The sequence below is a fragment of the Piliocolobus tephrosceles genome, chromosome 3 (genome assembly GCF_002776525.5).
Source record: "Piliocolobus tephrosceles isolate RC106 chromosome 3, ASM277652v3, whole genome shotgun sequence".
Taxonomy (NCBI): Eukaryota; Metazoa; Chordata; class Mammalia; order Primates; family Cercopithecidae; genus Piliocolobus; species Piliocolobus tephrosceles.
Genome location: NC_045436.1, coordinates 152,548,985 through 152,621,073, shown reverse-complemented (window position 1 = coordinate 152,621,073; position 72,089 = coordinate 152,548,985).

Here is a 72,089-nt window from a genome sequence, read left to right as displayed (position 1 = left end):
TTCAGGGGTATGTGTGTTTTCCTCGGTGGCTTAAGGTGTAGTTATTAGTTTAGGTTGTGGTTAAATTTTGCTGAGACTTGGGCACCATCTGAGATGGTTTTCAGAACACAGTAGTGATAGCAGTGGCCTGAGTGTGCCTGTTGTTAGGCCCCAGAGCAGCTTATGCTGATTTCCATATGAGTGGATCCAAGAGGGCTGGTTCTTGGGCCTCCAGGTGGCTTGCTTGGAAGCTACTAGTAAAAGTGGTGAGTCATATATGTAGATGGTTTCCCTGAAGAGAGCTGAAGCAGTAACGGTGGTGGAGTGACTGAACTTATAAATTATGAGTATTCTTGAGGTGGAAGAGATATCAACACATAACCCAAGGTGTACATGTTGCTGCTGCTGGTAGCTGTGATGAGTTGGGTCAGCTAGTCCTCAGTCCTAAAACCTCCTGTACAAGGGAGGTGAGTATTATACAAACTATGCTTAGAAGAGCTTGTCCCTCCCTTGTTCATCCCCAATCTGTGTGGTGACTTCAGCTTGCATCACCTCAAACTTGGCACAAGGATGAGGCACAGCCCAGCATTAAATTCTCAAAATGATGCCAGCTGCAGGCCTGTGACAAAGGTGGTTAGGACCCCCTCAGACTAGCAGCATGAGCAAGAAGCTGTGGATAGTATGGTCCACTTGAGTTTTGTTCTCATGGCAGCCCATAACAGGGGGGTGGGTATTGTCCCAGATACATATCAGACAGCCTTCTTCCCTTGTCCCTCCTCAACTAGGCAGCACCTGCAGCTGCATCAGCCAGAACTCAGACTGGAGGCAGGACACAACCCAGCACTAAACTCTCAAAATGGTGCCTTGGGCCTGGGAACAGAGAGGGCAGGGATCCTCTCAGGCTAGCAGCCTGGGGAAAAAACTGTGGGGAATGTGGTCCTCTCTTGACTCAGTCTCAACTGCAGCCTGTAGTACAGCAATAGGAACCCTCCCAGGGTTTCATGGGTGTGCCTGGTCTTTTCTCTCCCTGCTTGGAGCAATGCAGCAGCAGCAGTCATGTCTGTAGATCCCCGGTAGCTAGGCTTTCAAAACAACACTCAGCTGAAGCTGCTTGAGGCTTGGATGCCTCTGGGATTCATGTGGGTTTCCTTACTGGAGCGATGTCTCCATGCAACTTCGTATGTCAGGCCAGAGGCCATAGTGGTTTGAGAATATCTCCCATAACAGATCGTAAAAGTCCATTTTGAACGGTGGAGCCATGAGGGTTTCTCTCTTAATGTCCCACATGCAGGAGCCTTTCGCAGGTCTCAGTCAGTTTCTTGCCAAGTAAGCTGCCTCAAACACTCTTCTTACTTACTTCTGGTGCATCCTGTCGTTTCTCTTGTGAATCCTAGCAGATCTGTTTGAAATGTATATACTTACTATTCTGGTCCCTCTTAGTGGAGGACCATATTCTACCTCTATCTAGTCAGCCATCTATCATGTGTTTGAATATTTTCCTTTTTTTTTTTTTTTTTTTTTTTGAGGAGTCTCACTCTGTAGCCCAGGCTGGAGTGCAGTGGCTGGATCTCCGCTCACTGCAAGCTCCGCTTCCCGGATTCATGCCATTCTCCTGCCTCAGCCTCCGGAGTAGCTGGGACTATAGGTGCCCACTACCAGGCCCTGCTAATTTTTTTGTATTTTTAGTAGAGACGGGGTTTCACCGTGTTAGCCAGAATAGTCTCGATCTTCCGGCCTCATGATCCGCCAATCTCGGCTTCCCAAAGTGTTGGGATTACAGGCGTGAGCTACCGCGCCAGGACGAATATTTGCTCTTTAACAATTGCCGTGTAGCACAGAGGTGAGTAATCGAGGATTTCAGTCTTTATGCTTATAAGACAGAGAGAGAGCAAGTGAGCGAGAGACAGAGAGAGAAAGGAAAGCACAGATGATAAGGTGATATTCGGTAATTTAAAATTTTGTATTTTTTGACCGATTGACTTCTATGTTTTCAGATGTGGCCATTAGTGTGTTGAATAGGAATCCTCATTATAAGTGGTCATTGTTCAAGTGAAGGAAAGAAAAATAAAAAGTCATGCGATAAATCTCTTCGGCTGTATAAAATCTAGAAAATCTTGGAAGTAACAGCTCCCATTCCAAAACAAAAGGTGTTCAGTAAATCACACATTGTGATGATTTTGATTCCACATAATCCTTACAGGAACATTTAAGCATACCAATCATGGCAATGTTTGTCATCTACTGAGAAATCTGGTAGTAAAAGTAAGGGGCATGATCTAATAAAAAAAAGTTTGGAGTGTCTAAGAAGAGCACTTAATAATCTTTATATTTTAGAGTTGAAAGTAATCATTTTGTCAATGCTTCCTTTATACAATTTATGTCACACAGTCAGAACATCTGGAATTATATATATAGAATAATTATGGATAAGAAAGTATCAGAAACCTTTGCTGTAGAATAATATAGTGCTAAGTATTGACATTACAACATTTACTATAAAAAGAATTATATTTTGAACTTAAGAAGTTTTGAAATTTATATTATAATTAATAAATTAAATTTTGTTTAACATTAAATTAAAGAATACTAACATTTCTATGAAAAAATTATATGGAATAATATATAAGGAGCTGTATATGATATAATTAAACTTTATTTAGAATTTTGTACTTTATATTTTTACATATTTATTCCTACTTTGGTGTACTCTGGGCTTTCATTTTGAAGATTAATGTTTATGACTTTAGAGTTAGTTGCATTTTATGAATTGGTTCATATTCTTAATCATAGTAAAAATTCCTGGTTTCTGAGCCTTGAAGGCTTGTTCCAGTTTATAGAACAAAGCTGTTTTCATGCCTCTAGAACATTGTATTACTTTGCATTTTTATGCAATGTTAAGAATTTTACCCAAAACTTTTAGAAAATAATTTCAAAGTGTTTACCACATACATATTTCTAATGTGACATAACTAGCCAAATGCAAGTTTGGTCTGGATTCTGATAAATTACAGAATTACTATTGAACATATTACAAATAAAATTTGCTTTGTGTGGACTACTAGAGCAAGAAAGATATAAATAATTAAACATATCTTTCATGTAAGAAAATAATCTAACATTTGTGCATATTCTTCACTAAATTATAACTATTAAATGTTGCTTAAATTTTTAAATCAATGTATAAACAGTTCTCTGTTTAGCTTGTTTCACTAACATTACCTAATTTCCTAATTACATTATTTCTAAATTTACATATAATAAATTTAATGATTAGAAAAATCTCAATATATAGACCAAAGAATAGTTAAAATATTTGTTGCTGTTAGGCTTTTAATATGCCTCCAATTATCTAATTGTTCTACAAGTTATAATAAAAGAATAGATTTTATGCATAAAATTGTCTTTTTTTACTAATGAGAAGAATTTGAAAATTCATAGATGTTTTAGCCTTGGTTCGCTAAGTAAAAAACAAAAGTCTGCTGCATAACTCACACAACAATGCTTTAATCAAAGTTGTAATCCCCAGGCAGCAAGTGAGGGAAATTGGATGTGATGCAGAGAAAAAGTGCATGCAAATACAAGGTGATATATTACTTCAAATGAAAAAATAACTAGTTCTTGATCAGACAGGGAATTCTGAAACAGTCCATGTGGAAGCACTGGGCCATGGAATAGTCCATCAGAGGGAGGAACAAACATAATTTTTTTTCTGCAAATTTTTTCCTTTTCCTGTTTCTCATTGGCCAATGTTTATCTCATGAAGTGTTAACTTCCTCATATTCCTAGTATATCAACTAGTCCTTCTGACAGAAGCCTGAGAATCCAGGATTCTCTGATGCTATTTTATTTGCACTTAGAAATGGTACAAGCCAGCACCCTAATGAGACATGTTGAGTAGAAACTGAGCATTGACTATGCTGTGGTTTCCATCATGATACACCCCACAGAAGTCATGCAAGGGGCTTAGCACCCATGGTAAAGCAGCCAAGATAATCAAATGTGCTACAAAATGAGGAGGTAGTCACAGGCGGCCAAAAGCCTGAGAGGGAAATGAGGTTTAACTGAATATGGTAATACATCAAATAAAAGGTATAAAATTTTGCCTGGCTCTTGACAATAACGGATGAGTTATTTTTTAAAAATGTATACTATTTCGCACATGTACACGTAATACATAAATGCATTCAGCATTTTTATTAATCAATGTATCTCTGAATCCACGAAAAACTTTTCTAAACAGCATTGTTTAATTAAATTTGCACTTATATTGTGAGAACAGTTTAAAACTATTCATGTTTATTCATTTGAACCTGCAACTACTTCACAACTGTACAAATAATTCCCCAAACTATTTAAATAATCAGACTTTACTCATAATCCTAAAAATATAAAATTACAGCTAAAAGAAGTCAAGTCATATACACAAATCTGTATTAATCAATTTTTTTCTGCTTTTGATCCAGGTTTCACTAAAGAGTATTATATAAATACCAAATACAATAATAAAAACATGATTAAAGATTAAATACTAGGGAACATACTTTATAAAATGAATAATAACAACATGAAAAAATGAATAAATTACTACCAAATTATTCAAAAGGAAACTTGAATAAATGAAAAGATCAACTATATTCTTGGATTGTTTAACAAACTCAAAATAATAAAGATGCCAATTTTTAGGAAGGAGAATTCAAGGTAAATTATAAGTTTAACATGATTCAACAATCCCAAGATTTTATTAATAATCCTGACATATGTTAATAGACATATAAGATATAAAAGAAAAAATACAAATAGCCAGAAACTACGCTGTTGTACAGTAAATAACCACCAATCTCTGTGGCTTCCAATAATCATCAATTTTTTACTCATGGGTTTGTAAGTTGGTTGTAGTTTGGTTTCTCTTGGCTGGCCTTATCCGCTAGGGTGTGCTCTGATCAGCATCAGATCCGGGAGACTTCACCCTAGCTCTGAGCTGAAGCAGCCATGGCTATGGGTTTGTCGTTACAAACAGGCATCAGAGGCTCAACATGGGCCTCTTAAAACTTGGAATCAGGGTCGGGCAAGGTGGCTCACGCCTGTAATCGCAGCACTTGGGAGGCTGAGGCAAGTTGGATCCCCTGAGGTCAGGAGTTCAAGACTAGCCTGGCCAACATGGGTGAAACCCCGTCTCTACTAAAAATACAAAAATAATTAGCCAGACGTGGTGGCAGGCACCTGTAATCCCAGCTACTCGGAAGGAGGCTGAGGCAGGAGGATCGCTTGAACCTGGAAAGAGGAGGTTGCGGTGAGACCAGATCGTGCCATTGAATTCCAGCCTGGAGGAAGAGCAAAACTCCTTCTCAAAAAACAAAACAAAACCTTGGAATCAGAACTTTCTTTCTCTCACCTTCTGTATATTAGATTGATTAAACTAAGTCACACAGCCATGCTTCATGACAAAAATTTTACCCCACTCACAGTGAATAACAACAAAGGAAGACAGGAAATTATGAACTCTGAGAAAATAATACATTCTGCTACACGTGAATTCTTCATGACTTGGGTTTTTACCCTTTTTTTTTGTTTGTTTGTTTGTTTTGTTTTTTTTTTTTTTTGGCGGACTCTTGCTCTGTCGCCCAGGCTGGAGTGCAGTGGCAAGATCTCGGCTCACTGCAAGCTCTGCCTCCCGGGTTCACGCCATTCTCCTGCCTCAGCCTCCCATGTGGCTGGGACTACAGGCGCCCGCCACTACGCCCGGGTAATTTTTTTGTGTTTTTAGTAGAGACGGGGTTTCACCGTGTTAGGCAGGATGGTCTCGATCTCCTGACCTTGTGATCTGCCAGCCCCGGCCTTCCAAAGTGCTGGGATTACAGGCGTGAGCCACCGCGCTCGGCCTGTTTTTATACTTTTAGCCTTATCTCAGTCTTCTGCTATATTGTCCTTTGTTTCTTAAATTTGTAAAAATATTCTTTGTCCCCTAAACATTGCACCTATATCTTCCTCTGTACCAACTCAACTTTTCCTACTTCCTGGTGTAGTTTATACTTAAAATCACTTTGTTAGTATCACCTAAGTTCAATATTTCTATAGATGCTCATCTTATTTCATTGTTCATGTCATGTTGGCATTTAAATAGCACAGCAGTTTTTTAAAGTTGTCATTATTGCTTTGTCTACAGTTTCATGAAAGCAAGGGTTCTGTTTGGTCTTATCATCACTATATCTCTAGAATGCAGTTTAAATTCCTTCATAAAGTAAGCACTTGATATGTATACATTGCAAGTATACACAAAATAATTAATGTTATTTTGGGGGAAATTATTCTTATAGATATTATTTTCCAATTATATGTTTGAATTATCCATTGTTCTCAATCATTATGCGTTCTTACATAGCATATAATCTTTATCATATATATATATATTTATTGCATTCACTTCAATTCGATGTTTTCCTTTTGTTTATTTGTATTGCTTTGCTTTTGACAGTTAGGGAAACTTCATATAACAGAGGTTTCAAAAGGATGTGATAATTAAATCTTAAATACAAAGAAAATAAAAATATAAACAAAATACTTATATTAGCTAGTATTTGCTAGAGGATAACCAGATATTAGAGAAAAGCCTATAATTCAAGATGGCAAGAATAGGGTAAACAAATAGCTAAAAATAAAGATATTCATTAACTGGAAATAAATTCCAAATGAATTTGGATTGAAGACTATTAAATGTGCTAAGTTTGTAGAAGGTTGATGCTACTGTATCATAATATAAACCAAAATGTACCTAGTATTCCAACTGAATTTGAGGAAACTCTGAGTGCAGAAAATTTTTAATTGTGCACCTATGCCATTCTTTTTTTTTTTTTTTTTTTTTTTTGAGACGGAGTCTTGCTCTTGTCGCCCGGGCTGGAGTGCAGTGGCCGGATCTCAGCTCACTGCAAGCTCCGCTTCCCGGGTTTACACCATTCTCCTGCCTCATCCTCCCGAGTAGCTGGAACTACAGGCACCCACCACCTCGCCCAGCTAGTTTTTTGTATTTTTTAGTAGAGACAGGGTTTCACTGTGTTAGCTAGGATGGTCTCGATCTCCTGACCTCGTGATCCGCCCGTCTCGGCCTCCCAAAGTGCTGGGATTACAGGCTTGAGCCACCGCGCCCGGCCAGCCATTCTTTATGACTAGCTACCTCTAAGAATTTTCATTTTCCTCTCTTCATTGCTGCAAATCCTTATTTAGAGGATGTACATTGTTTCTCATCTTTCTCAGTTAAGAAACCAGATACTATTCCTTTATGCATTCAATGTAGGCATTGGTGCTAAAGAGTCTGTCCAAAAACATTAAAGAAAGTGCAGCCCTCAGATGTAATAAGTATGAAAGACTGTACTCCTACCACTTTTGTTATGTTTTGCTTTGTTCCTTGGTGATGAATGGGAGTCAAAATTAGGAAGAATGTAGAATACTGGAACTCATATAATTTTTGGCAAATATCTCTAATGTAATAAAATCTGTATTGGAATTTTATTAATTTCCAAAGAGTAGTAGATATTATATGGCCAATAAATTTTCCCAGTGACTGGGACTAGTCCCATCTGTTTTCTTTTTCAGAGTTACTCCAGGACAATAAGAGGACGTGCTTACTTGGGTACTTGGAAAATGAACATGAATTGCCTTACCCAAGGCAATATTTGCATTATGCAAAAATAAAAAGTATCTGCATGAATATGAATATGACTATAAATATTCCTGATATTACAAATTATATTTATTTGCAATCTAAAAGAAGCCACACCAATTTTCCTTTTCCTCTAGTATTGCATAAAACTTTCTGATTATTTCTACTTCTTCCTTTAAAATATTTCAATGATTATTTATTTCAAAAAGATTAATTAGCTTTACCGAGATCTAATTAGCCAAGATGAGGTCACACTGGAGTAGGGCAGACTCATAATCCAGACTGGTGTCCTTATAAAACAGAGAAATTGGAGCATATACACCCACACAAGAGAAACACCATGTGAAAATGAAGGAAGAAATTAGGATAATGAATGAAGCACACGACAAAGAACACCAGAGAAAGAGAGCAAGTAACGAGAAGAAGGTAGAAGAGAAGCTTGGGACAGATTTCTTCCTCACAGCCCTCAGAAAGCCAACCCTGCCAATACCTTTATCTTGACTTCTGACTTGCTGATCGTGAGACAATAAATTCATGTTGTGTAAGTCATCCAGTTTGTGGTATTTTGTTAGGGAAGCCCTAGCAAGCTGACGGTTTTATTGTCCTCTACATATTAAAACTATCTCTTTTGTGTCTCATTGATCTTTGTACAAATCATTCCTCCAACTCCAACCAATTTCTCAAATCAGACATGAGGTCAATGGAAGGGATAAGTAAGTAAAATAATCAGCAAATAAATAATACCAGGGTGAAAAAACATCCCAATTAATTACTGTGCCTTGAGTTTGCAAGACAGGTGTAAGAAATTATTGAAGATATTACAAAAAATATAAAAAGAGAAAAATGAGTTGGAAACCATTCCACTGAATACCTACATAGACATTTACATTTCTGTACCCTCTTTCAATACCATAAACACTCGTTTTGATTTTAATTTTGTGTACCTGAACCCACTCTCTTCACAGTTGCATCAGCATGACCTTTGGCATGAATATCTTTTTGAAAATAATTTCTTTCTGAGTTATCACCACCATTTCAATTATATATGTCCAATTTCCTATGTAAACTTCTGTGACACATGCCCTGACACTTCTGCCTCCTCACACCGATGACTCATCTCTATTGTCCTTCTTCAGTGTATATGAATTTTCATTTGCTAAGAGACTTGAACTGTAGGGTAATACCCTCTGCATATTTCACTAATTGTGTTTCTAATTTTAGGAAGAACTAAAGATTTTATTCTGATTTTACTTTATTTTCAAGAAGAAGTGGAAAGGAGTCAAGAAGAAAATGTTATTAAGAAAAAAAAAATTACACATACTAGACTAAGGAGATTCTAAGGAGAAATAAAGAGGCATTTAATAAAACTGCTCTGTGCTGGATTTTTCTTGAGCCATATTTGATTGCTGCTGTTTGTAGGAAAGTGTAAAAAATTATTTGCAGGGGAAGCCTCCCAGTTATCAAACAGTGGTAAAAATAAATTAGGCTGCACTTAGGTAAATCATCAAACTAGCTTGATTGCTTGGGACTACCTCAAGACCAGAGACATAAGATGCTCATGCCTTGCAAATCCCATTTCACCCAGTTAGGTAACACATAGAAATTTTATGTTAGAATCTTGTGAATCATAACAAACATTTTTGCCTGGAAATTTGGCAAACATGTATTTAGAATCTTTAGCAACTCTAGAAAACTGATAGAATGTGTGGGCTGTTGGGATCATAGTCCATTTTCATTTATTTCTCATCAAAGGGATATTGCTAACAGATGGCATCTGGATCTAAAACTTTAGTATGGGCTCATTGCATTGCTTTACTGCCTCTGATAGATCCTATTTCACTCATTTTATAATTTCTGACGCATGAAGTCTGTGCCAACAAGTGGCAGTATCACTTTCCTTTCATTTTTATCATGAATTTCTAAATCAGGAGGTACATTTATGATAATAACATTTACTTTAATTAAGCATACTGGATTTTGTAAATAGTCATCCTTTGTTGTGAATTTGTATTTTGAGTACACAAAAACTATTACAGCTGCATTTTATGAAATGCCTTCCTCATAGTTACTGTAACATTAGAAACCTGAGAATTGTATTTCTTATAGAAAACTATTTTCTAAGTTAACTGAAAGGCCACAAGGAAAAGTTAAGTAAGTTAAAATTGTTAAATATATTTTTGTCTGTATCATTATCATGTCTCAAGTATAGCAGAGAAACTACTGAGTTCACTATTATTTCTATTGTATTCTACACCAACACATGGTTTTACTTTATTTTTCTCTTTAAATCAACACCTAAGTGTATGTGTCTAGTCAAAGGTGGTTCTAAAATGTTGCTAGAGAATAGATGCAGCTCTAACATATTGGACAGGAGTCTATAAATTAATACCAATATAAAAACTAAAATAGTATAAAACAGCAAAACTGTACTTTGAAAATTACTCAATGCACAGACAATAGTTCTTTTAAAAAATAGTACAGTCTATTGTTTCTCTACAATGTTACAATATATGAATAGCATCTATAGAAAGAAATAAGTTTCCATGCCATGCTATGCTAAATGCATATCCTTTTCCTTAAAGAAATAAATAAATAAGGTTAACATACAAAATAGGCTTCTGAGAGTAAACAAAATGAAACAAAAATAAACCTTCCCACACAAATAAGATATACTTGTCATGGAGGATAGCCTAGTTATAGCAATTGTAGTGCAAGACTTACAGAGCTACCCAACCAAACGCTTACTTGGCACCCATTTCCTAGTGGAACAGGCTTACCAACTTGTAAACAGACACCATGCCATCCTAACAGATGGTTGAGTATTCACAACCAAAAGACCATGAATGAACATCAAATGTGTTTACTGAGGGCAGGAGTCCCAAGAGCGAACGCCCAAACAGCTGTCTGTCCTTAGGTTATGAACCTAGAGTTGAAGATATCTGCCACTCCTAATTCATGTCTTGGTGAGATTAAGTTCTCTCAAACCCTGAAGTTGCCTTCTTCCTTTCATAACAAGTATTCTTTATACACTGAACTCTATGTATATGTGCTTAATTGTGTTCAGAGTACTGTAGTGTTTTACTTATAAATATGTTCATTTCAGTTAACATCTTGCATGTATGCCCAAAGGAAATAGCAGATATGCACTCAAAATTGATGTTGGTTGATATGTGTTAGCATCATTGTCAAAATCATTATTTACAGTCAAAAACCTGTCTCTAACCATAAGAAATGTCTATTGTAAGGTAGCCAGGAGGATATAAAATCCTCTACAATCTCTTCACTGACACAATAGAAAATTGATCTGTCTTTATCCGGATTTAGGAGCTTTTAGGAGATGCAACTTTTAGGAGATGCAACACAATCTGAGAACGATAATCATGATGATATTTCTTAAAAGTTGTATGTAGTAAAGTTCATGTGTTACAGTTGCCATAGATTCTTCAGAAAATTCCACTAAAGTAAAACACAATAGCTAACACCTAACTTGTTTTTTCTAATGGACAATTGCACTGCAATAGCCCCCATGGGACAATTTCAAAAATCATAATAAGCCTTTTAAATACTTTTCAAGATATATTATTAAATAATTTATAATTGAATACATTATTATAAAGAAACTCAAGAAAGCTGTCAAGAGACAAGAATATCAAACACAATATTATTATCCTATAACAGTTAAAATACATCTAAAAAGTAGTTATGTTATACAATATTTTATAAATAATAGGTGACAGCTTTATTAAAGTTTGAATATTTTTAAAAATTATTAAATTATTTTGCAAAAAGACTCTGAAGCCAGAATTTACATCAGGCTTCCATGGTGATATATGAGGATGCATTAGAATCATTCTTAACAAAAACAAGATGAAGACAAGGATGTTTACAGTAAATTACATATTATATTTATATTGTTCTATCTTTGCACATTATAATTAACCATAATATTACATGACATAATATTTTTTAAACATATATATTATATGTAAATAGTTATTAAGTTATTTATGACTCAGGAAAATCATCTAATACTTGCAAACAAGGAGTTGAATATCATACGATTCATGTAGATATTTCTATATATAAGTAATTTATATCATATATTAAGATAATAGCTAATTTAAAAATATAGAAGAACAAACACTTTTTAACATCAAAAATAACTAAACCATTATAATTGGAAATATGGTTACCTAAGCATACTGACAGATGAAAAGTTGACTATTCAATGAACAAAGATGGAAGAGGATGAACTTTACGATATCTATTCTCTCTAACATGATCTGTATATATAACAAATTTTCAATTAAAATATAACTTTAAAATTTCTCTGAAAAATATGAAGTTAGCTAGAAAAATTATGAAAATAAAGAATAATAAAAAGCTACCAGATATTTTAAAACATTGTGAAGTCACATAATTAAAAATGTATATTGACCTAGGAATTGGCTTGTCAATCAATGAGGAGGGTGTAACAAAAATAAATAAAGTCATGTGTGTAAGATTTTGGCTGATGGTAAAGAAGACATCTCAAGGTAGTGAGGAAAATATTTCATCTTTATTTAATAATATTTATAATTGCCTGTTTAATAATAAAAAAAGAACAGAAAAAACAGGAAACCAATTTTACTTCTTTAACAATTACACCTATAGACAAATACCAGAGGGATTAACTGTTTAAATGTAAAATGTGGCAGTTTAAAACATTGCAAGGAGAAATGTGTTTCTAACTCAGGAATAGGAAAGGCACTTTTACAAATGGCATAGAAACCACCAGGAGCAATAAATGAAATGGAAGCAAATAAAACTTTAAAACCCTTTTATTAGTTAGGTTAATACTGGCTGCTGTAAATAACAATCACAAAGTGTTCAGTGGCTTCACAGAGTAAAAGTTTCTTGCTAGCATGGTGGGTAGCCTACCATGCTGTGATTCAGAGCCCCAACCTCCTTCCTTTTCTCTTGGGGTTAGAGACTTTTCTGGGTCATCACGGCCCTTGGCATTCAGCTGGCCGTTCAAGGAGCGGAGAGTGATAAAGGACCACCGGCTTCTTAAATACGCAGACCTGAAAAGGACCCGCATTCATTCTACTCACACTACATGGTTTGAACTCATTATCCTCACCTCCCTGACTTTGATTCAAAGGAATGATGAGAACATAATTTCTGCCTGTTCACCTGTTGCTCTTCAACAGCTCTGCACAGTGGAAGGTGTAGCACATGTAATTACAGGAAATGTAGTCATATTTTTTTAAAAGAAAAAAATATACACACATAAAAATGTCACAAAAAAAGAAATCAAACATTGAAAATTCAACTACCATATATGATACATTGATAAAAAAGAAGAGATTCCTTAGGAAAGTAAAGAAAGTACTAAAATCAGGCTATAAAAAGGAGAATAAAATTGGTCAATAAATACATGAAAATATAGTTAAGTACATTTTAATTTAAAAAGTAAATTAATCTATTTTTAAAATTTACTTTAATTTAAAAGTAAATCTCCTTGATGAATTTTTTTCATTGATCAAATTGGTAAAGCATACAAAAATTATTTATCAAAACTGGAGAACAGTTTTTATTACTCTTCAGGAGATGATAAATAATATAAATTCTCTCTCTCACACACACATCCATGAGACACGCACACACACACACACAGAGAACGAGAGAGTGGGGGGAGGGCAGAGAGAGAGAGAGAGGGAGAAATGTTCTCCAATCATTTGGCAAGCATTAAAAACTAATGGAGAAAATGTTAGGGGTGTACATAGGTGTTTGTATTTTTGTGTTTTTTAAATTGTTTGCTTTTGTAAAATGCATGCATTGATATTGTAATTCAAAAATTGTGTTTTCAAAATAACTAAACAAAACTCTACAAACTGCACCAAATCATTAAAATATATTAAGGTTTTAAACACAGTATTAAGCATAGCTAAAGTTTAATTCTGTGTTCCTTAAATTTCAGATTATAAAGTAATAATTTGTGGAGTCTAATAAAACACAGATTGCCTACATCCACTTCCAGTGTTTCTAATCAATAAGTCTAGGGAGCAAACCATGTATATACATTATTAATGAATACTCTAGACAATTCTGATGCCAGTAATCTCTGTGGAACATATTTTAAGAAGCACCATATTGAATTTAAAAATTCGTAAAATAAAAACTGATGTCTAAAGTAATTATATTTTTATTGTGTTTCACTATACTTTCATCATTTTCAAAGTAAATATCCTCTACTGTATATATTTCCCGTTATTCAGTTTTCTCTAAGATATGATGCAAAGAGCCTGGACACATTTTCAGTGTTTTCACGGTATCCATGTTATACTAAAGCTTCATCATACTCCCATAACTATTTTATACAGGTTTGCCTTTTACTCATCAACTGTGAGCTTTTTTGAACTCACGTACAACATCTCTCTCATTCACTGATGCACGCCCAATGTCTTGTACAAGTATAGCACACAATAAGTATTAAAATATTTGTTAGATATGAGTGAATACTTTAAAATATTGATAAATAAGAGGATATGTTGCTATTGATATTGTATTGTTTCATTTTCATATATGTACCCTGTCTCTTTAACTAGACACTCCATTTTGAAATAATCATTTACTTTATAAACTACAATAAATACAAATTCACAGAAAGATTCTTTTAGAGATTAGAGAGAATAACAAAGTATAAAATCTTTTGTTTATTTACTGCTACCAAAAAGATAATTCATCAGTGAAAAGATTCAGGGACAACGTAGAGTGTTTGAAAAGGCACAGTTTTGAACTAGGCTTCAGGAGTTTGGATTCTAACCTCAACACGTGTTTAGTTTGGTGACATTAGGAGTGTTTCCTAGACCTTTGATACCTCCATTTTGTTATCTGTAACATGTGAATGGTAATAATATGGCTATATTAGTAGACTCCTGTGGAGATTACATAAATCATTTGTAACAATTATTGACATATATTAAGCACTAATGATTGCTAAATACTCAGTGACATCAAATACAGATTCTTCTATATTCATTATCTTTTTTTTTTTTTTTTTTTTTTTTTTGAGACGGAGTCTCGCTCTGTCGCCCAGGCTGGAGTGCAGTGGCCAGATCTCAGCTCACTGCAAGCTCCGCCTCCCGGGTTTACGCCATTCTCCTGCCTCAGCCTCCCGAGTAGCTGGGACTACAGGCGCCCACCACCTCGCCCGGCTATTTTTTTGTATTTTTTAGTAGAGACGGGGTTTCACCGTGTTAGCCAGGATGGTCTCGATCTCCTGACCTCGTGATCCGCCCGTCTCGGCCTCCCAAAGTGCTGGGATTACAGGCTTGAGCCACCGCGCCCGGCCTATATTCATTATCATGATCTGTCTTGAAAATATGTTTTATCAGTTGAGAGTCTATTGAGCAATGAATAATACAGTAGACATATTAATATGAGATCAATGCAATCCATGATTTTACCCAATGAATCTGTTACTCAGTGTTTGAGTTTTTCAAGTTCAATTAATGTCTGTTTTCTTATTCTTCCAGTAAGTAATACTGAGCAGTTGAGCTGTAGGTAAATGTCTAACCTCACAGATTTCATAACTATTGTGTGTGTAGAGAAATATAAAAATAAGTAAATAAACATATAACAAAATTTCATATATAAAGTAGCTGATACTAATGAATATTAACAGATAATATGAATTATTTCTGTAGAAATACATTTGCAGAATTCTAAATTTATGTTTGGAACATTTGCTTGTCTGTGTTTTTATGGCATAATCAAGTTTATCATGAACTTGGAGGGTAAAATAGCTTCATTTACTTGACTATTTTCAAGGACATAATCGAGTTCTTGACGCTCATAGTGCCAAGACAAGGTAAGTAATAATGCAGAAAGAAACAAGAGAAACATACTAAGGATATTATTATTATTTGTTATTTCTGATATCTGATGATGATTTCAATTGTTCCAATGAGAAAACCAATCTAGAGCAGACAGTTTTCTTTTCATTTTAATCTTTTCCCTTTATCGTATATAGTATTTTGTATTTTAATAATTTTTCAAAATTCAGATATTCTTAACTTGAGAAGCACATCTTGGAATTAGGCTATTATTCTTGGAATTAGGCTATTAAAACATAAATAAGAAACATGTATTGTTTACAAATTGGAATTGTAACTTACCACTTCTAATATTGTTCAAAGTTATTTTATTTTATTTTATTTTATTTGTTTTATTTCAGGAATGTCTTCCTAGAAATACTTGAAGGTGTTTCTACGTGAAGACCAGAGAGAAAGTAAAGTGGTCTCAAAGTGAATACATACATAATGTAGCATGTAATATGGCTCTGCAATTAAGTTTTTATTCTCTCAACTCAGTAATTAGCTAAATTATGTCATGGTTATTGTATGTCTTTGTCTTGTTCTTAGTCTAAATTATGTTCTGTTCATTTTGGTCCAATGTTTATGAGTAGTTTTCTGGTTCTGGTTTTTATTTTGTTTCAGTATATAGTACTTTCAGGCTAAACAGGCAATACCTCAGTTTGAAATTTTTAGGATAAATCTGTAACCTTCTAAGTCTTTATGACTTTAATTTCTCAATACTAATCCACACATACTTTTTTTTTTTTCGCAACAGAGCACAACACGTATGTTTATGTAAACCCTAACTTATCTCATTAATTGCACAACTGTGTGCAGAGCTGACATTTTCTGATGTCTGATTCTCATGTAGAAATCTCTCCGGTATAAACCCTTGCATTAGTGTCAGGAAAAACTTTCCAGAACATGGTGTCTCTTATGCTGCATGTCACCAGAAGGCTCTCCTTTGATTATTTCTCTTTGTAAGGCAATCCATTAGATATATCTTTTACTCTGTTATAAATAATACCACTTACCTGGACTTTTGTCTCTACCAGAATTGTGAGCATTCATGATGGTTCTATTGACAGTTTTGATAAATTGTTATTCATCTGCATGTGTTCTTGCAAAATAAAATTGTGATTAATAGAAAAAGTATCTGAGATTGCTAGCTGGGGATAAATTAACAATTAAAGGTCAAGGAATTGAACAAGGAACTGGCATAGCAAGGCTTCAGAATGAAAACAAAGACTTTGTTAATATCCACTTTGCCAAGTAATTATAATTACATCTTTAAATGTGTTTTTTTCTCAAACATTAGAATGAGTAATTTGTTACTGCATGATGTATATATATAGATAGATATATACATATAGATATATATATCACATATATATGTCATACATATATATCATGCAGTAACAACTTACTATATATCATACATATCATGCAGTAGCAACTTACTCTTTCTAATATTATATATTATATAGAGTATTTCTTAACAGGTTTTTGCATTAATTGAAAGTTTACTCTGTACCAGATTTTGTTCTATGTGATGTATGTATCTGTTAGATAACCTAACCTAATCTTCACTTTTGTCCTATGAATTTGATACTATTACTATCTCTATTTTATGGCTAAAAATTCTGAGGAGAAGCCTGAGATCTCACAGCCAGCAAGTACTGGAGTTAAGTTCCAAATCCATATATCAGTATGCCAGGCAGCAAAACAGAATTTAGCAAAGAAAGTTCTTATATGTTAAAGGACTTTTATCTATAAAGCATTTTAATAATTCCTCATATGCAGCATGACTAATAAAAGTTGATGGCTTTTCTTGCCAAAAATTCCTAAGAAAGATGAGAACAGAACTTCCTGGTTAACTAATCCCAAAACAATTTATGAGACCATAGTAACAGAATAATAGATTAGCTGAGCACTGTAATTGGGTGGGGAGGGGGAGATTTGCACATTTAAAATGTAATTTAGGGAAGCACACAGAATTTATAGTATTAAATGAACAGTAATATTTCAATGTTAAATATTTTAAGACCTTTAATTTATACTCAATTCTAAAGAAGAAATTACTTTCAAGATTAATTTCACTAGCAAAGTGGTAGCTCCTTTTTTCATTATTAAACAAGTAATAATAATACTGCACTTGAGTCTTTTATTCACATAACAAGTATTTATTGATTCCTACTATATGTCAGTCACTCTTCAAAATATTTTATTTTGACTGCAAACAGTACAGAAAATATTCCTACAACAGTGGATTTTCAGATTACCTAGGATGCGGTTAAAAAAAAAAAAAAATAGGAAAGGGAATTTTCAACCAGTATGCTATAATAATTGCTAAGTTGTATTAGGCATTTATTATGTGACAGTCACTTTACTATATTATTTACATCTTTATTCTAGCTGAATTTCACAATCATACTGTCAGGTAAGAAATATTTTCATTCATATTTTTCAGATGAGGAAACTGAGCCATAAACATCTCACAGTGGGGTTCAAGCCAGGCTATTTTTTAAATTAATAGACTTCATTTGCTTAGATTTAGTTTCACAGAAAATTGACCGTATAAAACAAATAGTTCCTACATACTCGCTCTCTTTTTTATTCATTATTTCCCCTATTATTAACATCGTGCATTAGTGTGACCCATTTGGCATAATTGAAACAGTAATAAGACATTATTACTAGCTATAGAATATTAATTATAGCTCACCATATATTACTTTTGAGATCAGTCTTTGCATTTTACAGTTTTGTGTGCTTTGACAAATGTATTCTACAAGGTCATATATCTACTGTTAAAATATTATAAGATAATTTTGCTACCCTAAATATTCCCTGTACTCCATCTATTCATTTCTCCTCCCTTCCCTGTGGAAACCACTGATCTTTTCACAATCTCTATAATTTTGCCTTTTCCTTTTTCCAAAATGTCATAAGGGTGGAGTCATACAGTGTGCAGCCTTGAAAGACTGGCTTCTTCCACCAAATAATATGCATTTAAGGTTCCTTCATGTCTTTACATGGCTTGATGGCTCATTTTTTTATCCCTGAATAATAACTCATTATACAGACATATCACCATTTGTTTACCCATTCATCTGTTGAAGGGCATGTTGATTGCTTCCAACTTTTGTCAATTATGGATAGGCTGCTATAAACATTCATGTGTAGGTTATTACCAACACATTTGGACAAACTCCAAGGAGCACAATTGCTGGATTATATAAGTAGACTATGTTTCATTACATAAGAAGCTTTCAACCTGTCTTGCAAAGTGGCTCTATCATTTTGCATTCTCACTAGCAATAAATGAGAGTTGTTCTACATTTTTGGAACATTTGATGTTGTCATATTGGGCAAGGGGTATTTTAGCTATTCTAGAAGGGAATCTCATAAGTTTATTTTACAATATCCTAATAACATATGATGTTGAACATCTTTTCCTGTGATTATTTGCTATTTGTATATTGTCTGGTGAGGTGCCTACTCAGACCTTTCCCCCACTGTTTAAATGGATTTTTTGTTTTCCAATTTGTTTCATGTGGACAAAATTGTAATTTATGTTACATTGCCTTGTAGAATGCTGTGTAGATAACATAGCAGGCTAAGAAATATAAACAATTTGATGGACAAACAAATCTGCTTTTCATTTTACAAAGAAATGTTACGAAAGTCCTTTCTGAGGAGAAAACATTTTACTTGATAATTTTTTAATAGAGGCAGGATCTTATTCTGTTTCCCAGGTTGCAGTGCAGTGACACAACCATAGCTCATTGCAGCCTTGAACTCCTGAGCTCAAGCGATCCTCCTCCAGAATACCCTTTAGGCAAGAGCCACTATACCCAGCCAGGAGATAACATTTGAGTGAAAATCTGAATAATAAGAAAACCTAGACAAAGAAATTCTTGGATGTAGAGAGGATTTTCATTAAACATAATGAATTATAGTTTCTTAAATTATGAAATAAAGATAGCTTTAAGATTTATTCAAATTCGCTTATATCAATTAAATTGACAGAATCAATAATTAAATATATTTAAATGGAGCATCTAATATGTGAACTATTTAAAATCGCTTTTATTCAATGCTAGCTTGTGGACCTGATATCATTGTAGATATATAGCTGATATAATATACAAAAACTATTTTTAGCGTCTTTTTATTTTCAAATAAGTATTTATCTGAATATATTTCAATGAAAACCTAAATGTTTTAAAAAATGATTGCATAGACTTTTTGCAATTAATGCTTAATTTGTGTAAGTATTCCGTCATGTGTATTGTTTAGCATTTTAGCTGCAAGCCACCAAGACTGAGTAATTTAAGCAGGAATGTATTGACAGATATTGGATAGATTGTAGACATTTCAGAAGGACCAGAAAATCTGACACAGAAGCTACGTAGTAAGGAATATTTCTTCCAAATTCTACCACATCGTTGGATCGGTGAAGTGATGCAACCACGCTGGTGACAATGTGAAAAGCGAACTGCCATTGGAATTCTCATCAATGTTGCTCCTTGAAATTGGTTGCAGTGGCGGTACTTGCTACTGTGTAATTTTGTTTTTATCTTCTTGTCTGTGTATCTTGGTTTGTATCACTAGCTTTAAATTGAGAAGGTAGGTATTTCTGACTGGTAAAGCCAAGATCATGTGTCCACAGTCTAGTTGCTACAAGGGAAGCATAGAAAATGTGTCAATGAATTGAAGTTTTTTTGTTTTTTTGTTTGTTTGTTTGTTTTGTTTTGAGACGGCGTCTCCCTCTGTCGCCCAGGCTGGAGTGCACTGGCAGGATCTCTGCTCACTACAAGCTCCGCCTCCTTGATTCACGCCATTCTCCTGCCTCAGCCTCCTGAGTAGCTGGGACTACAGGCGCCCGCCACCACGCCCGGCTTATTTTTTGTATTTTTAGTAGAGACGGGGTTTCATCGTGTTAGCCAGGCTGGTCTCCATCTCTTGACCTCGTGACCCACCCGCCTCAGCCTCCCAAAGTGCTGGGATTACAGGCATGAGTCACCGCGTGAGGCCGAATTGATGTTTCAAGCTTTATAAAGGTGACATAAATTAAGACAAGGTAGTTTATTCTTCAAACTTTGAAAGTTCAAATGTCGAGTGGACAAAAAGAATTGACAATTTTATATAGTATGCCATAATTCAGAATATAGATTTTCCTGAAGAATATATTATTCTTTATATTCTCTTCTAATGTGGTGCTATCTTGGAATTTTTGTTAGTATAGATACAAAATGTTATCAATTTTTTTTTTCCTACCAGCTATCTTCCCCTTTGTAATGTTGTATTCTAGCTTTCCCATAAAGAGTCTATTTATTTATTTGTGAATCTGGGCTTGGCCATCTTATTTGCTTTGTACAATAGACCCTTTCAAATGTTGTAAGGAGAGGTCTGAAAACTGCCTGTGCATCAGAGCTTATTCTTTTGATATCTTGGAAATCTTATATTAAGCATAATGTGAAATCTTGGTGAGCTCACCATATGAGCAGCTTACATCCCAACCATTTTGTTGACCACTATACGGTGGCAAATGCATTAGTAAGACTACTATATATATACAATACACACACACACACACACACACACAAATATATATACATATATTATTATTATTATTATTATTATTATTATTTGACATGGAGTTTCGTTCTTGTCGCTCAGGCTGTAGTGCAATGGCGAGATCCTGTCTTACTGTAACCTCCGCCTCCTGAGGATCAACTGATTCTCCTGCCTCAGCCTCCTGAGTAACTGGGATTACAGGCACCCACCACCATGCCTGGCTATGTTTTGTATTTTTAGTAGAGATGGGGTTTCACCATGTTGTCCAGGCTAGTTAGATGATATCTTGAGGAGCAGCTGAAGCTAAAATCTAACCCCAAATTGCCTAACTATAGAAATGAGAAATAAGTAGAGTATTTGTAATTCAAACCTACCAAATTTTAGGGTAGTTTGTTCTTGGTAAATGCTGTCTAATTCAGTTAGTATTTACTCCTTTTCATATATCACTGAGTAGCTTTTCTTCCCCACTTTCAAATTGATACTCTTCTGGTACATTGAAGGAATATAGCTAAAAGTTAACTGATTATTATATGAAGGTATACATGGCATATTTTGAATATGGTTCATAAATCAGCTTCATAAAAGACCATATATTTATTTCTACAAAACAAGATATTTACACTTTTTCAGATTTTTACAACTATTATTAGTATCTTGACATACTTAGCAATTTTCAACAAAGACGGTGGTGTAACAAACTTTTATTTTTGCTTTGTTACAGATATATCAGTTTCAGAAGTCAAATTTGGTTATGCTAAAAGGATAATAAGTGACATCTTAGATCAGAAAAAAAGTTGATTGTTTCTAACTACAGAAATGGAAAAATGGCATGGACCCTAATACTTGACAGATCAGTCACTGAAAGCTTTCCTACCCTTTAATGACGGCAGGGTTGTCAGTAGATATAGCTGTGTGGTAAAAGTCTGGTACACTTTCACCAGGGAATAGTGTTCCACTTATTTGCTTTCAGGAAAAAATAAAATCAATCAAACAAACAAACAAACAAAACTTTAAACTCTAATGAATGTTGTAGTTTTGAAAGTGTTTGCAAAATATTCCAGTAAATAAGTTTCTAAACTAAATTTATATGTGACTTTTAAATGATCTGTTCAATTTTATTGTCAAGGAAGACTTCCCCAAAGACTTTTCTCCAAATTATACATATTAAGGGAAGACTACTGTTCATTATGTCAAACTTCCAGTCAATCATTTCTGATATTTATAGAAGTAATTTCCTTAAGATGAAAAACTATAGAAATGTGTTTTGTACTTGTTGTTTCAATGATAAAAACTAAATTTAATAAGCAAACACATTTTTGTGACTTTGTTTCTATATATTATTGATTTTGCATCATCATATTTGATTGTATTTATAGTTTTTCAATTAAGTTATCTTGCAGTATTTAATTTTAAATGAATTATGAAAATTTGTTTAGCACTTATAAAACATATCAATATGCTTAACCTTAAGTAAGTTTTTAGTGAATACAAGTCAACAAAAATTCTTAAAGACATAGCATGTGTAGGCCGGGTGCGACGGCTCACGACTGTAATCCCAGTACTTTGGGAGGCCGAGGCGGGTGGATCACGAAGTCAGGAGATTGAGACCAACCTGGCTAACATGGTGAAACCCCGTCTCTACTACAAAATACAAAAAAGTAGCGGGGCGTGGTGGCGGTCGCCTATAGTTCCAGCTACTCCGGAGGCTGTGGCAGGAGAATGGCGTGAACCTGGGAGGCGGAGCTTGCAGTGAGCTGAGGTCGCGTCACTGCACTGAAGCCTGGTGACAGAGCAAGACAGAGGGAGACTCCATCTCAAAAGAAAAACAAAAACAAAAAACAAAAACAAAAAGACAAAGAAGACATGGCATGTGTAGACTGATGTATAGCTGTACAAATTAAAAGAAGACTGTATATTAAATCAATAGAATCAATAAGAGTAGGAATTTAGATTATCAAGGACAAGTAGTATAATAATAGTATGATTTGAAATATTTGTTTTCTTTTCTTTTTTTTTTTTTATTTTTGAAATGGAGTCTTTCTCTGTCGCCCAGGCTGGAGTGCAGTGGTGACAACTAGGCTCACTGCAAGCTCTGCCTCCTGGGTTCACGCCATTCTCCTGCCTCAGCCTCTGGAGTAGCTGGGACTACAGGCGCCGGCCACCACGCCCGGCTAATTTTTGTATTTTTAGTAGAGACAGGGTTTCACCGTGTTAGCCAGGATGGTTTCAATCTGCTGACCTCGTCATCCACCTGCCTCAACCTCCCAAAGTGCTGAGATTACAGGCATGAGCCACCGCACCTGGCAGATTTGAAATATTTCATCAGAAGACATTATATCTGCTTCCCTACATATTCACAGGAATAGAAAGCAAATGGAACCTAAACTAGGGGAGACAAAATAAGGAACACTTGCCCAAGAAACGTAGCAATGATAAATAGTCAGAAAGAAGTGAGCACTAATGGCCAGCACCTCAAAAGAGAAGGTAATAATCACTATATTTGTAAATCAAAACACATTATTTATAACTAAAATAGTAATTTATTATTTTACCCATTTACAATACTAGCCATTTTACTATATAGTCTAATATAGCTTTATTAATATTTAATCTTTAGTATCAATTCTTTCTATTGGAGTTTAAATCTCATCCTGAGTTTCACTTTTAACTTCAGTCCTATCACCCTGTTACTTAAAAATAATTTATTACATGAATGTAGACAAAATACCCCTTCGTGTACATGAAGACGTAAATGATATATCCCCCTTAAGACTTTCCAGTTTAATTTTACCTCTAAACTTTGATGTTTTGAAAACATTGTCTTTGACTTTTTTGAAGTCCATAGTGTTGACACTACTTTGTGTAATTGTATAAGTTAGATCACTCCCATAAAATGACAAGTAGTTTAATATATAATATTTACAAATTATGACCTGGTCAACATGATAATGTGCTAAGTAGACTAGTGACCAATAATATCCTAAGGGATTTGTATTTCTGTGTCCACAGATGACAAAATTGACATCCGGAATTATCAAGGTACTTATCAAGTAGAGGACCTGAAGCTGCAATCCACATATTTGATCAAGTTCATTTCTTTTTCTAATAAGATCATATAGCTTTCTACAGAATGAAATTTATCTGTATATTACCTTAAGATTTCTCATTTCAATGGACCACTGAATTTAAAAGTTGAAATATGGGTCATTCATGGAGAGGTTATGTAAAAGTTATTCTGCTATGATTTGTGGTCAATCATAAGTCAATAATCTGAAGCTTAAAATGTGCCCCAAAGATAATGAGCTTTTCTAATTATAAGGGGGCTCCTGGGTAAGGTGGGCAGGGCTAAAGTAAGCATTAAAATAAAATGAAACAAAGCATTGTAAATTAAGTTGTTGGGCCTAGTTAATGTACAATACAGTAAAATGTGATTGCCTGTTAAGCAAACCAGACAGGAGCCTCCAAAGAAATTAAATTAAATATAATCAATAAATAGGTGCAGAATATTAACTTCAAACCTTGAAAACATTAAATCTACCCCAGATAATTAACACATTCTTTATATTTAATGACCATTATGCATTAGAAATATGTAATAGCACTCACACTATACTAATCTGAAAGACCATATTGGAGTGACAAAACGTAGAGAAAAATGTATACTTTTTACTGTTAGTACATTATAGTTTTCAATCGCTTCTTCATAGCCAACTAGATATTAGAACATTATTTCAGGTGCCTCAGATCTTAATAGAAAATGTATGCTTTTTGTTTTTTATATATGCCACCAAAAACCTACAATTTTTATATTTCTCTGGGAACTCTGTTCCCATCACCAGAATAGTAATGTATAATATACTCAATTTTCATACTAACAGGAAATTAATTTTTAAACAAACTGTAAGTAACCTCAAGCCACCATTAAAAAAACCATTTGAACTTCTAGTATTAGACTAAATTAAAAAAATATTAAAAACTAGGCTGATGAAGCTGAAATGTAGCAAAATTCTGCAGTGTTTCCTAGGATTTGTCAGAAACTTAAAAAGTTATTGCTTTAGTACACCAATGGTAGTTCTTAATTAACACAAATGATAAATTAACCAGCATATCCCATTTTTGAAAAACCTGTATGCATGCCTTATTTTATACAAAACACCTATGACAGACAGTGTTTCCCTTGGGAATTTTCACATAAAATTTAATTTATTTTAATATCAAGAGTGATTTAATATTACCAGCAAGAAAGCTAGTCAGTCCTTGATACTGATGGTTTCTTCATCCGTGGGTTCAACCAACTACAGATCTAAAATTTGCAGAAAAAAACATAGATGGTTGTATGTACTGAACATAAACAGACTTAAAAAAAATTCATAAGAAATATGGTACAACCATAATTTACATAACATTTACATTGTATTAGGTATTATAAGCAATCTAGAGATGATTTACAATATACAGGAGGATGTACTTAGGTTATATGCAAATATTACACTATTTTATATAAGATACTTGAGTATCTGTGAACTTTGGTATCCAATGGTGGGGGAGCTTAGGAACAAATCCCCCACTGATACCCAGCAATGAGTGTAATTAGATTTGAGGTATCTTTTTTCATCCATTCAAATTATTATATAGAATTTCATAACAGCAATATGACTAATTTTCCAAGTAAGCACAAAATGTGTCTGGAGCATATTGATAAGTACTTATAACCATCAACCTAAGACTGAAGAATGATAAAAATTTACTAGTTGGACTCCCAAAAGTAATTTTTAACGTTCATGTCAAGTGCCCAATTGTTATAAAGTAATTTCTGCAACACTTTACATTTTTGAAATAATCTAGATAAATTCAGTCCACTAAAATTCCACTTGAGCCTATTTAATTTCCTATGATTCGGTTATATTAACAAAAGGATTTTGTTTGGGTTTGGGGGTTATGCTTGAACGAGACTCAAGTTAATCATTTGGGTACTTAAATGTTCCTAACTCAAGGATTTCTCCTGACAGCCGTTTCAAGAACAGCTTTATATTCTTCAATTCATATATTCCACAAGAAATAAATACAAAGGAATTTTATTCTGCTCACATTTTTCTGCCTTGTCACCAAAATGCATTGCTTAGGGGCAATTTTCATGTACAAAAGGCCTATATGCTACATGGATTTAAACACCTCTATTTCTCAGTAAAGGTCAAAGGGTGTTAATCACAGCCCCATAATTGTTCTCAACCTTCATTAACAGACACCATATTAAACTGATGGAAAGCCCTGCTTAATCGGGCTTTGCTAAAATTACTCAGGTAGATCATCAAGATAAAAGAGCAGGAAAGCTAGAAACGGGCCTAAGGGAGAATGTGCCCTAAAAGTATCCATCTTCCTTCTGACACCAAAACCTGTGTAGCACTGAGAGATCTTTGGAAAGTAAAAGTTCAGACTTACTATTGGATTTTATTTTTAAGCATTAGAGTTTGGTGGTTTCAATTATAAATGAAAGCACAACTTGCTGCAGGATGATTTCAGCAAGGATGTTCCATTTCCTCATATATAGTAATAATCTTGCTTTCCAGTACTTGAAATGTTTAAAGTTATTTGGATTTATGTAGGCTACTTCTTTTAGGTATTTACTCCTCAAAAAGCAGATATGTAAAATGTAGTAGAGTACCTACACTATACAACAGGCTTTGCATGATTAATATGTAACTGCACACATTGGCTCCTTAATTCACATGGTGTTAACACAGTTATGTTTTAGTTGCTCTAAATATTATGAAACAAAAAGAAGAAAGCAATAAAATATCTCATACTTAATGACAGACATAAGGGTAATATATATTTATACACACACACACATATATATGCACACCCATATTTGATCTCCATCAAAAAGTTTTGATCAATAAAAGTATGTATGTGTGGATGTTTGCATTTATGTATACATTGTGACATTACTGTATGAATTAATATTTATTCAGTTCAATTAAAAAATTCTTTTCATTGTGGTACTCTAAAAGACCCTAAACTAAATCCTAAGAAGCCATACAAACACTTTAAAACAATTATCTTCAGTTGGTTACCTTTTGAACAGACAGACATACACGTGTAGTATAAAAGCAGGCAGAATAGGATACATTATTTTAGTGATTTAAAATTTTACAAGAATTCGGAGAAATGAATAGTTAATTTTGGCTGAGAAGCCATCAACTATTCAATAATTCTTCATGAAGAAACAATGTTTAACTCAAATCTTAAATGTGTTAAATACATTTAAGTTAGATAATGTTTAACTCAAATCTTAAATCTTAAAAATGAGTTTAAAAAATTCATACTAATGGCATTGGGCAGCAAAATTTCTTCATTTATTAAAATAACAGCTTGTAGGAAGATATTTGATAGCAGGTACATGTAATGAGAAGCATGTGACAGTTCTTTGCAAACCACCAGAGCAGAGGAATTAAATATATCAGAAACAAAGAAAAATACAAAAACCAAGGAAAAGATGGAATGGTAGAATAATTTTAATGAAGAGAATAGGCATTAAGTAATTCAAATGTGAGTATTTTATCATGAGTTCATTAGGATATATTGAAATATTTTAAGAAAATACTTTAAGGAAGATATGCAATGATGTCATCTTATTTTTTAGAGCGTATTTGATGGAAGGAGGTGAAAGTAAAACCTAGAAGATGAATTTGAATGTAATTGCTGAATTCCATTGAAAAATAAAGGTAATGTGACATAACTACGATAGTTAGTGGCAATGGGAATTAGTATGCAATAATGATAGTGAGATAAGAAAGCTCAAACTTGGAAACTGATTAGATGGGTGATCACAAATATAGAAAAGGTAAAATTCTAAATAAGGAAGTTGTATTATTTGTTACTATTTCATTTTTTGTATGGGGAGGTCTTTCTCTCACCTCACTTCTACTACATACTTAATCTTATATTTCTGACGTAGAAATATAACTTTATATATATATAAACAAGATAATGAAAGGAGAACAAAAGAAAGTCAATAAGATTACATTCTTGGTGCTTTGATTCATGGTGATAAATTTTTGTAAACACTGTTCCTTTCTTTTAAAATCATGAGCCTATATCGACTTCAGTGAGCATTCTGTAAATAGAGTTGGAAAATAAGATTGTTAATTACTTTAATTCCAAAGATCTCTTTTCCAGTTTATCTGAATATTCATGTCAGAAATTACATTACAGGTTTGCCTTTAAAATATAATGTGATGTAAATCCATCATCAATGCTTTAACCAGTGTGTTCTTACCAATTAACAGTGTAAAAGCCATTCAGCATCTGAAACTAATACTTTCTTTAAAAAAAATCCCATGGAAATTGTCTGTGAAATTCATAGAAAAATATTCTTTGTCACAAATTTGAATGTGCAAGGACAAGTTTTGAAATGGTGTCGATGTATCAAAATAACACATTTCATGCTGTGTGATAAAATTTTCAACACTGTCAAACTCAGAGAAATAATATCTTAACAGGTTTACAGGAAAGCAAAACATGCTTCATTATCGCTTTGAATATTTCATGAGATCAAAAGAAGCATTTTTTTTTTTTTCCCCAGGGAAGAATCTGTTTCGTTACTGAGAAAAACTTGTTTAGGTTTGAAAAGGTCAACATTTCTATGATAAATGTCATATTTTCGCTTAAAAAATATGAATTTCCAAATTTTCTCAGAACGAAAACTCATGTAATAGTTGCAATATAATTTCATTTGTAGATATCCAAGTCAATATTTTCAAAGAAAACATCACACATTTTTTAAACACAAGTAAGAGAAACTAACCTTATGATAGAAAATTAATTTTAGTGTCTCAGGTGTGTATTGTATTGATGCCATTGGGCTATGATATATCTTGATTTGAATCCAAGACATTCCCTCCACTGTGACAAACTAACGTTTCTAGACCTTCTTCTTAATTTGCTAGAGATGCCGTAACAAGATGCCACAGACTGGATGGCTTAAAAAAACACAAATTCATTTTCTCACTATTCTAAAGGCCAGAAGTCCAAAAACATGGTGCTGACAGGGTTTTATTTCTTCTGAAGTCTCTCTCCTTGGCTTGAAGATGGCGGCCTTCTCACTGTATCCTCACATGGCCTCTCCTTTGTGTGTTCACATCTCTTGATGTTTCTCTCTCTGTCTTAATCTCCTCTTTCATGATATAATGATACTAGTCAGGTTGGATTAGGGTCCATTCTAATGACCTCATTAAGGCTTAATTGCCTTTTTAAGGTCCCTAAACTCAAATATAGTGACATTCTGACATACCAAGAGTTAGGACTTCAACACATGAAGTTTGAAGGGAGCAACTGTGTCCACGGCAGTCCTAATTATTTCAGAATACAAAGAAGCAGAATTATCATTTAAAATTCACAGTAATATAGATATTGAACAGAAACACATTTTATTCCCAACCCAATTTGACAACAATTAAATCAGACTTTAAGAAACTATGAGGAAATTTCTCAGAGATATTCTTGAGCAATGACTATTTGTTTTCATTCGTAATGCTCATACACTATTACTGCTTAATTACTCCACTTGTCTTTCAGTTGATTAACACTTGGCCAGTTTTTCACTTCATCTATAATCCTATGTCTGTAAACCTCATTTTGTTAGCAACGTATCTACCACTTTGGAGGAGGTTAACAGCTATTTCAGTGTCTGGAATAAATACTATTTTAGTAGGAGAAAAGTATCTTTTAAATTCCTGACATTATAAAGAAAGAAAAGAAAGATACTTTATATGTTGAAGATAATCTATCTCAAGCTGGTTGTCAGTAGAATATTAAATGTTGATTTTGTGGACACCCTCATGCCCAATATTACTGACACTATTTAAAATTATTCAGTACAGATTGATCAATGCATTAACAATAGCAACAACAAAGAGGGTACACCTATGTAATATATAATTTCAATATTAATATTATAATATTAATATATAATTATCTGAGGTTATGTAATTTTTTTAAAAAATTGGAGTGCTGAGGGAAACAAGGGGGATGTACATTATAATATTTTATTTGTTTTTTAAAACTTTTTACAATATATTTATGACACTCAATACATTATGATTTTTTAAAACTGAATAAATAAAATCATATTCCTGAAGGCTCTAAAAATGTAAAGATATTTTCCAAGTAATATGCAGGATATGCTTCATGTTACTTACATTGTATTTGAAATATTATAAATGTGTATATAATAACATATATATGTTACTTTTCTTGAAAAATAAAAAAATACATACTGAGTAAATGTGGAGATAATTCTACATCGTTTCTGGTATTGGATGTTATAAAGATATAATTTCCTCCCCAAATAAACATATATGCTTAATACAATGATTATCAAATTCAAATTATTTTTAAAATTTTAAATGAAAAGGTCAACTAGTAAGAAAAGTTAACAAACTTTGGAAGTGGAAAGGCTGTGTTAAAACTTGCTTTAGTAGAAATTAAGGCCTATATTAACATTTCAATACTTAACCAATTGTGGCCTTGTTTCCAGAACAGAGAACTGATTTATATCTCGAAATAGGAGCCTAGAATATGCACAAATGAAGATACAATGAAGAAAATGAAACAGATATTAGAATATTTAATAAACATTAGAATATTTAATAAACAATGATTGACAAGTGACTGAAAAACCAGGTTCATATCTGTCTACTTATCTAAAAAAAATTCATTATAAAATATCAAACAAATAAATATAAATCACTACTCATTTAGGTTCCAGGTGAAAAAAAGACTGTAAATAGTAAAAATGCCAAAAAGAAAAAAATGTAGGAAAACATTGGTAGTCTAATTTCCTAACCCCATATTTCCATTTCTTAACAAATCCTATTGATTTTACCTCTAAAGCCTATTGCTTATCAGGCAATTTCTCTCCATCTTTTTACCACCACACAAAAAGTAGTCTACATCTGGACTTCAGTAGCAGCCTCCTAAATTACTTTCAGTTATCCAAAAGCTTACCCCATTCATTGTTCAGCAGCAAGATTACACTCTAAAATATAATATGTGCTAACAATTATTAAGCATGTAGTATGGGTCATGTACTGTTCTGTTTTCTTGGCTATAATAACACATTAATCTTCATATTAATCTTAACTTATGGCCCTCATTTTAAATGAGTAATCTGAAAAAGATGAATAATTTATGACTTTAGCATTCATTAACAAAGTCACACAGAGAGTGGCAAGGCAAGATTTATACCCACACGCTTCCACACGGAACTGCCTCTGTAAAGCAGCCCTGAAATTTACCTAGAATTAGAGAATAACCTTCAACTTCTTTCCATGGCATATGAAGCCCTTGTTGTGCTGCCTGCCTGCCTGTCTCCTGACTCATTTTATATGACCTCCACCCACTCACTCACAAGTCTTCAATTACACCAGCCTCCCATTGAATTCCTCGCACTTGCCAAGCTTATTCTTAGCTAACATCCTTTGCTTTGCATCACTCTGGTTCTTCCCAGTGTTCTTCAAATAGTATATCCTCTAAGATAAAATATCCTACATAAAATAACGTCTGTCCTCAACAAATACATACTCCAGGGGCTATTACTTCATGCTGTTTATTCTTCATAGCACCCACCACTATCATACATTTTTTCTCTTTGTTATTAATTTATTTTTTGTCTTCCCACACTAGAATGTAATCTCTATGAGGTCAAGTGTCTTGCCCTTTCTGATTAGAGCTCTATAAACAATGATTAAATCACTATGTGACACAGAATAATTTCTTAATATTAAATTAATGAAGGTATTAAATTAATGCCAGACTAAATCAGCAAAACTTTTGTATGCTAAAAAACTGTGATTAGAACTGTTCTTCCCACTCAATTACTTTGTAAACTGAAAACTATTTTAAAAATCTATTAATTAAAAACTTAAAATAATATTAAAAGAAAAAAGAGAAAAGCCTTTTCAATATTATACTACAATGAGTTAAAACTTCTAAATATGAAATGTTATAATTTATTTATACATAAAATATCAAGACCCTAATTTTAATAATGTGCAAAAGACACTGAAGTTTCCTGTATTTGAAAATGCAAATGTTGAACACATGTATAAAATAATTTAAATTTTAAATTCTTTCCCTTTGAGAATTTGTATTATCTTGGAAAAGATAGACAAAAACAATGAATAAATATATCTGTCACAACCTATACATGAAGAAATCTAAAACAGTTAGATAATAAAACCTGATTTGATATCCTGATTGATAAGAAGGAAAATAAAACAAGATTAAGATATATGATACCATAAATATTTATTGAAATAATTGGTTTGTTAAGCATTTATATAAGTGCACACATCTAACTCTTTATAAAAATATTGCATTAAATTCACACAACATCTATGAGGAAACTTCTAGTATCTTAATGTTTTACATATGGAAACAGAAATAGAGAGGTTAAGATACTTGCCAACAGCACAAACTACCACAACACAGAGATTGGATTTGAAAATTTTGAAGTCCACACTTGTAAAAAGTGTTACCACTTCCAGTATATTGTGTAAGTAATAAATGAGAGAATAGGTGAATGAATATTTTCTATTTAGTCAATTTATCAAATTACATTGTAAATCAATTGTGTTCATAATTATTTTATTCATAAATACAATAAAAATATATCCATATAATCTAATCTTGACTTTCTCCTTAAAGTATGAATAATTACATTTTGTCTACCAGAATGTAGATCTAGCAGATTACATATTTATTTTCATTTATTAAATTATCCTTTTAAAATTTCTTATGTTGAGGGAAATTTAGAGTACTAAATGCCCACATCAAAAAGCTGGAAAGGTCTCTATTCAACAACCTAACATTACAACTAAAAGAACTACACAATCAAGAGCAAACAAACCCCAAAGCTAGCAGAAGGCAAGAAATAGCCTAGATCACAGTAGAACTGAATGAAGTAGAGACATGAAAAACCTTTCAAAAATCAAAGAATTTAGGAGCAATGTTTTTTCTTTTTTTTTTTTTTTTTTTAATAGTTGATAAAGTAGACCACCAGCTGGACTAATAAAGAAGAAAAGAGAGAAGAATCAAATAGACATAATCGGAAATGATAAGAAGGATATCATCATTGACCCTACAGAAATACAAACAACCATTGGAGAATACTATAAACAGCTCTGTGCACATAAACTGAAAATCTAGAAGAAATGGATGCATTCCTGGAGGCATACAGCCACCCAAGACTGAATCAGGAAGAAATGGAATCCCTGAATAGACTAAATAGCCTAACAACAAAAAAAGCCCAGGACTAGACAGATTTACAGCTAAATTCTACCAGAAGTACAAAGAGGAGCTGGTACCGTTTCTACTGAAAATATTCCCAAAAACTGAAAAGGAGAAACTCCTCTCTAACATATTTTATGAGGTCAGCATCATCCTGATACCAAAACCTGGCAGAGATATAAGAAAAAAAGAAAACTTTAGGTCAGTATCCCTTATGAATATCGATGCAAAAATCTTCAATAAAATACTGGCACACCAAATCCAGCAGCGTATCGAAAAGCTTATCCACCATGATCAAGTGGGCTTCATCCCTGGGATGCAAGGTTGGTTCAACATAGCAAATCAATAAATGTAATTGATCACATAAGCAGAACTACCGGAAAATAAAATAAATAAATAAAACCATGATTATCTCAATAGATGCTGAAAGGTCTGGGATAAAATTCAAAATCCCTTCATGTAAAAAACTTACAATATACTAGGTATTGAATGAACGTACCTCAAAATAATAAGAACTGTATATGACAAACCCACAGCCAATATCATACCGAATAAACAAAAGTTGTAATCATTTCCTTTGAAAACCAGCACAAGACAAGCATGCCCTCTCTCACCACTCCTATTCAGCATAGTATTGGAAGTTCTAGCCATGGCAATCAGGCAAGATAAAGAAATAAAGGGTATTCAAATAGGAAGAGAGGAAGTCAAATTATCTTTCTTGGCAGATGATATGTTCCTATAAAACCCCATCATCTCACCCCAAAAGCTCCTTAAGCTGATAAGCAGCTTCAACAGTCTCAGCATACAAAATTAGTGTGCAAAAATCGCTAGCATTCCTACACATCACCAACAAACAAGCAGAGAGCCAAATCATAAATAAACTCCCATTCACAATTACCAAGAGCATAAAATATCTAAGAATGCAGCTAACAAGGGAAGTGAAGGACCTCTTCAAGGAGAACTACAAACCACTGCTCCAATAAATCAGAGAGGACACAAACAAATGGAAAAACATTCCATGCTCATGGATAGGAAGAATCAATACTGTGGCAATGGACATACTGCCCAAAGTAATTTATAGATGCAATGCTATTCCCATTAAACTACCATTGACCTTCTTCACAGAATTAGAAAAAACTGTTTTAACATTCTTATGGAACCAAAAAAGAGCCCAACTAGCCAATACAATCCTAAGCAAAAAGAGCAAAACTGGAGGCATCACACTACCCGACTTCAAACTATACAAAGCTATAGTAACTAAAACAGCATGGTACTGGGGTACAAAAACAGACAAATAAACCAATGGAACATGACAGAGAAATCAGAAATAAGACTGTACACTTACAACCATCTGATCAACAAATCTGAAAAAAGCAATGGGGAAATCATTTCCTATTTAATAAATGGTGCTGGGAGAACTGGATAGTTAAATGCAGAAAATTGAAACTGGACACCTTCCTTAAACCTTATACAAAAATTAACTTAAGATGGATTAAAGACTTAAATGTAAAACCCAAAACCATAAAAACCCTAGAAGAAAACCTAGGCAATACCATTTAGGACATAGGCAGGGTAAAGACTTCGTGAATAAAATGCTAAAAGCAATTGCAACACGAGTCAAAATTGACAAATGGGATCTAATTAAATTAAAGAGTTTCTGCACAGCAAAAGAAACTATCATCAGAGTGAATAGACAGCCTATAGAATGGGATAAAAGTTTTGCAATTTATCCATCTAACTAAGGTCTAACATATGAAGTCTACAAATTTGCAAGAAGAAAACAAACAACCCCTTTAAAAAGTGTTCAAAGGACATGAACAGACACTTCTGAAAAGTAAACATTTATGCAGCCAATAAGCATAGAAAAAAAAAAAAGCTCAGGCCGGGCCCGGTGGCTCAAGGCTGTAATCCCAGCACTTTGGGAGGCCAAGACAGGCGGATCACGAGGTCAGGAGATCGAGACCATCCTGGCTAACACAATGAAACTCCGTCTCTACTAAAAAATACAAACAAACAAACAAACAACAACAAAAAAGTAGCCGGACGAGGTGGCGGGCACCTGTAGTCCCAGCTACTCAGGAGGCTGAGGCAGGAGAATGGCGTAAACCCGGGAGGCAGAGCTTGCAGTGAGCTGAGATCCGGCCACTGCACTCCAGCCTGGGTGACAGAGGGAGACTCCGTCTCAAAAAAAAAAAAAAAAAAAAAAAGCTCAACGTCACTCATCATTAGAGAAATGTAAATAAAAAACACAATGAGATACATCTGATGCCAGTCAGAATGGCAATTACTAAAAAGTCAAGAAACAACAGATGCTGGAGTGGTTGCAGAGAAAAGGGAACACTTTCACACTGTTGGTGGGTGTGTAAATTAGTCCAAGCATTGTGGAAGACAGTGGTGATTTCTCAAAGATCTAGAAGAAGAAATGCCATATGACCCAGCAACCCCATTGTGGGTATACACCCAAAGAAATACAAATCATTCTGTTACAAAGCTACACACGTGTGTTGTTCATTGCAGCACTATTGACAACAGCAAAGACACGGAATCAATCCAAATGCCCATCAATGACAGACTGAACAAAGAAAATGTGGTGCATACACACCATGGAATACTGTGCAGCCATAATAAAAGAATGAGATCATGTTCTTTGCAGGGACATGGATGGAGGTGGAAGTCGTTATTCTCAGCAAACTAAGGCAGGAACAGGAAACCAAACACTGAATGTTCTCACTTATATGTAGGAGCTGAATGATGACAACATGTGGACACATGGTGGGGAACAACACACACTGGGGCCTGCTGGGGGAGAGAAGGGAGAAGGAGAGCATCAGGAAGAATAATAAAGGCTCTGCTTAATAACTAGGTGATGGGTTGATCTGCGCAGCAAACCACCATGGCACACGTTTACCTATGTAACAAACTTGCATATCCTGCACATGTACCCCAGAACTTGAAATAAAAGTTTGATTAAAAAACAAAGTTATCAAAAAATAAAACCTCTTACATTGAAAATTTAATTTCTTTCCTGCAAAATTACTGCTACAAATACCAAATTAAACTTTTTTTTTTTCTTGAAGGACTATTTATAATTTACAGTCAAGTATAACAGAATCAGCTAGATGACTCCATTTTTTGGTGTTTTATGGATTTATCATTGTTTTATTTTTTAATTCAATCATTAAGAAAATTATTGTGACATTAAAACCACAATTATGATTTTTAAAAAAGCCAATTTCCATTTTAGATACTTTTGCTCTCCAAATCAAAAAGTTCCACATTATAATGAAAGGAACAGAAAGAAAAGAAAGATAGCAGGAAACAAACACCATTATCAGAGGATGAGAAGTATTTTTTTTTTCCTTTTCTCAAACATCTAGCTTTTTCTCAAAACACTGCTTTTCCCCTCTGCTACATCCAGAAAAACTCATTGGTTGAAACAAAATTCTACAAAAACTTGGATTGCACGTCTTGGTGTTGGTTTTCTAAATGAATAAATTATGTAGTTCACTGAATGAGTAAATACATTGCTAAAATAATAGGATTGAATTATTCCACCTCCAAAGGAACACTGAAGAAATAAATACAAATTACATTATCTCTATTATATTCTTATTTTTATTTCAAATATTATGGGCGAGATAAAGTCAATCTTCTGGAGAAATATATGCTATCATCAAAATTCCAAGGGAAAATATATGCATGTGTATATATATGTAAATTTATACTTACAGAGGCATATGGAGTTTTTTGTCATATCATTATTTATATTTATAATTAAATGTCTAATTATGCTACTTTCTGTAAAAACTGTTAATGCATCAGATATATCTAGAAAAAGAAAACACACATTATTTTCATTTTAATGTGTGGCAAAGCTGATAAGAAGCTGTTAACAATACAGAATTGTAATGTGATGGTTTTATGTACTGAGGGATGTGAAGCTGAATTTATTAAACAGATCAAAGATACCTATTTTTGTTATTTTTCTATGTTAACAAATAGATGCTACTTCCAATATGTTGTGTTCTGATAAATATTCAGTATGCTAAAATGGAACCTAATGGCAATCACTGACCTTTGTATCATTTTTAAAAACCATATTAAAATAATGAACACATATTTTTAATAAATGTGTTTATTTTCTAGTTTTTCTTGTAAGAAATGCTGGCTAGTAACAGACTATAAATACAGATGAAAAATTAGCAGTACTTTTTTTTTCTCTAAGTTTAAGTAGTACCATTTATTATTCCAGATATCTTCCCTTTTCTACCTATAACCTAATATCTGAGGGAAATTCATGAATATTTATTTGTGAGTAATGAGAGTCAAGCTAAAGCAAGGTAATGGACCAGTTCTCTTTTGTCCTCTTTCCTCCCCGAAGGAGTGGATCATTTCTTAATGGGACACTTGACATAATACATGAACAGAAAGTTTACCTTTTCCCTCCCACTCACTCTCCCCCCGAGGTGCAAAGGCAGAGTGCTTTCTTAATAAAACCATTTATGGCTGAAGGTGCTTTTCCTGGCATCTTTATAAACAGCAACAGATATAATCATAAATGTGTGTGCTAAAAACATTTTTCTTATTCAGAATGTGATATTTAGGATCACTCAAGTCATATCTAGAATTTAGCTGTGAGATCACAGATCACTCCTCATGAACAAACTTTTTATTTATTTTTTCCTGGGGATTTCTTTGAGTTTGCCTTTGAATTATGAGTGCTGCCCCTAATGAAGAAATGCGTGCCACCAGGAAACAGAGCAGATTTTGCCCAGATTCTTTCCTATGGACTGGGCTCGGCAATCCCTGATAGGTCTATTCATGTGTTTGTCTAAAATAGTTCACTCTATACAGGAAGACTCACATCAAGGACTTTGCAACAAGCTTCCAAACCTATTCTACAGCAGCCCATGAACACCTAACTGGTCCAGTAGATCAATGAAGTTGGTAATCGTATCTTCAATGCCATACCAAAACAAATTTAATTTTAGTGTGGAAGCAAAGTCACTGATAAAATAAATTTTCTGACTAAATACTTTTCTGATTTAATGAAGAGTATTAATATTAAAAATGAGATAAATGAAGTGAGTTGATACCTCATTTATGTTATTTAATTTAATTTAAAATTTTGATTAACCTTTAATGGATACAGCTTACGTTATGACTCTAAAGTGCTAACTTTAAAAAATTGAGAATATTACCTTTTACAACTTAAAATGTTGTGACCTTATAAAAATCAAACATTTTATTTTTTATGTTTTACTATTTCTTTTCAATAAGGATAATTTCTCTAATATAGTAAAGTTCTATTGAATATTATGATTTAAGTGCATATGAATACTACAAATTATCACTAAAAAGACAAATCTTGTGAAAGGCCATAGTTTAATGGAATATACCTTTATCTTTATGGAGGTAAAAGAGAGAGATGGTTTTCCATAGGGCTTTAAATAAACAAAATATATAAGGTATAGCTAAAAGGACAGCAATTCTAGTATAAACTTTTGGTTTATGGAATTACAACTATTTATTTTAAAATTTTGCTCTAACATATTCCACAATACATTAAAAATCCAGCTTTTGTTGTCATAGTTATAAACCTTAATGCAACAATTTATGAATTACAATTCATATGAGTTGTCCAAATGCATTTGTTGACTGCAGTTTATGTTTAAACAACTACTTTTTTCACGTGTAGAAATTTACAATAGCTCAGAAATGTATTACCTTCTGAAAAAAAGAAGTCGGTTGGATTAGGAGAAGGTCAACCATATTCATTAAAATTGTGCCTTGCTCTAGAAAAATAAAATCCAATTATTTTCAGTGTAGAAATATCAGTGATTTTTTAATTCATTGATTCAGGCCTCATTTTGTTAGTTTACTGTCTCAGAAAGAGTATTTGCCTGATTTGTATGCAGATGTCATATATTTCTACCTACATATGAGTATTTTACTAATCATAGACTACTATCATAATCCCTACATTTTACAAGCATAAAGCACATGTTTGTACAGTTGATATAGTTTGGTTGTGTCCCCACCCAAATTTCATCTTGAATTGTAGCTCCCAGAATTCCCATGTGTTCTGGGAGTGACTTGGTGGGAGGTAATTTAATCATGGGGTCAGTTTCCCCCACACTGTTCTCTTGGTAGTGAATAAGTCTCACTAGATGGGATGGTTTTATGAGAGATTTCCCTTTTCATTTGGATCTCATTCTCTCTTCCCTACAGCCATGAAAGGCATGCCATTTACTTTCCACCATGATTGTGAGGCCTCCCCAGCCACGTAGAACTGTGAGTCCATTAAACATCTTTTTTCTGTATATATTACCCAGTCTTAGGTGTGTCTTTATCAGCAGCATGAAAACATACTAATACAACAGTTATAAGAACAATTCTTAGAAATAAAGGGTTTTTTGCTAATATATTTAAGGAAATACCTGTCTCACATCCTAGAGTGTTATCCTAAAATGCTAACTAAAATCGAATCTATTTAGCTTTGTCTGTCCACTGCAGACTTCCAAGAGCTTATTCAGCAAACCCTGATAAGCCAATGTGTCTGACCCTTTGAGGTGTTCCTTGCTGTGTAGATGCTTTCTAAGATACTTGAAGTAGGGTATAGATAAGGCTGATAATAAATAAGCATGGATCAAACAATCTGACTAAATTTTTTTAAGTCTAGCTTTGACTTCTATTACCAAATGTCATTTGAAAATGAAAAACTTTTTGTACTTACTATATGTTTTCAGTCCAAAACCTAGAACTCTGATTTTTTAACAGTGCCAATATTTGCAACTTAGGGACAAATTAGATAGAATTACCTCCACAGATCAGTCCTTAATACTTTACCATAAAACTGCCATTTGGTATTTGATAACACCTCATATTCATTCTCTGCTGCTTTTTTTTTTTTTTTTTTTTTTTTTTTTTTTTTTTTTTGAGATAGAGTTTTGCTCTTGTCACTCAGGTTGGAGTGCAATGGCCCAATATTGGCTCACTGCAACCTCCGCCTCCCGGGTTCGAGCAATTTTCCTGCCTCAACCTCCCGAGTAGCTGGGATTATAGGTGCCCACCACTATGCCCGACTAGTTTTTGTATTTTCAGTAGTGACGAGGTTTCACCATGTCAGCCAGGCAAGTCTTGAACTCCTCACCTCAGGAGATCCACCCTCCTCGGCCTCCCAAAGTGCTGGGATTACAAGCATGAGCCACTGCTCCCAGCCCATTTTTTTTTTTTTTAAGTAGAAAGGGGGTTTCACCATTGTTGGCCAGGCTGGTCTCAAACTGCTGACCTCAGGTGATCCACCAGCCTCAGCCTCCCAAATTGCCGGGATTACAGGTGTGAGCCACTGAACCCAGCCTTGCTTTTTATTTTAGTTATTGTTATCTCTGCAACTAAATTATAAACTTCTTGGGCATAGCAATTATTTATTGTTTAGTTTTCATAGCCCCTAAAGTAATAATAATACTGATTTTAATATTGAAGTGTAAGCAGTCTGTTAATATTTGATGAATGAAAGAATAAATAGCATTTATAAGAGTTAAATATTACAGAAAGATGGTTTAGTCAACAAATGAAAGTGTGGTCACATTAGTCAGTCCTGACTGGTTGTAAAATGGACCAACATAGAATAAATACAGAGAGAAAAGGAAGAGGCAACAGAGCCTAAAACTGAAGTAATGGGATTACGGTAATCAGGCAGGGGAGCTATAAAAGGCAGAGGCTGCAACAGCAGAAGTGGCCATAACAGTCAAAAGTGATGATAGATGGGGTGAAAAGCAACAACGGGCAAGGGCGGCAGACAGCAGCAGAGAAAAAAAAACAAAACCAAAAATATAATGGTAAGAGAGTACCATCTTGGGTGACACACTGATCCAGGAAAAACTAATGTAAGTAGAAATACATTCAATGCATACTAATAGCCAAGGCCTCGGGGACTTCAGAATGCAGATGAAAAACACAGTGAAGCAAAATAGAAAAGAGAGCAAGAGAAATGGGATAACCATTAAAGAATAAAGAGCTTCACAGGCATCCGTGGCTTCTGAATGTGAGAAATTTAAAAGATCACATATCCTTTACCTGAAAAATAGGTTGAAAATAGTGGATGACTGAGACTGCATAGTATTGTCAATCTTCTTCCTTCCCTCTTATCTCCTTTCCTCTTTATATTCCTTCCTTTCTTTTTTTCTTCTTTAAATCTTTCTTTTCCTTCTTTTAAAATCAGTGACTCATCAGGCAAAATATGAAATTCTTAATTTTAGAGAAATGTGCCTCTTTCTTTTCACTCTCTGTCCCCCTCTTCTCTCTTCCTTCCCCAACTGCATGCCTCATTAGAAGATATTCTTTTAAATTATATTCTTTAGAGTTGAATTGGAAGTTTTGACAATTGAGACTGTTAATAAACATTTTGGAAACCTGTCTTTCCTGAGGCATAATAACCATGTTCCATTAAAACTGAAGAATGTATAAGAATGTATTTTCAAGGGAAACCTGCAAAAAATTAATTTAAATTTTTATTTGGGAAATTAAATTAAATGTAACTACTGATTCCAATTGTAAAAAAAACTTAAAGAAGTGTAAAGTGGCCATCACAATATTGGAGCAACTAACACATAAACATTTTTTACTAAAAGATCCTTGTTTTTCTTCATTGATCCTCATAATTTGCCCTTGTAAAACCATGGATTCTAAATTACTTTTTAAAAATTCTTATTCTATGGAGTAGGTAAAATAAAGGCCTCCTCAAAATCCTTGACCTGTTCTCTAGAAATTATTCATATGTTACTTTCTATGGCAAGACAGAATTACAGATGTAATTAACTTTGCTGTTCAGTTGATCTCAAAGGGATTATCTGGGGGTAATCCACCAAGGAACTCAAATAAATTTGATACAAATTCAGTGTTATCAAAAGAATCCTTAAAAGGAAAACAGGGAGGCAAATAAGGTCAGAGTGAGTGAGGCAATGTGAGAAGGGCTTGACACACCACTGGCTTTGAACATGAAAGTGGGTCACAAGTCAAGGAATATAGGAAGCTTCCAGAAGACCCAAAAGACAATGAAGTAGAGTCTCCCGGAGAGTCGCTAGAAGGATGTATTCAGGCCAATAATTTGATTTTATTAGTAAGACTGGTTCTGGATTTCTGGCCTCTAAAATTGCAAGATAATAAAATCGTGTTTTTGTAAGTCATTACAAATTGTCCTAGCAATTTTTTTTTTTTTTTTCTTACAACAGCCATAGGAATCTAATAGAGTCTGTATGGTTATTGTGACACACATTAAGTAAAGTAATATATTGGTTTTAGAGGTAATTAGGACTATGAAGTTAAAATGTGTAAAGGTTCTTAAGTTGAAAATGGTAATTACTCTGATAACTATAGTTGAGTTTAACTGATATCAAATGCATTGTTACCTTCATTATATTTTGAGTTTTCATGATTACATGGTGGCAGTAAAAATCCAAAATGAGAGATTCAAAATCTCAAGTTACCAATTGGTCTCAACCTGTGCTATTCAAATCATGCTAGCAAGAAAGCAGTGTCTGTTATATGAGCTTGAAAAAGGTAAAAATTCACATTTCCCTGGAATATAATTTCAATTAGGGAAGTCATCTCTAAAGCATCAAATATATGTCAGATAAACATACAATAAAGAATCAAAATGGTTATTTAAAAGTATAATCAAATTTTACCATTAAAAGTGAAAGAGAGCAGTTTATAAGATCTCTTTTAATGAAAATCAAAATGGCTTTGCAGTTTATAATGTTAGAAAAAAGTGTCTATTATCTCCCTCTCTCTCATACTGCTTTGCATTATATCAAAATTTCACCTTTGATATAATTATAAAACACATATTTGTTGGAATATATATAAAGTTATATTATTTACCATTATATTTTCAAGTTTTTTCCTTATTTTCTCTAAATTACAATAGTCTCTGAGATGTTTTTTTCTGCTGCCGGTTTCTCTCTGACTGTACATATGCTATTCCCATGCCTAAAATATTTTTTCATCCATATTTTTGGATAGTGAAATCATTTACACTCATTAAAACAAAGCTCAGAGATACTTCCCTCTGTGAAGTCTTCACAACTCTCCTAGGCTGCTAAGGTTGGCACTTATGATGTAAATGTGAAGATACTTTGATATGCTTTTCTACCTGGTATTATGATTCTAACTTTACATGCATTTCTCCACCTTCGAAGGTGAATTATTTAAAAGGTAGGACACGGTCTCATTCATCTCAGTATCCTCAGTCCCCAGCACAGTGTCTAGGACACTTTGTCAATGTTTATTGAACAAATTAAGTGCCTGTTTAAATTCCAGACATGTATCTTTCAATGTAACATCTTGCATTTGTCCTGGTGAGGTATTGGGATGGGATGAAATACTGGCATTCAATGTCTTTTATGCCCACCCCAAGAATAAATCTGAAAAAACTTTAGTGACAAATTAATGTATTTTTTAAAGACTTTCATTTTTAGCACCTAATTTTCACCTCTGTTTGCTGAATGCCCATTTAAGCTACACTAGAGGCATAGGAAACATTTTATTCTGTAGAGAGTAATCGATTTCTTATAGGAAGATTTAAATGCCTTTATTTATATGTCAATAATCTACTCTGTTTTTATTCTAGTAGCCACTAATCCAGTTTATATTTATTTTCCCTGTTTCTTGATGCTAAATAAATAAAGTTTAATCATAATACTTAGAAACGTAATACAGGTAAGTGTTCCAATGCCTGGTGCCCTAAGGCAGACAGCCTGGCTTAAATCCTAGTCAAGACACACACAATGCTAGTAAGTTTGAACAAGGCAGCAGATTGTTCTGTGACTCAGTTTTCTGACAGCAGATGCTCGAGTTTTAGCCAGGTTGTAAATGTTTGGAGGAGGCAAAGGAAAAATTGCATATGCTAGATGGAGCCGTGTTTAAGGGATAGCTGTTTAACATCTCCTGATACGTCTTCAATTCATGCATTTATTCATTTAAATATATTATGTGCCTATATGGTCGAGACTCTGACTAGTAATTGTAAAGTTATGTACCAATTTGTAAAAATTGTAATAATAGTAATAATAACAATGTTTGGGGGAGTAACATCAACCAGGCTGTGAAGCAAAAGATTCCAGCCTTTGTCTTCCCACCAAAACACAATAACTGGACAGCCATCCCTGAGTGAATATAACCTGGTAGAGCTCAGCAGTCGATTTAAGAAGGTTAACAACACAGTAGAGGAAAAAAAGAATAACTGCACCAAAATAGTGAAAAAAGACACACTCATTTTGCTTGTACCATCCCATCCCCCAAGAAGACATTGCTAACAAAAAGAGGGAAATCCTTGTCTCACTAGCTTTCCCTCATAGGAAAAAGAAAAGCAGGATAAATAACCAGCTTCTTCAGACTTAGGGTCATTGCTCAGAGAGTCTGTTTTAGTGGTATCCTACCCAGCTCACTATGGAAGCTGGTATAGCTGACACATCTGGAAACAGAGAAACAAAAAAAGTGTGGCACTATTAGTATCAGCCATGTGGCAGAAGCCACCATGGTACCCAGTGGCTGCTCTACAGAGGATTCCTATATCCTTTATCACCAGGGTCATAGTTTTTCACTTTTGCAGACTCCAGGTGCCTGAGCCACTGCCTCGCTAACATCCCGATCTCTGGAACTGTCCTGGGACCCAGTGAAACTACTGCATCTGAATGCCCAAACACAGCCCAGGCCTCAGCCATTGGCCCCAGGTCCCAATGCAAAACACGCATCCATGGTGGATCCCGTAGCTGTGTGCATGCAGACAACCGAAACCTAAAATGTCAACCCTCACTGCTTCCTGGAAACATGAAAAAGGTAATAGAGCTGTGCACATGCACATTGCCAGCCCTGGAATCTGCAGCTACACATGTGCAGGCAGCCAGCCCTGAGTCTGTCACTTCTTGAACCACTGTACTTGTCCTTACACCTAGTTCCTGAACCCACATACATGCACAGCACGGACTAAAATCCCTACAGAAAAGCACAACACCTGCAGCCCGTCCCCACATCCAAGCGCATGCATCGGTGGCTCAGGTCCACACTGCTAATGATTTTGATCCCTCACTGCAGAATCTGGAAGTACTGCTGAGGATCCCAGCAACCCATGTACCCACTGTAGAATCCCAGAAGCTCTTGAAATCATAGGCTACCCAGTTTCCAGTGTTGCAGATCCCAGCTTCCCGAGTTTAAAAGGTGCGGCAAACCTCAGTCCTAAAGCCACACAGGCCCTCGCACTTGGTATCTGATGCCATAGCACATTTCAGCATTCCCTTATCTTCCTCCCACTTCCCACAGTTGAAAGTCTTTTCACACCAAAGTAATTCCATAAAATCTGGAAGAGATTACTGTTTCTTCAAATGTGCAGCCACTCATGCAAGGTGACAAGGATCATGAAGAATCAGGAAAATGATATCACCAAAGCAAAACAATAAACTTGCAGTTACCAAAAGAAAAAAAAAAAAAAAATGGAGATTCACAACTTTTCCAAAAAAAAGTCTCAAAATATTTGTTCTAAGGTAACTCAGTGAACTACAAAAAGAAAATGGATAAATAACTTAATGACATTGGGACAATTATACAAGCACACAATTAAAACTTTAACAAAAAATTTAGAAAATAAAAGAACAAAATAAATTTTAGAGCTGAAGAATCCAATGACTGAATTAAAAAATGCAAAAGAAGGCTTCACTAACAGACTTGGTCACACAGAAGAAAGAATAAACAAACTCAAAGACAAATAATTTGAAATTATTATTATTATTATTATTATTATTAAGATGGGATCTCGCTCTGATGTCCAGGCTGGAGTACAGTGGTGCAATCTTGGCTCACTGCAGCCTCCACCTCCTGTGTTTAAGTGATTCTTCTGCCTCAGTCTCCCAAAGTGCTGGGATTACAGGCATGAGCCACTGCACCTCGCCTCATTTGAAATTATTTAGTCAGAGGAGAACAAGATAAAAATTAGTGAAAAGAAATAAAGAAATCCTATGGATTTATGGGATGATATCATGAGCAGTAACATATGTATTTTAGGATTTTCAGGAGAATAAAGAAAGAGTAAGAAAGCTTATTCAAAGAGGTAATGGCTGAAATCTTCCCAAATCTGGAAAAAAAAATTATGGAGGTCCAGGTACATGAAGCTTGTAGACCTTCGACAAGATTTAACCCAAAGAAGACTTCACCAAGACATATTATGATCAAACACCAAATATTGAAGTTAAATAAACAACTTGTAACATCAAGAGAAAATGAGTTCTTTACATGCAGAAAATCCCCAAAATCTATCAGTAGATTTCTTAGCAGAAACTATGAAGGTAGAAGAGAGTGGGATGATATAATCAAAGTGCTAATGAACAAAGTATATAAAAAAAACTGTCAACCAACAATGCTTTACCTGGTAAAACTTACATTTAAAAAGGAAGGAGAAAGAAACATTTCTACAGATGAACAAAAAACTGAGGAATATCATCACCAATTTTTTTTCAATTTTTGTGTATTTGAGGGGCACAAATACAGGTTTCTTAAACGTATACATTGCATAGTAGTGAAATCTAGGCATTTAGTTTATCCATCATCTGAACCGTGAACACTGTAAACAATAGTTTAAAAAAACAAATTTTTAAACTCTCATTCACTTCTAACCTTTCCACCTCTTGGAGTTTCCAATGTCTATTTTTCAACTGTATATTTTGTCATTGTGTTCTCATTATTTAACTCCCATTTATAAGTGAGAGCATGCAGCATTTCACTTTCTGTTTATGGGTTATTTTACTTAGGATAATGGCCTCTAGTTTCATCCATGTTGCTGGAAGAGACAAGATTTTATTATTATTATTTTTGTGTGTGGCTGAGTAGCATTCCATGTATATATTGACTATATTTCTTTATCCAATCCTCTCTTAATGCATACTTAGGTTGATTCCATACCTTTGGCATTGTTAATAGTGCTGCAATATAAATATGAGTGCAGGTATCTGTTTTTAGTAATTATTTCCCTTTGGCATACACCCATTAGTAAAATTGCTGGATCAAATGGTAGCTCTATCTTAAGTTTTTAAAGAAATTTTCATATGGTTTTTTATAAAAGTTGCTACTAATTTGCATTACCACCAAAGTGTATAACCATTCCCTTTTCTCCACATCCTTGCCAACATCTGCTGCTTTTAGGCTTTTAATAATAGACACTCTGACTGGTATAAGATGGTACCTCATTGTGGTTTTAATTTGCATTTACCTTATGACTGGTGATGTTGAGCACTTCTTATGTTTCTTTGTTGCTTGCATGTCTTCTTTTGAAAAATGTCTGCTTGTATCTTTTGCTCACTTTTTAGAGTTCAAGGTTTTTTTTTTTTTTCGTTTTTTTTTTTTTTTTAACTTGTTTGAGTTCCTTGTAGATTCTGGATATTAGCCCTTTGTCAGATGCATATGTTGCAAATTTTTTTTCCCATTTGGTTGGCTGTCTCTTTACTCTGCCAATTGTTTATTTTGCTATGCTGAACGTTTTTTGTTTAATTAAGTCCCATTTGTTGTTGTTGCATTTGCTTTTGAGAAATTGGTCATAAAAACTTTGGGTTGATATTCACAAAAGTTTTTCATAGGTTTTCTTCTAAGATTTTTATAATTTCAGGTATTAGTTTAGGTTTTTAATCCATCTTGAGTTAATTTTTGTATGTTTGAGAGGTATAGGTCCAGTTTCATTCTTCTACATATGGCTATCCAATTTTCAGCACCATTCATTGAATAAGGTATCATTTCCGTAGTGTATATTGTTGTTGACATTGTCAAAGATAGTTGGTTGTAGGTATATGGCTTTATTCCTGAGTTTTCTACTCAGTTCCATTAGTCTATGTGTCTAGTTTTATAAAAATGCCATGATATTTTGGTTACTCTAGCCCGCCAATATAATTTAAACTAAGGAAACGTGATGCCTTCAGCTTTGTTCCTTTTACTTAGGATTTATTTGGTTATTTATGCTCTTTTTTGATTTTATAGGAATTTTAGAATTTTTTTTCCAATTCCATGTAAAATTCATTGGAAATTTCATAGGGATCACATTGAACCTGTAGGTTGCTTTGGGCAGTGTGTTCATTTTAACGATATTGAGTCTTTGAATTCATAAACATGAGATGTTTTTCCATTTGTTTGTGTAATCTGTGATTTCTTTCATCTGTATTTCATAGTTCTTCTTATGGAGACCTTTCACCACCTTGCTTAAATATATTCCTAGAAATTTTCTGTAACTATTGTGAATGAGTTGTCTTCTTGATTTCATCCTCAACTAGTTCATTGTTGGTTTATAAAAATGCTAATGTTTTGTATGTTGATTCTATATCCTGAAACTTTACTGAACTGATTTATCAGATCTGAGTGTTTGATGGAGTCTTTAGGGTTTTCTAGATGTAAAAGCATATTATCACCAAAGAAGGATTTTTTACCTTCTCTTTCTCAATTTGGATGTCTTCTAATTTTTCTCTCGACTCATTCCTCTGACAAGGACTTCCAGTTCTAGGTCGAATAGGAGTGGTGAAAGTGGGCATAAGTAATGTATCAGGATACAGAATCAATATAAAAAGTCATCTGTATTTCCTTACACTAATAGGAAACCACAATAAAAATAAAGAAATCAATCCCATTTACAATCTAAAAAGAATAACATACTTAGGAACAAATTTCATCAAGGAGGTGAAATATCTGTATGCTAAAAACCATAAGACATTGATAAAAGCCATTGAAGAAGATATAAATAAATGGAAAAATATCCTGTGTTCATGGCTTGGGAGAATTGATATTGTTCAAATGTTTATATTAATTAAAGTGATCTACAGATTCAATGCAATCTCTACCAAAAATTCCAATAACATTTTTGACAGTATCTTTTTAAAAACCCCAAATTCATGTAAAACCACCAAAGACCTTGACTATCCAAGCAATCTTGAGCAAGAAGAACCAAATCAGAGGCATCATACTTCCTGATTTCAAATTATATTACAAAATGATAGTAATCAAAACATTATGTTATTGGCAGAAAACAGACACATAGACAAATAGAAAAAATAGAAAATCCAGAAAAAAACATACATGCACAGTCAACTAATGTTTGGCAAAGGTGTCAAAAACACACTATAGATTAAATCAATGTTGTGGAATATTATTCAGACACACATATAAGGAAATTTTGCTATTTATGAAAACATGGTTTAACTTGGAAGACATTACACTAAGTAAAGTAAGTCAGATGTGGACACACAAATACTGTATGATTACACTTGTCTGCGGAATCTAAGAGTTGAACTCATACAAACAGAGAGTAGAATGATGGTGACCAGAGGTCGAGAGGTGAGGGAAATGGGAAGATGTTAGTCAAAAGTTACACAGTTCCAGCATAAATAAATTTTATAGACCTAATGTGTAGCATGGTGACTATAGTTTATTAATTATAATGTACACTTTAAAATTTCTAAGAGAATAGATCTTAAGCACTGTCAACACACACACAGGTTATTATGTGAAGTGATGGATATGTTTTATGTGAAGTAATGGATATGTCAGTTAGTTCAATTGTAATAATCATTTCACAGTGTGTGTGCATATGAAAGCATCATGTTATATACCTTGAATATGACCATCTTGGTTACCTATATTCCTTAAGTAGTAATACTCATCTTTTGATTGAGTACTTGCTGTATTTGCAATATTGTGTTAAGTTCTTTACAGGTCTTGCTTCATTTAATTCTTACCCTTTTAGGAATGTTTAAGTTCTCATTTCAAAATTGTGAAAACTGATGCTTAGCAACATTAAACAACCAGTATTCTAAGTAGTAGAAGCAAGTATAATTCTGACAGAGGTGAACAGTAGAGCCAATACCTGACAACTAAAATAACTCTTCAATTATAAAATAAGGTAAACTTAGTCCAAAAAAGGTTACAAAGTGCAAAACATTATATAACTTTTAATTAAAATAAAATTGTTAAGGATATTGGTGAGCTTTACTGTTAAGTATAATTTGTATTAGAAAGGATGGTAGAGCTTTTATGAAATTTTATTCTGAAATGACTGAATTCTACTTTGGACCAGCGATGCTTCATTTCTAAGTGGTTTTTGAGGGAGCTGTACTTACAATTGTCAGTGATAAATGGGAATCCTGAATACCTCTTTAATATTATTTAATGTTATTTGCCACTGCCAATATCCCGATGAAGAGTTCCATGGTAAACATGGTTTAAAGTATAAAATTTAGGCTCCACACCCAAGAAGGTCATTCCTTAAAACCTTAAGTTACAATCTTGGCAGCAAATGGAAAAGGAAGCCTAGAAGATAAACAACCTAGGGGAGTGTAATACAAGGTGAAGAGAGTCTTCAAATATGTTAACTTGCTCCAAGTAACTCTACTCACGAATCCATGGATAGAAGAGAAACCTGTAAAATAAAAATGTCATGGCATCAAACTAATGAGTGATATTCCTGGCTGTAAGGTGAAGCTAGAAAGGCAGGGGTTTAAAGGATGGATGCTAATCTCTCCAGAAGCATGTATATTTGATTCTAGATGTCATACTTAATCACTAGGTGGCACTGCTTGGAGTCTGGTATCAAACCCAAGTGCCCTTGTTCTTTCCCATCTAAACCATCTTATATTTAATAAAGTGGAAAGAAATATACAAAAATACATAGAAAACACAGAAAACTTTTAGTAAAATACACACCATAAAATTATAGTTTTTCTAGCTAGAATAGATTTATTTAATATCTGATTTATGCATAGGTAAATGGGTCTGGAATTCCTGGCACTAATTTTTCTTTTAGGATAAGCCAGGTGAATTATCTATAAGAAATAATAAAGGATGTGGCAAAATGTTTAAAAAAGGCATTTATCTGAAAGTCATGAGAGGGCTCCACACCTTGCCTAATCCAAGATAACTATAGCAATGTTGAATGTTATTTCTGTATTTTTACCCTCTATATTTGAAATATTACCAAGTTCTTTCCAGTTTGTATTTTGAGTATTGTTTCAATCTATTCACCACTGTCATCCTTACTAGAACCTCTTTAACCCAGGTTCTCATCAGGTCTCAATGTGATTATTTTAATAGCTTTCTAAAAATTTGTGTCTCCCTCCTTAATAATGATCTCTCCAAGATACAAATCTGCCCATGTTGCCTCATCCTTCTAAGCATGCAATGGTTACACACCACCACAGAGCAATGTTGAGCTTTTTAAAGTGGTATGGAAGACTCTTTATATCATTACTATTGCCGGCTTAACCAGTCACATTCTCTGTCTTTCTGAGAGCATCCAGGAATGTTAGACTACTTTTTTTCCCCATTTTCCCAGAAGCAAACAGTTTACAATTTTCTTCATTTGGATAACTTCTACTAATTAAGTTTGGCAGAACACCTCCTAATTCTAAAGCAATTACTCATATTGTTACACGTACTCTTTATAATCTTATGGTGTAGAAATTATTATAATATTACAAATTTTAAAAATCAGTCACCAAGATCCTAGGTTATGTTGTCAAAGTTATACTATTAGCAACTACAGGAGTTTAATCTCATATACTATTTCGTGAACACTACATTTCATTTTAAGGGAGGCTGGGAATCTAACTTATCATATTTTATAAAAAGCAACTTTGAATTTGACTTATTCCTGTATGTGAAAGAATAAATGACCCATTATGTCTAGCTGACCACAAAATCATCCTTGATAGAGATGTTAAGAGACACATTTGTTTTGACTATTTGTGATTACTCTCTCAAAAAACAGCTTTGAACCTAAAGCAGATAATTTTTTTGCTATTTGCCTTTATAGATAAATATGTATTTGATCTATACAAATTTGTATATTTGATTATATAAAATATTATATATGGACTATATATTACCTCATACTTATGTTTATAATCATTATAACTACCAGAATAGCAATAGTACATGTATGTAAGTAAAGTATATATAAAATATTTTATAAAACCAACATAAAATTGGTTAGAAAGGCTAATCTTAACCGTTCTCATCATATACATAAAAGTTTTTTTATGTATTTTTCCTTGATTATATTCAGAATTCTCAACTGCAATACAGTGCTCCAAAAATACACATAAGACTTGTTTCTTTTTCCTTCAAAAATGAGATTATTTTGCTTCCTTCTTTCCTTTCTCTCTCTTTTCCTCTTTCCTTTCTTTCTCACTTCAGAAATGTACATCAAAATTTTCTTATTATTTAAAAAAATTATTTACCAGCTCTTCTGCAAAAAAAAAAAAAAAAAAAAACTGTATAGCCAAAACATAAAGCAGGTCAGACATCAGTATTATTAGGCTGTTAAAATAAAAGACTATTTCAAGTATGACAAAGAAAAGAGTACGAGACTCATGTCAAAATGAAGTGAATAAGGACAATAAAGAAAGTGTTTTAGTGCCTTCAATTTTTCCTCTTTGTTTTTGCTTTTATGATATAACTTGAAGTCTTTCCAAGTGAAAATACAGTAGAAGTCCAGGAGATTGAAACATTTAGTTCACTTTCATTTTATTTCACCAGTTTAAAGCAAGAAGACACTGTACTGTGCTTTCCCTTGATATGTGTGTAGGCTATTTTGGCATCTTTGAAGTCCCAGTAGGAAATCCTTTTCCTTTTGTTGTTTGTCACTAAAATCAGTTCATGTGTTTGAAGTTGCCAGTTTTTTTTTTTTTTTTCTTTCTTTTTTTACTTCTCTTCAGCTACCATCGTCCACAACTTGCCCAATTACCTATTACTTCTTGTTTGCAGAACCTATCTCAGGCAACCTTGAAACATCCTATAAGCTATTGTCAAGACTCCACGGACATCCCTGTTCATTAAATAAGGGCAGCACTATTGTGATCAGTCATAATACAAGGTGCACCCTCAGTTTTCTGAGGACCTTCTTTAAAGTGGCACATCCTGTTAGAATGCTCCTCTGTGGTATTAATAATATTAATCCTTTAATTCTAATGGTAACATCCATGATGTTGTAGCAATTTACACCCAGAATGTTATGTTGGCTTAGGAATAATGTCAAAAAAAAAAAAAAAAAAAAGGAAAAAAAAAAAAAGCAGAAGAAGTGTCCTTGAAGGATTAAAGAAGAAAACAAATATCTTGAATCTAAACCTCCTTTCAATTTACCAAGTTTGAAATAGCACAAAAGAAGCAAGCACTTGCTAAATCTCTTTTTTCTTGCTCCATAATCCTTTAAAATAATAATTACATGATTCCATATGTGAAGGTTCTCAGTATGTGTTTTGTTTCTAGGTTGTTTAGGTATGCCTTCAACCTGACCTATTAATACTCAGCAACTTTGTTTTATTATGACAAAAGGTAGTCACTTGCCAATTCTAAAGCGAATGCAGACTAGCCTATTGAAATATACTTCTTTTCCCACAAATGTTATGTTGTTAAACAACCTTATATATATATCAAAACAAAGCAAGTCAGAATTATGTGTACATATTCGTTGTTAGGATCAATGGTTTCCTAAAAGGATTTGAAAAATAAACAGGTCTTTATGTACAATACTAAGAGAACTTCTTATTACATTCTTGAAAAATGTACTTGAAGGTACATTTAGACAGTGTACATCCTTTATAGTACTTTTGTAAGTCAACTTTAAACAAATCTTAAATGATAAAATATATTAAGATAGTGGGAATGATGTTTTAAGGTTATTCAACTCCCACTAACACTCTCTGTCATTGTATTTCATTTGCGATTCTTATAGTACCTAAGTATATACACACTTTTCAGTTTATTCATTATTTATTACAAGAAATATGTTAATCCAGATATGAAAGAATCAACATAAATTAACAAACTGATTCAGAAGTAAGATATTTTAATTCCTGTGTAATATTATACAACTTAATTTGTATTTTAAAATAAATGTTCACTGCTTAGGTAATTGAAAGTTGCTCACTGACAAAGCTATTTAATATTAATATTCAGGACAACAAGAGAAAGAAAATAAAACAAATCTTCCCAATCTGATCTTCCGTGTTCTAAGTCTAATTTTTAAGCTATATCAAATATAGGTCTATTTAATAAACATGTATAAACCTAAAAGTGTGTGTCATTTGTCTTTAAAACGTCTTGTCTGTAAATATTAGACAGAGTACGTCTATAGGAAGGGTAAGAGTAAATTATGAAATAAGATTGCAATAAGATATACTTCATCCATTTCAAACTTACATTATATACTTTAGAACAAACTATTTCTCTTATTGTTTTTTTTCAAAATTAAAAATATACAGAAATAGTTAACATACTCCAACTTGGAACACCTGCGTTCTTCAGCAGAGTTCAAGTCATGATGGAACTGATACGGGATATTTGAAGTGTCAGTCAAGGAGCTGTTCCCAGATCCTCCCACATGGTTGAACCCCTGCTGTCAGGAACATATTGGAAAGTTGTTCATTCACTTGAGGTGACAGGTACAGATTGTGACAAGCCTCATATTGGGATTCTAGCTCGGGGGTAACAAAGAGTGAAGTGAGAATGCAAAATTCATGGAGGAAAATGTCACTTGCCAGTCTCCTTTTTTCCATACATCTTACTCTGCTTTGGACTACAGTTCACATATTACTCAACAACAGAAAACAGGTTTTTTTGTGAGATTTTTCTCTTACATCCTTGATTTGAATTCTTAAGTCATAATGCTTTTATTAAATAATTAAAGAATTAGAAAAATTAGAGTAATTTTCAAATATGTCAATTAATTGCAGCTTTTTTACCCTGGTGAAAATTTAATTAACAAAAAATTTAATTAACAAATTTCAACATATATATGTATATATGAAAATCTGGAAAAATTACTAATATTCTCTTGTGTAAATTAAATCATTTTTATGAATTGAGACTGTGAAAACATCAATAATATTTGAGTTTGTAGCAATTTTTAAAAAATAAATTATTTTTCTTGTCCTAGAAAGATTTGGACATATTGATAACACAGCTGTGAAAGAAACATTGTATTGTACAGATGATTCAAAACAATGATTTGTACTTACAACAGCATTCATTGAAGTGCTATATGCTGGATATTAAAAATTAGTAACTGGGTGGTCAGGAGGGTGGCAGAGCAAGATGGTTGAATAGAACCCTCCAGTGATAATCTCCCACAAGAACTCCAAATTGAACAACTATCCACACAAGGAAACATCTTGAAAAGAACGAAACATCAGATGAGCAATCACAGTACCCAGGTTTAACATTATATTAAGGAAAGAGGCACTGAAGGGGTAGGAAAGAGTCCTGAATTGCCTTCACCACCCCTGCTCCATCCCCCAGCAGTGTCATGTGGTGTGGAAAAAAAAATTTTGTGTGTTTGGGGGTGGGAAAGTGAAGTGATTGTGAAATTTTACATTTTAGAACTCAGTGCTGCCCTGTCACAGTCAGAAGCAACACAGGATACAATTCAGTGGGTGCCCAATGGAAGGAGCATTTAGACCAGTCCTAGCCAGAGGAGAATTGTCCATCTCAGTGGTGAGAACCTGAGTTATGAATAACCCTATCACCATGGGCTAATGTATTCTGGAGTCCTAAATAAACTTGACAAGCTGTCGGGGCCACAGGACTGCAATTCCAGGACTGGTGCTGGTGCTGTGTTGGGCTTGGAGCCAGCAGACTTGGGTACATGTAAGTCAGTGAAACACCAGCTAAGGTAGCCAAATTAATGCTTGTTACCCTTCTTCTAACTCCAGGCAGTGCAGCTGAGGGCACCAGGAGAGAATCCTGCTTGAGGAAAGGAAGAAGGAGAGTAAAGAGGACTTTGTCTCGCAACTTGGATACCAGTTCAGACACAATAAAATAAAGCACCCAGCAAAGTCCTGAATCCACCATTCCAGGCACTAGCTCTTGCACGACATTTTTAGACCCACTTTAGGCCAGAGGAGAGCTTGATGACCTAAAAGGAAAGAGCTGTTCCTGGCCAGCATTCATCATCTGCTGACTAAAGAACCCTTGGCTTTGAAGAAAATCAACAGTACCCAGGCAGTAGTCTTCATGGACCTGAGATGGTAGTGGCCATGGGGAGAGACTTCTGCAAGAGGAAAGGAAAGGGAAAAGTAAAAACTTGCCTTGCAACTTTAGAACAAGCTCAGCTGCAGTAAAACAAAGCAACAAGCAGCCTCCTAAAGTCCCCAATTCCAGGTCCTGGCTCTCGAATAGCATTTCTAGTCCTACTCTAGGCTAGAAGGGAACCTGCTGCCCTGAAGAGAAAGACAGAGGCCAGGCAGGATTCATCATTTGCATCAGATGGGCCAGGAAACAATTTCTAAAAGACTTGGGCAAGACACAGTACTGTGCTAGATTTAGTTATAAACTAGCACATTCCCAGTGTTGGAGACCATAGGAGTGCTTGTGTCACTCTTCCCCCAACTCCAGGCAGCATCAGTATGGAGAGAGAGACTCTGTTTGAAAGTAGGAAGAGAATATCAGAATCCACCGGTTAATCCGGGAAACTCTCCTGGATCTTACTGAGGACTACCAAGGCAATACTTCTCTGTGTCTGCAAGAGTCATGCCATTATTTGTCTTGGGGTGCCATCTAATTCAGATACAGCTGCAGTGACCAAAGACAGATCATAACACTCAATTTCCTTTGAATACTTGGAAAGCTTTCTCAAGAAGGACAGGAGCAAATAAGTCCAGGTTACAAAGATTAGAAAAAATATCTAACTCTTCAATGCTTGGACATTGATGAACATTCACAGGCATCAGTACCATCCAGGAAAACATGATCTCACCAAACGAACCAAATAAAGCAGCAGTGACCAATCCTAGAGTGACAAAGATATATGACCTTTCAGATAGATAATTCAATTTATCTTTTTTGAGGAGCCCAGTGAAATTCAAGATAATACCAAAAATAAATTGAGAATTGTATCAGATAAATTAAAGTAATTTTGAACAATCAAGCAGAAATTCTGGAGCCAAAAAAGTGCAATTGACAAACTGAAGAATGCATCAGAGTCTCTCAACAGTAGAATGGATCAAGTGAAAGAAAGCATTACTGAGCCTGAAGACAGACTATTTGAAAATAAATGGGCAGAGACGACCAAAGAAAACAGAATAAAACATGCCTACAAGATCTAGAAAATAGCCTCCAAAAAGCAAATCTAAGAGTTGCTGACTTTAAAGAGTAAGTAGAGAGAGATCAGGATAGAAAATCTATTCAACAAGTTAATAACAGAAAGTTTTCTAAACCTAGAGAAGGGTATCAATATTCAAATAGAAGAAGGTTATAGAACACCAAGAAACTTTAAGCTTAATAAGACTACATCAATACATTTAATAATCAAATTCTGAAGTGTCAAGGATAAAGAAAGGATCCTAAAAGCAGCAAGAGAAAAGAACCAACATATACAAAAGCTTTAATAAGTATGGTAGCTAACTTCTGAGTGAACACCTTACTGACCAGGAGAGTGGCATGACATATCTAAAATGATGAAATAAAAAGATTTTATGCTAGAATATTATATGTAGTGTAAATATTGTTCACACGTGAAGGATAAATAGACTTTTTCAGACAAACAAAAGCTGAGGGGTTTTGTCAACACCAGACATGTCCTACAAGAAATGCTAATGAGAGTTATACAATCTGAATGAAAAGAATGCTAATAAGCAGCAAGAAATCATCTGAAGGTACAAAACTCACTGGTAATAGTAAGGGCACAGACAAATACAGAATATTATAACACTGTAATTGTGGTGGGCGAATTACTCATATCTTGAGTAGAAATGCTAAAAGATGAACCTCTCAAAAATAATAAATAGAAATAATAAAAATATAAAAGTATGGAAATTAAAGTGTAAAGTTTTTTATTTTTACTTATTTGTGCAATCAGAGTCAAGTTTTCCTCAGTTTAAAATAATGAGTTTTAAGATGTTATTTACAAGACTTATGGTATCCTCAAATCAAAAAACCTATAAGGGATGCACAAAAAATAAAAAATCAGGGAATTAAAACAAACAACCACAAAACAAATAGCAAAATAACAGTAGTAATTTTGTACTTACCATTAACATTGTATAGAAATGCACTAAACTCTCTAATCAAAACACGGAGTGGCTGAAATGTGAAAAACAAATCCCATTGACCTGTCGCCTTCAAAAAACACACTTTATCAATAAAGATACACAGACTAAAAATAAAAGAATGGAAAAAGATATTCCTTGCCAATGGAAACTAAACAAAAGCAAGAATAGCCATACTTATATTAGACAAAATAGATTTCAAGACAAAAACCATAAAAAGAGACAAAGAAGACTTTCACAGAATGATAAAGGGGCCAAGTCAGCAAGATGATGTAATAATCGTAAACATATATGCACCCCAAACTGGAACACTCATGTATATAAAACAAATTTTATTAGAACAGAAGAGAGAGACAGACCCCAATTCAATAATAGCTAGAGACTTAAACATCCCACATTGAGCATTGGATGGATCGTTGAGACGGAAAATCAAGAAAGAAACATTGGTTTTACCCTGTACTATAGATTTAATTAACTTAATAGATGTTTACCAAACATTTTACCCAACAGCTGCAGAATATACATTCTTCTCCTCAGCACATGGATTATTCTTAGAATAGGCCATATGTTAGGCCACAAAGTGATTCTCAGATGTAATTTTAAAACAATAAAATTATATCAAGTATCTTCTCTGATGGCAATGGAATTAAAGTAGGAACCAATAATATAAACTTTGCAAACTATACAAGCACATGGAAATTAAACAATATGCTCTCATTTAATAAAAGTTAGCATTGCTCTTTGATTTAAAAAAAAAAAACCCTCAAACAAGCATGTATACAAGAAGCATAGCTCAACACAATAAAAGCCACTATGACAGATTCACAGCTAATATCATACTGAATGGAGAAAAACTGAAAGCATGTCCTCTAAGATGTGGAAAAAGACAAGGATGCCCACTTTCAACATTGTTATTCAACATAGTACTGGAAGTCCTAGCTAGAGCAATCAAACAAGATAAACAAATAAAGAGAATCCAAATAAGAAAGGAAGAACTCAAATTATCCTAGTTTACAAAAGGTTTAATCTCATATTAGGAAAAACCTAAAGACTCCACCAAAAACTCTTAGAACTAATAAATTCAGTAAAGTCTCAGTATACAAAACAAACATACAAGAATCAGTAGCATTTCTATATGCTAATAGTACACAATCTGAAAAAGAAATCAAGAAAGTAATTTCATTAACAATAGCTATAAATAAAATAAAATATTTAGGAATAAACTTACCTAAAAAAGTAAAAGATCTCTTCAATAAAGAGTATAAAGCATTGATGAAACAAATGGAAGAAGACATCAAAAATGAAATGATATTTTGTATTCATGGAATGGAAGAATCAATATTGTTAAAATGTCTATGCTACCCAAAGCAATCTACATATTCACTGTAATCTCTATCAAAATACCAATGACATTCTTCAGAGAAATAGAAAAAAAAAAAAAAAATCCTAAAATTTATATGGAACTGCAGAAGAGCCAGATAGCAAAAGTCTCCTCAGCAAAAAAAAAAAAAAAAAAAAAAAAAAAAAAAAAAAAAAAAAAAAAAAAGAAACTGGAGGAATCACATTACCTGACTTCAGATTATACTACAGAATTGTAGTAACCAAAATAGCATGGTACTGGCATAAAAACAAATAGACCAATGGGAAAGAATACAGAACCCAGAAACAAGTCCATATATCCACAGTGAATTCATCTTTGACAAAGGTTCTAGTAACATACATTGGGGAAAAAACAGTCTCTTCAATAAATGGTGCTGGGAAAACTGGATATCCATATGCAGAACAATGAAACTTGATCTCTATCTCCTGCCACATACAAAAATCAAATAAAAATGAATTAAAGACTTACCTCTAAGACCTCAAGTTATAAAACTACTAAAGTAAAATATTGGGAAAACTCCCCAGGACATCATTCTAGGCAAAGATTTCTTGTGTAATACCCCAAAAGGATAAGCAGCCAAAGCAAAAATGGACAAAAGGGATTACTTCAAGTTAAAAGCTCCTGTTCTACAGCAAAAGAAACAATCTACAGAAAAATATTCTCTGGGGAAGAGACAACCCGCAGAATGGGTTTGTAGACTACCGATCTGATAAGGGATTATTAATAACCAGAATATATAAAGAGTTCCAATAACGCTATAGGAATAAATCAACCCATTACCCTACGACCTGGTCTCCAGCTTTAGTTCTGGCACAGGCTCCAGCTCTTTTAGCCACACCAGCTCCTCTAGTGCTGTGGTTGTGAAGAACATCTAGATACGCGACCGGAAGCTGGTGTCCCAGTCCTCTGACGTCCTGCCCAAGTGAACAGCTGTGGCAGTTCCTCCCAGCCTGCCCCTCCTGCAGCTGCCCCAGAGCCCAGGAGAGGGGCCGCTGTGCAGGGGAACAAAGGGAACAGGAGACCCACCTGAGGCGCAGCCTTCCGCCCACCTGCGGGGGCGTTTACTACCTGGGGACCGACCCCCACCTTGCCCATGCCTCCAGCTACAAAACAGTTCAATTGCTTTTGTTTTTTGTCCAAAGTAAAACATCAGCTAGCTTGACAAAAACAAACAAATAAACAAACAAACAAACAAACAAAAAGATCTGAATAGATATTTCTCACGGAAAATATACAAATGGCATCCAGGTATATAAAAAGGCACTCAACATGATTGCTTATAAGGGAAATCCAAGTTGAAAATATCATGATATGTCATCTTTACAACCACTATGGAGGACAGTTTAGAGTTTCCTCAAAAAACTGAAAAGAGAGAACTACCATATGATTCAGCAATCCCACCACTAGGTATATGCCCAAAGGAAAGGAAATCAATTTACCAAAGAAGTATCTGCACCCTTATGTTCACTGTAGCATTATTCACAGTAGCCAAGATTTGAAATCAAAATAAGTGTCCACTAACAGGTGAATGGAAAAATCAAATGTGGTACATATACAAAATGGAGTACTACTCAGCCATAAAAAGAAAAAGATCCTGTTATTTGCAACATTATGAATGGAACTGGAGAACATTATGTTAAGTAAAATAAATCAGGCACATAAAGACAAACGTCATATGCCATCATGCATTTGTGGAAACTAACAATTAAGACAATTAAACTCCTGGAGATAGGGAGTATATTAATGGTTAGAAGAGGCTGGGATGAGTAGTGGTGATGAGGAGGTGGGGATGGTTAATGGGTGCAGAAATACAGTTAGATAAAATAAATAAGATCGAGTATTTGACAGCACAATAGGAAGACTACAGTGAACAATAATTTATGGTACATTTAAAAATAACAGAGTATATTGGAAAGTTCATAACACAAAGAAATGATAAATGCTTGAGGTGATGGATAACATATTACCTTGATGTGATTATTACACACTATATGCCTATATAAAAATATCTCATGTACCCCATAAATATATACACACAGAAGAATTAAAAATTAAAATTAGTAACTGTCCTTCATACAATTACCATTTAGAAAATATAATAGAGGCAAGTGATCTAACATCAAAACGTACAACAACAAAAAACAAAATGCAGAAACGTTTTGTAGGAAATGTAATACCTATATGCAAAAGTAATAAACTGACTAAAAATTATATTTGGGGGCAATAAAATAGACAAATATACCAAAGATATCTTTGCAAATATTAATGCAAAACAAATATTCTCAGACCAAAAATTTTAGACTACATAAACGAATTCCCAGTATGTGTTAGATATGTGAGAATGACTGAAAATTTAGAAAACACAATAATCTTAATAAGTAAGTTTTTCCTATACAAATATTAACAAGTTTTAGAAATTCCCATTTAAAATAATGTGATTCTGATTAAAAAATAAAAGTTAGATTGATGGGAAATAAACTAAATGAGATGTAATAATTAAAATTAATGTTAAAAATATTAATCTGTGCATAAAGGTACTCACTAAATAATGACCAGAAGACTGATTAGCTTTTTAATCTGAAATAAATCTTAATTTTATACAAATAATTTTAAAATTTAAAATATTAGCAACAATTATTTTTTAACATATATAGTGGTGTGTCACATAACATTTTGGTCAATAATGAATCACGTATACCATTGTGGTCCCATAAGTTTATAACACACAATTCTACTGTACCTTTTCTATGTTTAGACACACAAATATTTAAATATTTACTACTGTGTTATAATTGGCTACAGTATTCAGTACAGGAAGATGCTGTACAAGTTTATAAGCTAGGAGCAATAGAGGATACCATATAGTCTAGTGTGTAAGTAGCAGGTTACACTATCTAAATTTGTCTAAGTACACTCTATGATGTTCACATGACAATGAAATCACCTAACAATGCATTTCTCAGACTCTATCCCTGTCATTAAGCAACAAATGACTGTATTCCTCTTATAGTATGTATACAAAATAAAATTACATATAATAAATATTTACCCTTTTAAATAACTTTTTAAAGACAAGTTTTGATTTGTCTTTTATGGCTATATAGTTTGTAAATTATTTGTTACCTATACATTATTTAGCCACATCAGAATAACGGAGTCCTAAGTAAAGACTAAATATCAACAAAGTCTTCTAGCGTTGACAGTGGTACAAAAGCTACAAAATATGAGAATCTAAAGACGTTGTCTTGGGATAACAAAATGTTTTGACTTTAGATTCACTGATATTTTGTTAATGAGACATGTACCAAATGCTGATTTCTCTGCTACTTTTCAGATAGCATCTGTCATTGAACTATTAATAATTATTATTATTTTTTTTTACCCAAAGGAATATTAGCTTTGTGAATTTTCTCAAGTTATTCAGCAAAGGTATGTCTTCTCTTTCCTTCTATTTGTCTCCCTCCTTCCCTCCCTCCATCCATCCAATGGGTTATGAATCTCTTCTCTTTCCTTTCCTTTCCCTCCCTCACTTCCTCCTTCCCTCCCTTCCTTCGTTTCTTCATTTCTTTCTCCAATGGGTTATGAATCTTTCTTTTATGGAAGATTTTATACTGAAATAAATATACTTTATATGAATGGAAGACAATTCTCTATTAATTTAAGTTTTTGTCTTGGTGTAATTTTTTCCACGAATTGCTTGAAATTGTTCATGATGGCAAACTAGAAACCACTACATGGTTAGAGGTAGTGGCTAATGGAGAGAAAGAGGGAAGACAAAGAGGGCATATGGAAAGCAATATAATTCTGATACCAGCATATTTCACAAACAATATGAATTAACTTATACATTTATATTTTTTATTTGTGTTCTTCACTCTATTATAAACCTTCTCCTAGTGAAGGAAAATATATAGATTTCAGATAAATTACTTAATATCATAGAGAGGAGTGTAAACCCCAGGTAGTTTTTCTTGAAACCTATTATTGAAAATTAATATTTTACAGATAGGCATTAATTTTTCTAAGGCCATGGATAATTTACATAGCATCTTATACAAATTTATGTTTGCATGTATATATTTAAATACACACATAGATATATAAGATGCTATGTATATACACATACATAGACACACACACATATATATATGATCAAGAAAACTAACAGGAGCTAAACTAATATAATTGTTAAGAACCAGAGGATAAGATGTGATGAAAGTAAAGGCATAATTTGATGTACATCTTTGTACCCAAGAGACAGTATTAGTCACTCTGTAGAAGACAATGTTGTGGAAGTTATTTCAAGTGAGTATTGATAGAAATACGTTTTTTTCTTTAAAAATAAAAATTAGTGTATATCTTCACAACGAAGAGTTAACACAATTGTGAAGTACTCAGAAAAGTCATTAATTTGATGACGTACTTTCAGCCTTTTAAATAAAACCAAATATAATTTGGTCAAACCAATGAATTGTGGAGTAAATTAATAATAAGATGAAGGCTTCATATATGAATTATTTAAACTGATTTATTTGCTAATAGATTGATTTTATTGTAAGTCAAGAATGAATGATAGACACAAAATTGATCAGATTCAATAGGCATAAATTTTACTTGGACTAGTGAGGTATGTCACAATAAAATATTAAAATGTACTTGCATACATACCTGACATGCAACACACATGTAAATATTCATATAAACACCATACATGCAGATAAGAACCAGTAAACTTGACCACAAGGTGTACATTTTGAGTTAGAAACTGTTTTTTTTTTTTTTTTTTTTTTTTTTTGAGACGGAGTCTCACTTCGTCGCCTAGGCTGGAGTGCAATGGCGTGATCTTGGCTCACTGCAACCTCAGTCTCCTGGGTTCAAGCAATTCTCCTGCCTCACCCTCCCCAGTAGCTGGGATTATAGGCATGTGCCACCACCATAATTGACAGTAACTTCTTTTTCTTATATTAGCTCTTTTGCTAGTTACATGACTGCCCTTTTTTAAGGTAATGTTAGCAATTCATTTGTAGCATACTAAGTTTGAGATAACTGTTATATAATCAAGAAAATACATTGTTCTAACAGTAATTTCATATGTAATAATGAAGAAATTTCCTGCATAGAGATAAAATCATATGTAATTATGGGTATATAAAGAATATAAAGCCATAAGTAGAACATAGGAGTGAGTGAGGATAAGAAAAAGTTTCCAGGACTAAGTCATAGGACAGTCTAATGTCTAAAGTTGTTTTTGCAAACTGGCAAACTTGCATTTATCTTTTGGCTAAAAGTTCTGAAGTAAAGCCGTGGGATATTTGTGTGTGTATGTGTATGTAGGTGTGTTTATATTTTAAAGGCCTGTATAATTTATATAATCAAACTTTTTTCTCTCTGCAGCTTATCCTGTAAATTTTACTAATTGACTTCCACCTGAGTTTCTTCCTATAATATGCAAATTTAAGGGTATTTAGCAAACAACTGCCCAGGATTATAAAACAGGTTATCAAGAATCTGAAAGTGGAAGATAGGAAATTTTTTTTAAAAAAAAGGTTTTTGTGAATCTATAAAATGTACTCCTATTGGCATGCTTAATATGTCTGTGTATTTATATGTCATGTACACAATATTTCACTGCTAAAAATATATAAAAGAGCTGTAATTGGCTTAAAAAAAAAGCACTTAGATACTAAAAAAGAAAAGACTAGTCAATGTTTTTTCAAGTTTATATAACTTAAGTAAAATCTTTAATAAATAAGCTAGCTTTAAAATTATTGGTAAAGTAACATTAGAAATGTCTTAAGAATTTCCAGCGTACATTTTTGTTTGCATTTATTAATCAAACAATTTTATACTTATCCCTGCCAAATACTACAAAATGTCAAAATTTGGCATAGGGTTTACAAAACTATAAACCTAGCCCAAAACAGAATGATCTTTGCTTGTGTGATTTATAATAAATAAGACATTGATATAGGTTTAAAGAAAACACCTTCATCTTAAATTTTGTAAGATTACCATAACTTGTAATCTTGTGGCTTTAGGCAGTTTAGTCCACAGTCAATAAGGAGGTTTGTTTTGGGAAAGAACTGTTATAGTTTTTGTTTCAAACTGAACTGTAAAATAAGGTACTTCCAAACTTAGTTCAGCCTATACCCAGAAATGAATAAGGACAGCTTGGAGATTAAGAGCAAGATGGAGTCAGTTAGGTCAAATCAATTTTCACTGTCTCAGTTATAATTTTACAAATGTGGTTTCATAACTTTAAATCGTGACTACCACAGTTTTTATAAATAATCTAGGTAAACAATAAACATAAAATAATTAGGTAATTGTAATGAGATAAATACTTGTAGACAAACAGGTCATTATTTAGAATATAAATTTACATTAAATTAAATAATAGATATTTCATTATTTGGGTATTTTTCAATAAATACTTTGTAGGAAAAATTATTGCCAGAAAAAAAGTGTGATCTAAAAAAAAAAAAGTGAACAAGGTTTGTCTAATTCAAAGCTTATTTAAAGGTTATGTATCAAACAAGGTAAAATGAACCAGAAAATAAAAAGAGAATTAAAGAAAGTTATAAAAATAAAGAGGTTTTTTGGTCATGAGAAAGCTGAAAAAGAAAAAAAAAATATATGAGAAAGAATCTTGCATAAAATATTTAGACCTAAAATAAAATTACTGGTTGTTTAAGATGGAGGATTGCTCAGGACAAATCAGAAAGTCTAAGCATGTCATGAATGGTTGAGGTAAGTCACAATGAGAGGATTTATATTTAAAAATAAAACTCGAGGCCAGGCATGGTGGCTCACGCCTGTAACCCCAACACTTTGGGAGGCCGAGGCGGGCGCATCACGAGGTCAGGAGATTGAGATCATCCTGGGGAATATGGTGAAACCCCTTCTCTACTAAAAATACAAAAAAGTTAGCCGGGTGTGGTGATAGGTGCCTGTAGTCCCAGCTACTCGGGAGGCTGAGGCAGGAGAATGGAGTGAACCCTGGAGGTGGAGCTTGCAGTGAGCCGAGATTGTGCCACTGCACTCCAGCCTGAGCAACAAAGTGAGACTCTGTCTCAAAAAAATAAAATAAAATAAATAAATAAATAAATAAATAAAACTCGAAAGCTTTAATATGATCAAGTTGTCATATTATTAATAGGATTTGGTTTAGTTAGGGAAAAAACCTAGAAAATTTTATTAAAAGAATAAGGTTATTACATTCATGCATCTTCCTGTATGTGTCTTTAAAGTCACTGGGACATTGAGTTACAGGGCTCTAACTCCTGCATGTAAAAAGGACAACAAGTCCTGATAAATTTTAAACACTGATAGCAATTAAAGACTCATCTTCAAGCCTTGCAGAAGATGTCAATAAAAATGAACTGTGTTTCTGAGACATAGGGCAGGAAATTCAAGCTATTTAAGTCCTCGATGTGCAGGGACTATAGTGAAAGAGGTGGGTGTGTAACATGGTAAGGGCCAATTTTGAAAATTATAATTGGTTTGATTTCTCTATAAATTAATCATTAATATCAAAGGCACATTGATGCAAGGCCAGCATATGGGCCCCTGTGTTAGATTACCAAGATTTTTGTGAAGCATTAAGTAATTCCTTAAAAAAAGTTATAAATGTTATAAAAGTCTTATAGAAGCTATATCTTGTGGTCAATATTAAAATTTTATAGATTCTTTATAAAATTTTGAAAAACAAATTTAATTGGCTTCATATTGTTTTTATTAGCACTTATGGCTTGGAAAATTGAGTCTCCTCTCTCAAAGAATAAAAGTTTTCACCTTTTTTGGGAAATCTTTGAGTTATAAATTTGGTTAAATGAATTACTTATTTTACAATGACCTGTGATCCTATTTTGTAATATCAAGTTACAAAACCTTTGATATTTGGTTAACTTTCCAAAATCAAATTATAAATTATGTCTTTTTCTGACCTAATTGTTGTTTTAAGATATTAACTTTCATAAAATAATAAAAAAAAATGACTATTTGGTACAAAAGTTATACAAGATGCATTGTCAAATATCAAATGGTGTTGGATTTTCTTTGGGCTGTATTTGTATAAATATGTTATTGATATGTGTTCAAAAATGATGGGAAATTCCTATTATTCTGATATAACAGTGTATATAATCAGTAATAACCATAATTGTTATGTTAAAATTATTGTGTGTTATAGAGGTAACAAATTTCCTTGCCAGTTTTATCTTTGACTATGACTGCCATAAAGCTTTTCTCATTCATGGACAATTGTTTAGTTTTGGTCCTCTTTAGAAGGTGGTAAAACTCTAACAGGTTCTCTTGAATGCAAGTTTCTGACAACTTTGGTGATTGTGACATAACAAAAGAGGAAAACTTTCAGGACTCATGAAGATCTGAAATGTTCATGAATATCATGCAGAACAGTAATTAACAGCATGAGCAGAACTAATCTTTTTGAGTTTTTGCTTACCATGTTTGCTGATCCTTTTCTTTGTTTTTTTCAGTCTAAAAGCTTTTCTTTTGAGCTACTGACAAATTTTAACAATTCAGTATACTCCTATGAACAAAATGTGGGGTATATTTGTTTCTCTCTACCTGATTTCTCCAGAATTTGGAAACTATTTGTGAGTATTTTTAACTTAAGGCAATACAGTTATTTGCCTAAGTGCAAAAAGAATTTGTTTTTATTAAAAAAAAAAAAGAATTTGTTTTTGTTTGTAACAGATCAACATTGGAAAAACTGGTTATTTTACCAAGGCTTTGACTGGAAAGGTGTGCTCTCCTTTAAGGAATCAAATTCGACTTATGGAGTCAATAAAGCCATTGGAAAAACTGGTCTCATATTTTGTGTACATAGTCCATATAAAGGGTTTCTGATCTATGGTAAGTAAAGGATGTCACTTTTCTGACAGGCCCAAATTCCACAGATTTATTTTGGAACTTCAAGTGGAGAGAAAATTAACCAAGCTCATAAGTATTTAATGACACAAATTAATAGCTGGACTCAGTTTCAAAAAGTCTTATCTGAGATCACTCCTATGGAATAAGTTCCATCAAAGCCAATTTAAAAGCCTATGCAAAAAATAATTATTCTTGCTGCACAATATACAAATATTTAGGTCAAGGATAATAAAGCAAACCAGTCTTACCATCATTTGTCTTTAGTAAAAATGGGAAACTTGAGACAGAAAAATATATGTTTCAAAAGAATAGTACATCTGTTGTTAGACTCTAATCTTGCCTGATGTTTTCAATTTTTATTATTTTCTATGGTTTGAACTGAATTCTAACTTTTCTTGGCTACAAGTCTTCAAAATAGTGTTTTTATTTTTTTCCCCTTTTTTTCCTAATTTGGAGTAAAACTAAGCTGTGCTTCCTTAATGGCCTGTGAACTGAAGTCAGACAATTTAAACTTCATAAGAAAATAACAGCAACCTATTTACATATATAAGTCACTTTCATACCTGCCTACTAATGTATGGACTTCAGAATAATGTGGCCTATATTGATTTCCCCAATACTGTTCTTTTGTTTGTTGTTTTTCTCCCTCCTCCCCAATTTTCTCTTCATGAGACTTCACAACCTGCTAAAAATGAGTTTTCAGGACGTATCCATCTAGAAATATACTGTCATAGCCATGAGAGATCAGATGAGACCTGAGACCAGAGATTTATTTTTTTCCAAAATGCTTTCTCCAAAAATTTGTAAAAAGAAAAAGGGATAAATGTGAAAGGAAAATATATTGGGGACCTTCAAGCTGGAAACTGCTCAGGGTAAATCTGCCTCTCATTCTATTCAAAATCATCCCTCTGTCCACAGAGATAGATGCATACTCTATCTTTAAGTGATAATAGTAAGGTGGGGAGTATGTTTATATAGTGATTTCATTGTTGTTAAAATAAATAACAATAATACTGTATTTTATTGATTCAAAATTACATTTTTAAAATATTGTTCCATCATAGGCATGCATATTACACTTGATAAGAAAACATATATTAAAATTTAATTTTAAATTTTCTCTACTAGAATTAAATGAAATAATAGTATTTTCTATAATAATTACTTTCTTAAATTCAGTGATATATGGTGATATCACATATAATGATAACACATAATATGTGCTCAATTAATATTTGATAAATAAAATAATTATTTAATTAACATGAATCATTAAGCCCCAAGTTTACATAAGAAATGTTTATAGCAAACAGCTAGTCAGCCATAAGCAGAGTATGAGAGGCTTTCCCTCGCACCTCCCAACCCTCCACAACAGGAATGTCAGGTGACCATCAGGTGATGGTTAAACAGTCGTTAACTTTCTCTCTAAAATAAAATAAAACAAAAAAGATGGCAGCCAGTCCCAGGGAAAGTCCGTCTCCCAATAGATAGAAACACCTGAAACTTGTGATTAGCAGCTTCCCACCAAAATCCCAGGAGTTGGGTGAGTGGGCTCACACATGTGCCCTAAGAGGCAAAATTATGAAGTTTAACTGGTATATGACCATCTGGGTGCATACCACTGGTAAAGAGAAGAACACCTCAGGTGAGCATGCATGCAACTCCAGTAAATACATCGTGCATGCTCACCGAAGTGCTTGCGGGCCACTGCGCATATGGGCAGCACAACCCATGAGAAGACTCAAGGGAAAAGGGATGCAAGATACCAGAAGTATGGCAACATATGAAATCCCACGTCAAAAGGTAAGACCGTGCACTTGTCCTTCAAGTTACCACATAGGCCTCTTCCAAATGTACTTTCCTTCCTTTCATTTCCTCTCTAAAGCTTTGAAATAAACTTTCAATCCTTCTCTAAAACTTGCCTCAGTCTCTTCTTCTGCTTTATACCCCTCAGTCAAATTCTTTTTTCTGAGGAAGAAAGAATTGAGGTTGCTACAGACCCATCTGTATTTGCCACCAATAACTCGATTACCAGCCACCACTAACAAAATGATAAACTTTCATTTGTAGATATTTTACTTCTAACAAATAATATTTTATGCCCTCCCAAATGGAAGATAAAATATAAAATTTAACAGGCCACTTATAAATATTGTTGGTTATAAAGAAAGACATATTATCCAAGAAACATGACTGTTAGCCCCAGCTCACCATTTACTAAATGAATGTCTCCAGGAATATCATCTTATTGCTTTTAGTCTCATTTTTCTTGGCTGTAGGTTTATTTGTAAGAGTAAATATTTGGCAATTACAAAGATAATTTTGTAATTTTCATTACTTTCATTTTATCAAAGTAGAGCTAAATTTTAGTACCTCATATTCTATTATATAGAAATATATAGATGATTTATGTATTTTGGAGATTATTTATGTGTAATTCCTGATAAAACCTGATGAAAACATATGCATTTAAGATTTTCTCCAGTTTTATTATTTCATTATTTTATTTCTTCCTCTTTACCTTTCTCTTTCTCTCAGTTTTTTTTCTCTACTTGACTCATCTTCTTTTCCTTCTTTACCTTTTCTTTCTTTCTTTTTTTTTTAATTAAACTGTGTTACAAATCCAGCATCAGTTACTGAGCATAACTTTGAAGGAGCATAGGGAACTTTACCCCAAAATGTGACTCCTTGGTATAATGAATATTTTACCTTACAGGTTAACAAAAGATGGAAGAGACTTTCCCCCTTCCTACATAAAGATCAGATGGAGCCACCAAAGAGAACAATTATTTTTTCTTCTCATTCCTGATAACTCATTATTCATTGCAGAAAAGACCAAAAATGTAATCACACCTGAACAGATCCATCCACTGGACAAAGTTCATCTCTCAGGCTCATGTAGTTTCCTGCCGAAAAGAACAATTTACAAATTAATCTCTGTTCTCTAATGATCCATTCATTCTGCCTAGTAATCATTTATTGCCCATCAACAGAATTACCTGTACTCCCCATATCCACCTTCTCCTCTGTAGTAAGGTTATATAGCTATTTGGACCCCACTGGGATATTGGGCAATCACTCTGTGATTCTCCCCCAAGCACATTGATAAACCAGATGCCTTTTCTCTTATTAATATGGCTTTGTGAGTTGATTTTTCAGTGATGCTTCCAAGGTCCAAGAACACTATTTCTTTTGACTTCTAAATCTTATTAAACAAATTAAACAATGTTTTTATTCTTACAGAGATCTTTATAGATCTGATAGACTTATTCATTTGTCTATTGAACAAATATTGATTGAATGCCTACTGTGTGCTAGATACAGTGCTAGGTATTAGGGGTTTGCCTACAAAATCAAGAATGAATGACAGCACCTCTGCCCTTTCCAATTTTACATCT